The sequence below is a fragment of the Numenius arquata genome, chromosome 11 (assembly GCF_964106895.1).
Source record: "Numenius arquata chromosome 11, bNumArq3.hap1.1, whole genome shotgun sequence".
Taxonomy (NCBI): Eukaryota; Metazoa; Chordata; class Aves; order Charadriiformes; family Scolopacidae; genus Numenius; species Numenius arquata.
The window spans coordinates 11727302-11797646 of record NC_133586.1 but is presented as its reverse complement, the minus strand read 5'-3'; the positions used below and the strand labels follow the sequence as shown (position 1 = coordinate 11797646).

At 36.9% G+C, this 70345-nt stretch overlaps 1 protein-coding gene and 1 pseudogene across 2 annotated transcripts; one reads left to right on the top strand and one right to left on the bottom strand.

The window, feature by feature from the left end:
• Positions 1–14256: 14256 nt before the first annotated feature.
• Positions 14257–31107, top strand: DTWD1 (DTW domain containing 1). Of its 2 annotated transcripts, XM_074156234.1 has the most exons (6): positions 14270–14372; positions 16943–17224; positions 18271–18414; positions 19690–19963; positions 24867–25111; positions 29706–31107. In XM_074156234.1, exons 2-5 carry the CDS (start codon positions 16949–16951, stop codon positions 25094–25096), a joined length of 924 nt encoding a protein of 307 aa, XP_074012335.1. In that variant the 5' UTR covers positions 14270–14372; positions 16943–16948; the 3' UTR covers positions 25097–25111; positions 29706–31107. The 2 variants fall into 2 exon arrangements, with proteins under 2 accessions (XP_074012336.1, XP_074012335.1); XM_074156235.1 differs by lacking the exon at positions 29706–31107 and having other exon boundaries at positions 14257–14372; positions 24867–26515.
• An 8963-nt stretch (positions 31108–40070) lies between these two features.
• Positions 40071–43869, bottom strand: LOC141470075 (NAD(P) transhydrogenase, mitochondrial-like; annotated as a pseudogene).
• Between the last annotated feature and the right edge of the window lie 26476 nt (positions 43870–70345).

Sequence of the window (70345 nt, the reverse complement as noted above, 5' to 3'; positions counted from 1 at the left end):
ATTTTCAATGTAACTTTAACTTAGAAAATCTCTTCTGAAATAAAATGTATTTCTTTTCAGCTGTCTCCAAAAAAATGTTTAGTGCTAAAACCAGAGAATAATGATCAGAAAATTTATAGTGATGATCTACAGTAGCAAACTATTAAAGGATTAAAAAAAAACAAATCTATTAGATTGTAAGAGGTATTCTTCAAATAGATGTCAGAAATCCTCACAAAAGTCTTTTATCAATTACATCTCAAACCAATCTTAACATCAATCATGCGATATACCATGTGGGGGGAAAACCGGTTTATATGAAAAGAAACAGATAAACCTGTCTGGATATGGCTCATTATTAACCTTTACAATACTAAAGGTTCAAGCAAATCCAAACAAAGTGGGCTATAAAAGCCACTCTCAATTGTAATTTCTTTGGTTTTCCTTCAGATGCATTGGCTTTCATCTAGCTTTTTTCGTTTACCACAGATACTACAAAGTGTAAATAGACTGTGGCTTAGAACTGAAACATAAGCTCCTGTGGTTTCAACAGCTATTCTATTTAGACACCTTCAATAACCATTCACATTTCCCAGAAACTGCTCCATTATGCAGGCCCTTCAAATTTAATTAACAAGGTTCTACTTATTTACTTATCTTTTGTATTGGTGCTGATAAATACTCTGTGACACAGAGATGAGCTAATCTCATCTGGGGAATCTTGTAGAAGACTGCAGAATCTCCATTCTCAGAGGTTTTCAAGACCCGACTGGAAAAAGCCCTAAGCAAATTAGTCTAAAATCAGCGTGGGCCCTATTTTGAGCAGGAGATTGGACAAGAGCCCTGGAGCACCCTTCCAAGTCAAACAAGTGTATGATTCCAGATGAAAGCTATTTTTCTTAAAACAGCCATTTAGAGTGCAGTTCAACCTCTTTGAACAACTACACAAAACACATTTTCCATTTCAGGGGGATAATTACACATTTGTCTCATAGTTTATCTATAATAACTTGTGTGTCACTAAAGGTATGCAAAATAGTGTAAGTACACTCCATAACACAATAAAAAATAACAATTGGACAATTTCCATGACCTTTAGAAGACATGATACAGTACAATATGGTCTTACTTTTAGTTCTGTTGCAAGGACATTAAAACACCACTGTGCATAGCATCTGTAATAATCAGATTACTAAATGATTAATCAATTGAGTAATTATTCAAATACAGTTGTCTGTTTTAAATTACTTTTTTGAAGAAAAGATGTATATTCTTCTTGAATGAGCTGAATCAAAATGTAAGTTGACATTAAATCAATAAATTAATAAGAGAACAACAGTAATTCACTGCACTCAACGACCAGTATCTGAGTAGTCTAAACACTTCATAAGCCTCTGCAATCTTACCCCTCAATACTAACTTTTTACAAAACATAATAGTTTCATAACATTTGACATGTAGAAAATGAAAGTAACAGGTTAGATGATTTTCCCCAAATTAGGGAAACAGTCATCATCAGAGTTGAGATCCACACTTAGAACTAATATCACACATTTTTTTAATTAACATTTAATACCAAAAAAAAAAAAAAGAAATTCAACTGTTTACATCACCAGCTGAATTTTAAAAGGTAACAGTCATTTAAATCACATGTTGACTTAAAACAGGGAAGAAGGTGAATTTATTAGCAGAAAAAAAGATAACTTCTCTGTGCTGTTAGCAGAATAATTTTGAAGATTAGGGCTGTCAAAGCAGAAACCCAGATGGGAAAATATTCAAGAAGTTGCATGAGGTTTTCAACATGACATTTATATTCATTTTAATGAATAGTCATTTTAATTTATATTAACACAGCAAAATTTCTAAAAAAGCTTTTACCCACCATACACTTAAATTAATATTCTTACATAAAATACAACTGCAGAATTTAATTATAAAAATTTGAAAAAAATTAATAAAATTATATAGTATTAAAACTACCAAGTGTTAAAACTTGAGCTCTGTAAATAGCTTCACAATACCTGGCTGAGGAAAGCTAGCTTGCAAATCTCAAGTATTCCAAACACTGAAATTTTGTAACTGCTTACATTCCAGACCTAAAAAGGGAGATTTTCTTCAATTCTGTTTGGAAGGCAGATCCTAGCTTACAGGATGGGTTGTTTCATTAAGAAAATTCTTTTATTTAGAGACCTGGCACTTGAAGAGATTGACTCTTAACACAGAGGGGAAAAAGAGAACTCAATTTGGAGGAAATTACTTCCTCATGAGAATAACTATTTTCCTTCAGTGCTAACCAGAAAAGCAGAGGAATGCAAATGGAGATGCACAAACTTGTCACATAAAGGTTACAGTGTTTTCAGACTGAAGTCCAATATCAAGTAAGAATTCTTACTTCTAAGACCATTCCTAAAATAGCATTTTATCAAAGATGGCTAAAGATTGAACCCTGAGCATTCTTCAACGAAGTACAGATCTTAAAGGATACCAGATACCTAAAAGGTGGATATTGGTACCTAGTGAGAACTTGAAGGTGTCAGGTTAAGTAGGCTGCCAAAGTTCAAAAGATTTCAATAGAAGTAGGTATCTAGTGTGCTCAGCTACATTAGGAAAGTAGGTATCTATCTGCCTTACCTAGAACCCAGATAGCTTGGTGAGACTCATTACAAGTTCACTTTACAACTATCAACAGCTTCCCCGTCTTTGAGGAGTTAGGCTGGTCAATTTTAAGGGCTCAGTCCTCTGCAGACTAAGCTCTTTCTGGAACTAATAGAGTCTGTGAAATTAGGAAGCATTTGTGTCACTTGGATGTTCAGAATTTTGTAAGATTAAAAAACACAAAAAATCTTTTTGTAGCTTTGCAAGGTAAACACTGAAAACAGCTCATTCTACAGACCAGTCTTCATTGGTTTGCACCTCTGTTTTCTGACCATGTGCCAACAATGGACTGACATATATATAATGTGATTTTAACTGAACAACTCATGCAAGTCCTTATGTTATGTCTTATTTATATAGTTCTGGTTTTATACAGCAGCAAAGGTAGTACTTCTAGCCTATATGCCTCTTCCTGAAGGGAAGAACCCCAACCAAAGATGTTTCATTGTCCCACATTTATTTAAAATAATCTTTGTCTCACTTTATTCACTGAATTACACAATAGTTGAGGTTGGAAGGGACCTCTGGAGGTCATCTGACCCAATCTCCCTGCTCAAGCAGGGCCACCTGGAGCCAGTTGCCCAAAACCACGTCCAGATGTTTTTTTAGTATCTCCAAGGAGAGAGACTCTACCTCTCTGTGCAACCTGTGCCAGTGCTTGGTCACCCTCACAGTAAAAAAGTGTTTCCTGATGTTTAGATGCAACTTCCTGTCTTTCAGTTGGTGCCCATTGCCTCTTGTCCTGTCACTGGGCATCACTAGAAAGAGCCTCAGTCCTCTTTGCACTCTCCCTTCAGGTATTTATATACATTGGTAAGATTCCCCCTCAGCTCTCTCTTCTCCAGGCTAAAGAGTCCCAACTCTCTCAGCCTTTCCTCACAGGAGAGATCTTTGTGCCCTTCATTGGACTCTCTCCAGTATGACCATGTCTCTCTTGTACTAAGGAGTCCAGAACTGAACACAGTACTCCAGGTATGGCATTACCAGTGCTGGATAGGGGGTAAGAATCACCTCCCTATTCTTCCAATTAATTCAGTAATATCTTTATTACCGCTAGAAGTGTTCTTACAATAGTAATATTGTGTGGTACAATTTTAGTCAGAATGCAGGATCAACTCCCTTTACAATTACAACTGGCTGTCTAACCATAAACACAATTTACTATTACCTTGGACAGCACCAGTTTTGATGGACAAGAATCAAGTTTTGGGCTAGTGACTGCTGAGTTTTCATGGTTCCTCTCCTGGCTCTGCTACAGATTTCTTATATAACCTTAACAAGCCACTTTCAATGTCCTATTCGCTAAGTAAGAAAAAGAAGTTCCAATCTCGTACATGCTGCTAAACATCAAACATAAACCCACACTAGCTTTAAATTACCCGACCACTCACAAGAGGGCACACATCAGCAGAGGAGATGTAGCTGTTGCTACCCACACTCATAGCGACTTCTGTTTCTACACAGGACACCACACTGGCAGAGTTAGATTGTTCTCTCTGTTCAAGCTAGCTAACGAGGTTAGCTTGTTTATGTCTATATGAGTTGCATGATATTATTGCACAGCACAGGAACACTGGATGAGACCTTTAGAGGAATGGGAACATCTGGAAGCCATGGACATTCAGTTCTTCTGTAAGACATGACACATCAATACAACAGCTAACTTGCCTATACACCGTACTCCTGCTACTTTCAGTGAAAACTAGGCACCAAAGTGGATCTGGACAAGCAACTAACTTCTCAGTGATCATAAAAGAAAACAAGTGATTATTGAACAAAACTGTGAGTGTCCTGCAAGCCTAAAGCAATATGGTAGATCACCAAATAGGATATTAACAGGAAGAGCTAAAATAGTAAGGCTTCTCCCTTTTATTTTATTGTCATAGGAAAAAACAAGCCATTAGATCTTGGAGAGAAACATCAAGATAACAACAGCTTCTGTGACATCAGAAATTACTGTCATTGAAACAAACACAGTTAGTTCAAAAGATCTATTATAATCACAGCTGAGGTGATTTACTGAACTTGTTTCACAAATAATCGCTTTCTACTTGGTTCCATATTCTTGTTTTCATATACAACTAAAGTACTACAATGACCAAGATCCAAAAGAAAATATGATTTTACCAGAACAAAACCATTGGAATTTATAAAAATCACCCAAATGTTTCCACTGGTTTTAGTTTTTGTAAAAGCATATTATTTTTTAAAACCAAATGTTCCTCTGTTCAAAAACATAGACACATCTCTGTTTGTAAAACCTTACTGCAAACTGAGCAACACACAAAAACCCCTCTGTATTCCATAAACAAGAATTTCCTTCCACGATTGTAACTTGATGAGAGTAGCACTGACTTTCTACTTTAAAGAAACCACATTTCATTTTTTAATTTGTACTTGAAAAGGAATAGTAGGGTAAAAAAGGAAAATTATTCAGGAAAGCTAACAGGCAGTACATAATGACAGTAAGATAGTTCATTTCTGTTAAGCCACAGATGTGCATAGTCAATCCATACAAAGATTCTACAAAGCTGTATTCATTTGTAGTGACCAAATCCTTCAGCAAGGTCTAAAGAGCAACTGTCCTCTTCGCTTAGATAACCTGTTCCACTGGGAGAAACCCACGCAGTTCTCTTACATCTATACTACAAGAGAAAGCTTTGTGGGAAACATAGCACACACCAGAACACTTTCCTTCCTCTGACATGTCTGCAGTACTTCACTAATTCAGGATTTCCTGAGTACAGCATGTTCCAAACCTTCTCTCTTTAACAGATACAAGAGACAACCCTCTGTCTTTTCCTAAGCATTTAGCATAACTGCAGAGAAAGCTTGTCAGAGTGATATCATTGAAAATGGTAGGGGCTGGGGCGTGGGAAGGCTGTTGTCAACACAGCAAGGTGAGTAGCCTTGAAAATTTGCACAGAGATATCTTTTCCCATTCAGGTAGATTCCATCACTTAAGAATTTCTAAAATCATTCTTCATCTTATCTTTAAGACTAGCAATGAGTATCCTTATTTCATATAGCAAATTATACTCTAGAAAGTGGAAAAATCAAAGAATCACAGACTTCACTGCCTTAAATGACACCTATGATGCAAATTTATGAATTTTTTCCCAGATATTTTCCTCTGAATTACTTTGCAACAAAAGTAAGGTTTTCCTACCTTGGTGACTGCGAGCCCATGGAAAAAAAGATGGGGGGAAAAAAGGCAAGGATGGAAAAAGTTGTTTGGTTATGGTTAGGGCAGAAAGAAGATAAAAATGAGTAAGAGAAGATTGGTAGCATAAAATGATGACTGTAGTTGTTAGTGAACAGTGATTTCTGGAAGACAGAAGCAGCTGGGTAGCTTGAAGAAGTTGTGGATGTTGTGGGAAGGGTTGTGTTGTTGTGTTGAGGGAAGTTATGGATGCCCCATCCCTGGAAGTGTTTAAGGCCAGGCTGGATGAGGCTTTGAGCAACCTCGTCTGGTGGGAGGTGTCCCTGCCCATGGCAGGGGGGTTGGAACTCGATGATCTTTAAGGTCCCTTCCAACTCTAACCATTCTATGATTCTATGATTCTAAGAAACAAAACGTTGGATAACATTCTAGCAAGCTAGAAGCAACATCAGCACAAAAAGCTTGAGAAAAGATGTTAAAATAGCAGCAATGAGAAAGAACAGCAGGCTTGTATGGAAGAATAAAAATCTGATCCATCAGGCCACAGAAGATAAGGCGGGTAGAAGTTAGAGGCTAGAACACAAGACATACCAAAAATGGGAGCCAGTTGCCAGAGAAAGGAGTAGAAAAAAGTATAGCTTGTACTGGAGGAACTGACAAATCGAAACCATCAGATTTTGTTAGATGGAGCATCAGCAGCTTCTTTAAATACCTTGTAATAGTGTTTATGGCTTAATCAAATGGAATTATCAGTGTACTGGGGGGATATATGTTTGGATACGATCAAAATTTGCAATTAATTTTTAATTGCTACAACATTTTGATTTTGTGAAATACAAACTGAAAACATTACTAATAATTTATATTGACAACTAGATTTTGCAGTGTACTGTAAGTTTCATTTCAAAATGCTTAAAGTAATGTGCATTATGTGTTTAAAAATATTTGCAAGACTTACTGACTGCTGTAGGACTGGCAGATGCACTAGTTTGTATGTTAGCAGTAGCATCTTTACTCGTATGATTTACTGTGGCAGCCTTACAGCTTTCAAGATTCCATCTTTTCCAAATAAATTTCCTTGGTCTTAGATCTGAAAATAAAAAATTAATTTAGAAAAATGTTTATTTTAATTTTGAAAATCACCCTCACCCTGTGAATGTTCCCAAATGAAATTAAAATTACTTTCTTTCATGTCTCTAATGTGCAAATTTTTATGACCGTGGTCAACTTTAGGCTTGGGATCCAAGCCTGTTAAGTGAAATAATTATATTCATACACTTAAAGTCAATTGGGACAGGTTTTGCTATCTCTTCTGCTTGGTTTTGCACATGGGTGAATATCCTTACTTTGTGGTTGTTCCAATTCTGGTAATTTAAGACATTTGCAAATGTTTTGTTGAGGTCGTGAATTATTCTGGCAGCGATATATAATTTACTTTATTCAGTGGTTTTCAGTATTCATTCCAGTACAATTTTGTGCAGCTCCCACACCATAAGCTTCATGCAGATACAGAATCTATGCCATAGCAGTGGCCTCCTAGTTTCTTGGGATTTTTTTCTGGTCTGACTACATTTCAGTTAATTCAATCCATTATCTATTTATAGTGGTTACACATTACAGAGTATACTGTGGGTTTACCCAGCTCTTCCAAGTTAAATGCCCATTTGGAGTTTGGTGCATATATAACTTTGAAGTATGCAAACCTTCTCTAAATTAAATTTTTCAGGGTTATCTTTTCCTACATATAATGTTCTCTGTAACTAAAGAGAAAATTCTGCTCAACAGTGACTGACACAGAGAAAGGTTTTGAGAAAACACTTCTGTATTTTACATCTACTTCTAAAACATATTTCTGTTGCTTTTGTCAATCAGCTTCAACATACAAGATAATGAAATCCACATTGTCATGAAATCTAAATAAATGAGCACTAAAGATAGAAATCTGCTCTAAATATAAGTTTTTGAATGGATATTAAATGACATATACAATCTAAAAATCATAAACTGTTACTGTTAATACATGCAAATATCTAATGCTATAATACTACTTCCAATAGAAACTTCTAGGACAGGTACAGTCTGAATCCTGTAAGAACATTTATAGAAAGTGACCGTTTTTTATACTGAGATACCTTCAAGGCCACCTACAAATAGTTACTGGGAAAGATTTCCTACTCTTCTGTTTTAACAAAACAAAAAAAAAATCCTCACTATGTTCAGCAGCTTTTCCAGGAATTAGTACAGCTTTGCTTAGGGCTTGAATTTTAAGGCTTCCTTCCTGGATTGCATTTATGTGCTTCCATATATTCTTCCATAGTATTTCTCCTACACAGTACTGCAAAGAAAGCAGTGAAATTAAATCTGCATTCATCAGTTCAATTATAAATTATGTCTCTGGGTATGATTATATCCTTGCTGGCTTATTCTGCAACAGTTAAGTACTTTTACAGCTAAAAGAGCTACTCCAGAACAAAGTCACTGCAGTAAGGCAATGATTGGACTGGATTAGAGCCTACATATAACCTTAATAATACAACACTCTTTTTTCAGTATCATCCTGATACCAACTCTAAAGAGATTATTGGTTCCCATCAACTCAAACTCTGAGGCATATATGCTTTTAAACACCAAGTGCCATCACAGCTTAATTTAGTGGGGAAAAATGTTTAATTAAATCCAACTGAAAAATGCCAGTTTAGCTTCCTCATCAGTCATCTTACACAGGAGCAGTTCCAAAACTGGATCTAACACATATCATGATAGAAAGATAGAAACACGAGCCGGTTGTCAGAAATGTCTGATATTTGCGGTAAGGTTTTATCACTATTGAACACTGGGAAGACCAGTCCAGCTAACGTTGCTACATTAACAATAGTTAGAATGCAGTAGGCTTCCACTGTGTCAGCTGTGGGATACTAAACACGTTTGTCAGGAGAGATTTATACAGCATAGTTTAACAATTAAAGCAGGTTACATACTTTTTTTGACACGCTTTTGCCAAAATCATTTTGAAATGTCAGATCCAGTTTTATTTTCCTTAAAGAGAAGTAATGCCATGGATAGTCTGCTCAGATTCTTTTTCTACTTTCCAGGCTCATGTTTTAAACTATTTATCTATATTTATATACCAACAATCAGAATTAAGATATCATCATCACCATCATCATTATTACTATTACACTTGAACAATGAAAGCCAGTTTTGAAAATAGTACTCCTAGTACTGAACTTTCTTTGTATGTATGTATATGTATATAATTACTAGGGGAAAAAGCAACAGATTCTCACTGAAATGCAGAGCTTATGGTCTATATAAAATTTGTCTCAAGGAGAAGGAAAAAACCCACCAGTACCTGATGTCCAGTGAAAAATTAAGTATACTAATCCATCCTTAAAATCATTTCAAAACACTTAATAGATTCGGGAAAGGCTTCATAGAAAGCGACATAGATGACTCAGTGATAACTATGTTCACATAGCTATTAGGAACCTGTTCCTCTTGTTTATATGTATTTCTGTACCAATGCAATCCTACTGATGCTACAGCAAAGTAATTTTCAATAGCTATTTATCAAGTTTTTTAAATGTTTCTATAGTGAGAATTCAAACTTGTTCATAATATAAATTACTTCTTTATAGTCTAATTTATACTCTAAGTATGTATACTTATCTAATCTGTATATTATTACATCAAGCATTTACATTTTAAGACAAACATTAATGAAAGTTTACACACATTTCAAGTGGAAGTTATAAAAAAATCTAATGTGTGAGTGAAGTATCTACGTATATAAAGCCATAGCTAATTCCCACTGAAATAAGTAAAAAAAATCAAACCAGAAAGGTTAGGGTTGCAATAATACCCTAAATTGTCATTCACGTTGTTTGTGGCTAATTCAGCCAAGGGGCAGGGGCAAAATCTTTATCTTTACATATAATTAGTACCCCACATCAGTCATGTAAAAGATGGGTGCATGCACACTGGAGAAATTAACATATAATCAAATAAATCTTGCCTTGGCTGAGAAAAAAAGAGCTCTTAACTAGCATTAATTAGCAATGCACATAGAAGCAGCTGGACACTGTAAGAACTTTATTTTGTTGTTGCTGGTCATATGAAAGAAATAAGGAATGTCTTCACTTTTTATGCCCTCAGGCAGGAGCCATGAGTATGTACATACTGCTGTTGACTGCTACAAGATCAGTTTCACAACCTTGAGGTTCATGACCACCAGCTGTGGAGTAAAAGTGAGTGATATCCCACAGAAGAAGTTAATTTGAAACTCATTTGCATAATAGCATTCAAGTGTTTTACATACTTGCTGCAAACTCCTACTTTATTGATCCTCCAATGCCTGCAGCAAATCAGATGTAGGTGTTACAATCATCTCACTGCATAATCTTGACTCATTCCCTGAGCATTATCAGATTTGTGTACTCAATGATACATTAAAAAAAAAAAGATCATGTAATTTTAGATGATGCATAACATATATGCCAAAGGGGACTGCAATAAAATTACATATTCTACATTCTAATTCTGGGTCTACCTTACTTTGGGGATTTTTTTCAAGTTTAATACTAGTTTAAGATTATTTATTTCAGTACTTTATTTATTGGTCATTTCGAGGACATAAGGACAGGGTAGCAAAAAGAATCTTTCAACAATAATGACTCCTAACAATTAATGACTACTAGATTTCTCAATTTTGTAGCTTCATGAAGTGCTAAAAGTGATACTAAAAGGAATATGAAAATGGAATGCAAAGATGAATGTGTCAAAATATTTGCAGTACCCCATATCAGCAGCTCCTGTTTAGGATACTGGAAGAAGGAATACATACATGGAAATGTTGAGCTTGAAGGAACAATCTTTTTGTAACTTATCCACCAAAGAATAAGGCTCATCGAGAGAGATACAACTTGACCACTCCTTCTGCAATCAGTACATGGTAAAAATAGTTATTTCTGAAAATGACATAGATGCAAAGATTAAATTAGGTAATCTGTGATTTTTATTTTGCATAAAGAATTGTAATACCAGTATAAATGCATTTTACATATACCTTCTAAGAATCTCTAATTTTGGCAACGTTGTTGTTAATGTAGACTGTGATTTCCTCCTCTCCCATGTACTGCATTCAGAGATGATCACATCATCTTAAAAAGACAGAAAAACAGAAATAGGCCAAGAAGGTCCATTATAGGATACACAGAGTAATTAAAAAGACTGTAACTTTTTAGTTAGAAAAGAAGATAACTCAAGAAAAAAAGGGTTATTATGTTTCTAAAGAGACAAATAAAATCATGTGCAATTTAAGTTCTCAGAAAGGACAGTAATGCCTTCCATCTGTTGAGGACAGCCTTGGAAGCATAGGAAGAAACTCTGTTCCTCGGTCTAGCAAAGAATTTAAACTAGCAGCTTAAACATTTGAGCAAATTGTTGAAACCAACGGTAGTCATTTCAAGTTAATTATCAAATTGGTCACTTTCCTGAAATAACTTAGTAAGTGTTAATACAGAGTAATCAATGTGTTTTTAAACCCTCCAGTATAGCTGAAAGACAATGACATGTTCTGTCTTAATAGTAGGATAGCAAGACAAATTATTTCTTTTAAAAAACAATCAAATTAAATGCAAACTCTTAATACACATGTTCATTTTAGGGTAAAAAGGGAAAAGGTGAGTAAAACCAATTAGAAAATGAAAACATGTTAATATTTTGTTTTAATATTATCCCAAATTAAAATGTTTCCATTTTTAGGTCAGATTGCTCTTCTTAAAAATATACCTTTTAAAAAATTAAATTTTACAACAAAATGTTCCACCCATCAAAATACTTTTAAACATTTTTGGTTTCTTTGTTCCTGTGAGAGAAAAACTTCTGGTTCAAAGCAAAAGAGCAATTTTTCTCATAGATCTGTAGTTAAAGGCTTTGAGCGAATTGTGAATCAATACTTGCAAATAATGTAGGCAGGTCAGAAGGAATGTTCTTTTTCCTCCAAAAAGAATGTAATTTCAATGAATCACTGGCAACCACATTATATTAAATTCTTTAACAAAATACCAAGGCATATTCAAAGATTTCCCTAGCAGTCTTATCAGTACAAGAAAAAGCAAAACTAGCTATTGCCCTTTTCATACTCATCAGAACTTTTTGCCTCAGGGTGCAGGACTTTCTGTTAGTAATGCTGTGGACTGGTCAAATATTTTAAGCAATGCTTGATTCAGTGTCATCATTCAAGCATGCTTCCAACAACAGAAGATTGCTGTACAGCAGGCAAAAATTTCCTCCATGGTTTACCTTCGAGAAAAAGGAAAGTTAACAACAGAGAGGCTGCTCTCTTAAAGGTTCCCCATTTCCACGAACCTCTTAGTTTCCAATGCCTGAGGGTCTTGGAAATACAATCTGTGCTCAAACTCAATTCTCAATATTTATATTCACATGGCTTTGCTCAGGACCCAACTCCTGCCTGTTCACTTCACCATACACATGGGTAGCTAAAATAATAAGCAGTCGGACTCACCAATCTTGAGACCATAAGAATTCTCCAAAAGTAAAAGGCAGCTTTTGCATTTTCTGCTGACATACAGTAAGGATTGTTCTCACTAGAATGCCTTAAAAGACAACATATATTAGCAAATATTTAAACTTTAGGTAACTAAAATTGTCAAAGATATCACTATAGCATATATAAAGCATGTTCACTGTAATTTCTTCCAAGAAACAGAAGAATACTATACATTCTTAGATGTCGAGAAACATATTAAAAATGTGACAGATATGTAAGGACACGTAATCATAAAAGCAGAAGTTCCATTTTCTTCTCAGTACCTCCATACATTTCATTTGTACTATCATTTTGTCATATGATCATATTATCGTGTACTACTATCATTATACTATTATCATTTATGTACTTCTAAAATGCGTACTGAAGAAAAAGTTAACATCAAATCACCTGGAAAATCTGCTCTGTACTTACATATTCAGTTTTTGTTTAGAAGTCAAAAGAAATGTTGAAGATTGCAGATTAGCAGAAGCCTTACTGAAATCAATCAACTGGTATCTTCTGAGTTCAGTGTAATTAGAAACTCAAACTTTACACTGTTACATCCAAGCATGAGAAATACTGTTTTGAAAAAAACATATTTTTAGTAAATTGTGAAATCAAGAACCTCAAACAAAAATGATATGGCAACCATTCCTAAAAATGGTTTTGTTAATATCACAGCTTTTGTGCAAATAACCGTAGAGAATAAAAGTATACAAAGAAGTAATTCACATTTCAGAGCTTGCTTTTAAACAATGACCAGGCTCTGTTTGCTCCCAAACAAGTTCTGGATTCAGCACCCAAAGAAATCATTCAAAGTAAGAGATGGTACATTTAGTAAAACCGACTATAATTGTTTGGCAAGAAAGAATTTTAGAAACTATTACAAAAGTCTTCTTGGTGTCCAATAAATATTTTGTTATTTCAACATAATTAACTACTGCATATGAAGATGTATTGTCACAACATAAGGAGATAAAAATATATGGATGGTGAAACGTAGTAATTTTTTATTACTACCACAGTGTATTACATACTGCTAGCACGAAAAACAGATCAAGTCAAAATGAAACAAACAGAATGCTAGTAGAAATCTTCTGCCGCTGAATGTAATACCACTGAAGTTAGTGAGATTTTTGAGGTGTAACTGAGAGCAAAGTTTGGTATAAAATCTGCCTACAATGTCAACTATTTCCTCTAAGGCTATTACAACAAATATATCACAGACTTTATTTCACTGACTCGAAAGAACAATTCTCTATACCAAAATTACTATTTTAGTTTAGTCACTTCAACCTAAAAATGCAGTTACTGAACACTGAATATTGGGTAAATGCTACTGTACAGCAGCATCCTCAACCAGGCCAAGGAATTCCACAGAAAAGATCCCATGTCCTATTTAGAGAGAGACGCAAAACAAGAAAGTTATTTAGCAACACAATTCTTCCAGCTCTTGGTGTCAACTGTAAATATGCAAAAAGTATACTAATAGGTGGGGAAAAAAATACAGGTGAAAAAAATCTAAGTGACCCTGGAGTTAACATGAGAGTGAAACAAAACCTCCAGCCTCCCATGGCAAGCCATGGTCCCCAAGTACTCCTACCGAGGGGACAGGCCCCGCGGGGCAGCACCGCCTGCCGTAGAGGAGCCGCCTCAGAAGAGGGAAGGGGACATTGCACACCGGCTGGGAAGACCTGGGACGGAGACCGGCTGGAAAGGGCGGATTTCTCCTCTTCAGGCAACAGGACCTAGTTTAGGTTCGGGTGGTTTTTTATTGCAGGGCCCTCAGGCCGGTCGGCAGCCAGTCAGTCAGTCAGTCCCTCGCGTGCGGCTGTCACTAAGGGCCCCTAGCAACCGTTCCCCGCCGAAAACTACTCTCCCTCCCACGCTCTTCCGGTCCCCTCCTGCCCGCGGCGGCCGAGCCCGACACTTTCGTTCCGGGGCCTGTGAGGGCCGGGGAAGAACCGGGCGACCCTCTGCGGCGAGCGCCCGCCAGCCGAGGGGCTGGAGCCGAGGGAGCGGGTGAGGACGGGTGCGAAGCGGTGCGGAGCTCCCCGCTCCACCGCGAGGGCCGGGAGAAGGACCGCGGCGCGGAGGCGGCGCGGCTGGGCCTACCAGAGCCGCGCTGCCTCCGCGCCGCGGTCCCGCCTCTCTCCGGGTGCCGCGTCCGTGCGTGGGGCGGCCTGGCAAGCTCTCTCCGCGGTGTTGGGCGGCCGTCTCCCCAGCGCTGGAGGTTGAGGGCATCTGGTACCTCCTCAGCAGCTGTTGCCGCCGCCAGCTGAGGCCTGACGTGGCTCAGCAGCCATGGGCGAGCAGACGGCACTTCATGAACCTGCCCTGACTCTGTCCTGACTGAGATTTGAAGTTGTCTTAGAATTGGGGTTGGAATGTGGAGGGGACCCTCCAGCGCCAGTGACTTATGTGGGTTTTGCAGATTAGGTGTAGATGGAGGTATTATTTACAGTCTTAAAATTTTCTGAGTCGGGATTCGGATCTTACAAGTTGTGTGAACTCTACTGCTGTCTTTTGTTTTGAAAAGGAGAGGCTCCGGGGAGACCTCATAGCAGCCTTCCAATACCTGAAGGGAGCCTACAGGAGAGCCGGAGAGGGACTCTTTGTCAGGAAGTGTAGTGACAGGACAAGGGGTAACCGTTTTAAATTGGAAGAGGGGAGATTTAGATTAGATATTAGGAAGAAATTCTTTACTGTGAGGGTGGTGAGGCACTGGCACAGGTTGCCCAGGGAAGTTGTGGATGCCCCATCCCTGGAGGTGTTCAAGGCCAGGCTGGATGGGGCTTTGAGCAACCTGCTCTAGTGGAGGTGTCCCTGCCCATGGCAGGGGGGTTGGAACTCGATGATCTTTAAGGTCCCTTCCAACTCTAACCATTCTATGATTCTATGAGAAGTACACCCTATGTAGGCTGCTGTAACTTTGTCAACAGCTATTATTTTGAGACCACAAAGGTTTTCCTGTGCCATCAGGGCAGCGTCTCTCTTACCAGTATCGATAATGGAAGTGCTTCGGGGCGTCACAGTTGCACGCCACATTCATTATATTGAGAAATTATATTGAGAATAATCAGTTTGCAGACTGGGAATGCAGGTCAATTTACAGGGGCTCTTGCACTCTTTGCTTCTTGAAGAATCTTGGTAATAGTATGGGTCAGTCTGAGATGCTTTAGCTCAGAGATACTTAAAAGCCAGTTGCGCTATAAAATTCATGTGCATATTAGATTCTGTGTTTATTAGAATGGACATCCCTGACCTTTCAAAAGTTAGAGCTCGTTGGCGGGGGAGGGGAAGGTATTATAGCATGCATGAGTATTTAATTTTACCAGAAAATAACAACTAATTTTTCTGGAATTAATTTTAAATTTTTATTGGAAAGTTAGCCAAGTATTTTGGTTTTGTTATTTTTCAATTAAATTACACTTGGTTTTATTTAAACACTTAATTTTGGATCACATCTCAGGAATTACTGTTTGTTTGTTTTTGTTAAACGTGACTGTTTTGTTACATCATTTCACAAGTGTGATCCCTGACATGACAAAGTAAACCTAAATTAGCTGAGAGTAAATACTGAGAATGACTTTTTTAATTTTAAGTGATGCAGCACAGAGTGCAAAAGGCAGTTTATAGCTGCTGGAAGCTGTGTAGGGTCCCGACTGTGGGCTGCTCTGAAGACCAGAGAGGACCCCAAGTCAGAAGGGTTTCAGTAAAACTGTGACTGTGAAGCTCTGCACACAGCACTACTAATCCTGTCCGGATCGGCTGTGGGCACACAGTCATGTTTCTGATACGTTACTCACAGTACGCAGTGAGAACTTTATGCCAGCTGCAGAGAGTGAGACAACATCTGTCCTGAAGAAAGCCTGGGAAAAAAAAAAAATCAATGTTATTAAATAAATACAGACTTGCAGAATGAGTCTAGGCTGGGTCAGCACTTACTGTGTAGTATATGGAGCACCAAAGCCATGCTTTAGCTCTTGAGACTAATTTTTCAGCCTCAGGTCTTGCTGCTGGAAAAGATTTCTTTTATCTCACAAAGTTCTGTCAACAGGGATTTCATTCAAGTAGTTTTGTTTGCCCACACACAATAAATTTCAGGATAGAGATCTAAATTTGTACAATTAACTCTTCTCTTACGGATTTTTGTCATGTGGACATTTAATTCATTGTCAATAGTCATGCTAAAGACTAATGGGACTGCTCATCCACTTAAATAGTGTCTACCAGTGTTCTCACAAGCTTTTAGACACTGATCCTACCAAGAGAATAAAAGATAATTCTGCATGAGTTAAGTAAGTGGGATAACTTACCTTAGTAAAATTATGAACGTGCATATATGTGCATTAAGAATACAGATCTCAAGTTCTTTCTAGCTGTTTGTATCATGCTTTCCTGAAATCTGTTTGGAATTGTCGGTGCTATAACAACTGAATCAGGTGATTTTATTATTCTTTCTGTTACAGGAAATACCTTCTTTGATGAGTATTTTTTGCTAAATAGGATCATACAGAATAATTTCCAATAAATTAGTTTATAGCATATTGGATTTTTACTTAACAGCTGCAATATGTTGTCTGTTTCAGCTCACCATGTCTATGAATTCTTCTACACTTTTAAATGAAGAAAACTCGCAAGGACCAAAAAGAAATAGTGAATGTTTGGAAAGTCTAGAATTGCAGACTCCATCATCGTTTCAAGATAACCCACTTCAACAATTGCAGTTAGCATCGCAGGAAGTACTTGAAAAGGCAAAAAAGAGCGGGAGATCAAAGTGCCCCCGATGCAGTAGTTCAAGGATGTTTTATTGTTATACATGCTTTGTTCCTGTTGAAACTGTCCCAACCAAAGAAATTCCAACTGTGAAGGTTAGTCTTTCTTACGTTTTTTTTTATAATATTCTTGTGCCTTTTAGTTACTGAGGACAGAGAACAGACAGACTGTCTGTGACCATTTCTTTTCTGGTTCATTCTTTATGTACATTCACCTTTAAGACAGCTATAAGTATGAATAAACTACAGTTAGATAAAATTATTTTTCTTATTTGAGGAATTGCATGTACGAACACTGACAATATTCCAGTCCTCACATAAGCATGTATCTACTAGATGAAAAGATAAGCTGGTCACTCAGCTTCTCATGCAAATGACTACATTTTCACTTAGTCATAAAAGTTTCTTTACAGTGCTCTTCATTCTTCAGTTTCTAAGAACTCTGGCCAGAACAAAGTATATTGTGAATAAAAAGTATGATTTGTCCACAAGCAAGAGTGAATTTTACAAAAAATGTGAGCTAAAATGTCATGGTTGTATAATTCAGGTAACCACTCTTAAATATAAATAAAGAATAAAAAGTGTAACGCCCTTCAGCTAAAATACTTGGAGAAACCATCAAAGAGGACAGTTTGCAAAATCACCCAGGAACTAAAATGCATTTTGAAGACACTCTACACTTTGAAAGCATTAGGAAAATACTTTAGAAGTACTTTGGAAATTTGACCTAGTGGATTTAGGTGTGTTTTCATTGAAATGGCCATTTTTGCAATAGGGTGAATACCTAATACAGATAAGTATTCATATTTAGGACCATTATATTGCTCAAATTAAGACCACATGTTTTTTACCTTATGGATGCTATTTCTAGAGCTTTTACCACACTACTGTTGCAGCATTCCAAATGGCATTCATTGCATACTTAGGTATTTACATGAACTGAGATAATGTACAGGTGCATCTTATCACTTCTCTCTAGATTAGTTCTAAACTTATTAAAAGAAAAATATTGTCAAAAATTGTCAAATATGTCTTAATTACATGCCCATAGGGATTTCTCCTCAATTTTGCATATTTTTTTGTACACATTTTTGTACCCGTATATATGATCATAAATATTGCTTTTTTTTTTCCTTTCTTAGTTACCTTTGAAGATTGACATTATTAAACACCCAAATGAAACAGATGGCAAAAGCACTGCTGTGCATGCTAAGCTCCTGGCACCTGATGATGTTACAATTTATAAATACCCTTGCATTCCAGAATACAAAGAAAAAAGACATGAAGTAAGAAATTCTATATAGATATCAGGGCTTTGTGCTGGGGAGATGCAGAAGTATCTTCTGTACTTCCTCCTCCAGTGGTACTGCACTCTGCTGGGAGGGAGCGGGGTGAAAGCGCTATTCTGTTAATCCAGTCTACTCCATCCTGAGATCTCTCAAAGCTTGGGTCTACAGCTGGACAGTGGTTATGGTCTGTCCTCCAAAGCCTGGAAAAACTGTAGCAATATCTAACCACCTTAGATAAAGGATAATTTGATTCATTGTGTACCATATGTATTTTACCCAAATACATGAAAGTATGCAACTTTTTCAAGTTATTATTTCAACTTACTCAAGTTAAACAACAGTTAGATGTTGTGCTCATCATATTCAGCAGCTGCAGTTTAAACTTACTTAAAATTTTTAGCATTCACTATTACAGAGAAAACTTACTGAAATGCGACCGTTGTTGCATTTCAGCACAGAACCTGAAAAAAGTGAGCTATGAACTTGGATTTATATGGTCATTTAAATGGTCTGATCAATCTGAAGTCTAGTATTTACACACTTGATTACTTAACACTTTTGTTATTATTTGACTACATGAAGAAGAAAATATACGTACCTCAGAGAGATGTTATTTTCTTCAAGGAATGAGCCATCAAGGAAAGCATAAATGGCAGAGAAGCAGGAAGCTGAAAAAAAGCAGAAAGAGCAATGGGGAAGGCAGGGAAAAGTGGGAAGAGATTGCAGTGAGTTTGTATTGTCCACGCTTTCCAAGTCACAGATTCTGAATGCTGCAGTAAGCTACTGAAAAAAAAAGTTACTAAATAAGGCCATCACTGGTTTTCCTAATGTAAAATAGTTGTGGGACCTGCAATAGACACACGGACAGAAGAGATTGTTTCTTCTGTTCTTAAATTTGTGAATCAAATTAGAAACTATTCTTTATGGCCTTCCTGCCCCGTATACTGCAATGAGAAATAAAATTTGGACTTCCTCAGGGCTGACACCATTGTCTTGGCTGAAAAAAAACTTTTTACAAAAGTATTAGAGTTGGTAGTAGAGGCATGGAGGCAACATTTAATTAAAGATCTCTACTAAGAATCTTTATTCATTACTTTAACATAGTCATTTATCATTTTAGACTATAGAATAATTTTTAAGAGATACCCTTGTCTTAAATGTTTAAATGACTAAATGTTTTTGGGTGGGGACAGAAAATTTATGTTCTTTAATGAAACAGTTCCTGGTATTATGTTTTGTTGACACTCAGATTTCTTTCTTTTTTTCATTTAGATAGCACTTGTATTTCCTGGCCCAGATTCAGTTTCAGTAAAAGATATTGCTTTTCATCTCCAAAAATACAGTAAGAAAGGTGTTTGTGATAAGGACGATGACTGTTCCAGAGAGCCATTTCTTAAGCAAGCAAAAATGGAACCTAAAGAAGAAAAAAATCTAAATGAATGCATCTCGAACAACAGGAATGAAGGCACTAGACTGAAGAAAATAATATTTATTGACAGTACCTGGAATCAAACTAACAAAATAATAACTGACGAACGTCTTCAAGGTAAAAAAAAAAAGCTGATATAGAGATGTTATTGCTACAGAAATGATTTAGGGAAATATATATCTGTATAACAGACCTGAGCATGATATAAGTGTATACCTAACGCTCTGAGTATATATGAAAGATTCAACATCCTGTTTTAGTTCTATAGAAGACTTCCTAAGCCCAAGACTCCATATAATTTGTTTTGCAAAACGGTAAGACTAGTATTAAGAGAGCATTTACATGTATTTCTCCTACTATTGGAAAAGAGTTCCTCAGTCTCACAGAAAGGAAGCTCTCAAGTTGGACAATAGAAGAACAGGAGTTTGAATGACCTCTGAAGGAAGCCAGAAAGGTTTCCTTTGCTATCTGCTTTTTCAGGAGACCCCGGGGAGAATTTTTGGACACACTAGTGGCAGACAGGCCACTAGGAGGTGAAAGAGGGATCTAGGAGATACATGGTTTGGTTTCTTTTTTTCTTTCGTGGTCGTTCTAATGACATCACTACTTTCCAGACAAAAGGGGAATGCCTGCTACCCTCCACACCCTCCCATCTCTGAAAGCAAGAACTTGTAATTCTGCAAAGGTTTTTTTTTTGCCTTAGGTTCATTACAAGGAGTTTACAGTGAAGTATTCTAAATAAAACCACAAAAAATAAAACATTTTAGCAATAGCATTCTCTTTCCTCTGAGATAAATAGGAGTTTGAAAATACTTTCAATTAGTAAAAAAGGGGCATATAGCTTGGAGGCAGGGTATCAAGTTTGTATGTAATACATACAACTGCTTATTAGTGCCTGCTTTGCAGTGGACCCTACAAGGCATTTTACAGACTTCTTAACATGCAAGATGACTGTTGCCTTGCTGTCTAGTCAGTCCATTAAAGAATCCCACATGTTAGTATAATGTATTGGCTAATTAAAATCCTGTTACTAAGTATTTAGTTTAACACAAAACATATTCTATCAAATAAATTGAAGCATTACTGTAAAGATTAGAATAATTGTATGTTGCAAGTTACTGTAAAGCATTTGGAACTTATTTTAAAAGAATGAATTTAAGAAAAGTAATAGGCAGCCAGAAGAACTGAAGATTTCCATGGGTGCTTATGTAGTGCATCAGCCAAAAAATTGTGATTGTTATTACGTTGGAGCTCTTAAAGACTGGTTTCCAGTTACCCCATGTGAATGCTGATCTGGTGAACTCTTTCCTCCTTTCTACAACTACATCTCTGTTCCAGTTGTATTCCAGCTGTCTGCTTCCCTTCAGGATTGCTGTAAGGTGTGACTAGTGTCACACGTGTCTGTCTTTTATCCACAGCCAGAGGAGAATTTTGCCCTCCATGCAGCTGGTACAACAGTGAGCACAACCTATGCATCCACTGCTTTCCTTAGTGCCTGTTATAGAGGACATAAGTTGCCTTAAATCTCGTTTTAGAGATTGCTGTTTTGCCTTCCAAGATGAATGGGGCAGAGTTTCCTTAGGCAAAAACTGATGAAATTTTTGTTGTACACAGGTGAAAAATAGAGAACTGTTGACTTTTTTAAGTTCAACTACAAATGAAGTCATCATCCAACAAAGTATTTCTTGTATATTAAAGTTCAAACATGAGTGTTCATAATTCCAAATGAAAAGTAATAGCTGTACTTATTCAGAAGGATAAAGTTTCAAGAAATACTGGATGGAAACATTAATGAAGCCAAGAAAATGTAAAGAAAAGCCTTGTGTTTTGTAAGCCTGCATTTATATAGAGAGTAAATCTAGCTAATTGTACTGCAAGAGAAAGCAAATGAGTACGTCAACCTTAAAAAAAAGAGAGCGTAGAAAACTTGGACAAAAAAATACTTCTGTATCTTTCTGGAAAAAGTGGTGCAATATATCTTTAGAGAGCAAAACTAAATCAGTTGTTTACAGGAAATATTTGAAAGTTGGTAATGTCCAGGTTTGATTACTTCATTAAAAGTGATCACTAGATCAGAAAGGAAACAGTTGCATCAATGTTAATGATTACTTTCTTATGAGTGATGAAGCTTATTGGCAACATCACCATGGTTGTTAAAGAAACGAGATTGCTTTGGTATTTTTTCCTGTAAGTTTGATCCACTTTGTATTTGCCAAATGTTTTATTTTAATAAGTTATATATACATCCTCTTATACAAGGGGATACTTATTATACTCTTACGCTTATGAATCATACATCTGCTTTAGTTGTTTGGGGTTTTTTAAGTTTCTGTGCTTGCTTTCATTTTCGCAAGAAAATGGGAGCCTTTGCCTATGCACAAATGGGACATTTGACAGCAGTAAGTTAATGTTCTCTGAGGTAAACTCCCCTCATCCTCTTTTTCTGGCAAATCTCTTCTTGTCCCCTTGTCACATCTTCATCTTTCTTCTTCCCTCAAAATCACACTATGGGCTTTGATGCAAAGAAAATGTGGGAGTTCTGTCATGAGTTTCCACATTGTCTAAAATAACATATGAAGTGGGCCATAGCAGAGGCAAGGTGAGTTCAAGGTACGTAAACCTTGGGAATCTAAAAAGTTAGGAAAGGAGCGGAATTCCTGCCTGAAATAGCATTTCCAAGCTGCTACCTCTTTAGGAAATTAACAGTATAATTAAAATAACAGTAGGCCCACTAGTACGCTTAGACTTACATAGGTAAGACTTACATAGGTAGACTTGCATAGGTACAAACCATAATTAGTCATTACTTAATATTTTCAACACTGGTATTTCTTGAACTAGTGGATCTCCTAGTTCACTGTATGAACTATAGGGACAAAGAGGTGATGGAAGGCTCAGAGTAAGCAACAGGCTTTAGCACGTGTGTAAACTTTATACCTTACATACATCTTGTTGATAAAAACTTAGAATCTTTCTTAGCTGTAACATCAGTGACCAAACATGATTAATATAGGATCCTATAGGTTCGAGCATTCAGTTATTATAGTGGAGGGAGCATAGGGACTACACTGTGATAATAGGATTTAGCATATCAGGAAAAGACTTAAGGAAAGGTGGGACATCTCTCTGAAAGATGCCATAAGACATACAAAGGAGAATAACTTATGTAAGGGAAATTTGGTTACATTACTTAGGTAGATTAAAAGGTAGCTGTACATCTGTTTCACTTGATCTCAGATTCACAGAAACATTTATTTCTAATGAGGTCAAAGTATGCGGAAGCTAAAAAAGCAAAACTTACATGTTGATTTCCTTAGTGTTGTAAACTTTCATATGAACAATCAGTATTTGTAATAAAACATTGCCTTTGGCTGTATAAATACAAATATAGTACAGATGAAGAAACATGCTCAGTAAACTGTAACCCTTAACCCCTCTATTTTTTTGTTACAAAACCCCTAATATTCTGTGTTTGAAAAGAACTGATCCTGCATTTGTGGTAAGCTCAGTAGTGTCAGTGGTCTTGCCTTCATTGAACTTTTGGTTGTATTGAAGCCACAAACAGGCGGGACTTAATATTGGAGGAATCATCCCCTAAATTTAGTTCACTGCTGTTAAGAAGGAAACATCGCTGAATTTGATGAAAGTTTTCGCTTTGGTTAGGCTGAGAATTCAAGTATTGAAACATATTGAGGGCAACAAACTCAGTGCAGTTTCCTGTTACTGTTTTCAATACACGTGTATAGGATTATTAGAGGTAATAATGAGGCTACATTATTTTGAATTTTTAGTCCCAAAATGCCAGCAATAACATTTAAATTCAGTGATGGAATCCCCCGTCCAGCTTTTTTAAAAGCACTGAAGGAGAGATTTCTTTTACTATGCAAGATATCATACATTACTAACTGAAAAGCCAAAATCCATCTTGCAAATACACTAGAAAGAATTAAATATAGTTTGAAGGTTAAAAGTATAGAATTACAAGTGCTTGGCTATAGGCCAGTTTGCACTCCTGAATTCGGACCTTAGTGAAACTTCTCTGTCCATAGCTTCCAAGCAATTCTTAACCATATTGTTATTTATACTATTACGTTTTTTACCTTTTACAATTTTTTTTTATTATATTTACTAAACTATGCCGTGACACACACTTAGTACCTGATTTTCACATTTAGAGAAGGATTATTTTACAACCTGATCCTGGGATTGACAGGTGTATATGCTATTCTTTATAATCCAGCCGCCCATCCTGTTTACAAAGTGGTTACACATTAAGGTGTTTTTAATTTTGAGTAGTTTGTGCAGCTTAAGAAACATAAAAATCAAGATACATGTTTAAAATCCATCTGAATAATAAAACAGTTGCAGAGACTATAGTAGATAGAAGATTTTCATATGCCATGCAGTGACCAAATTTATTTCTTTCATCTCAACGTGGGAACGCTTTTAGTTCCTAGTAAAATTAATGACCAGATCCTGTCATGCTTACTCCTGAGTAATCCCAGTGAGATTTCAGTTACTTAGCAAGCATAAGTGAAAAGTGTCTGGCTTTTAGCAAATATTCCTCAGTTCAGTAAAACTATGTCTGAGAGATTCTGTTTTACACTTGAAAGGCATTAGCTTTGCAAAAGTTTATTAATCACTTCATGAACCCTGATGAGTTTATAGGTGTGGATTTCACTCTTCCCATCTGAAAAGACCCTGCAGTTTACTGAGGGCTGTGAGGCTGTGTGAATGAAAGGATATAGTTATATAAATCCTTATATAAAGGATGTAAGTTTTAATTGCAAATATGAGTATTGCAACCTCGAATTTACAGCACTTTTTCATCAAATTTCAAAGCGGTTCACAAAGGAGGATAAAATTGTTGCCTCCATTTTACAGATGAAAAATGGAAGTACAGGAAGAGAAATTTGCTGCTAGCCTGCATGCAAATAAGTCAGAAAACAAAACTAAAGACTTGTTTGGCATTCCATCCACCAATCCACAACGTCTAATCTGTCATCTTTTTTCTTGACAGGGTTGCTGCAGATTGAGTTGAAGACAAGGAAAACTTGCTTTTGGCGTCATCAGAAGGGAAAGCCAGATACATACCTTTCCACAATAGAAGCAATTTATTATTTTCTTGTGGACTACCATCAGGAGATTTTGAAAGAGAACTACAAAGGACAATATGATAATCTGCTTTTTTTCTTTTCATTTATGTACACATTGATTAAAAATGCCAAGTGTTGTGCAGGAAAAGAGTAAGATGTCTGTCTATAGGTAAGTAACACTATATTTTATTTGGTTTCTTTTGTAACAATAAACTACACAAATGCAAATATTTTTATCTAACTGAAATATGAAAATAGCTGGTATTTTTAATAACAGCTAGAGTGTTTGTCCAAAAGCAAGCTGTAAACTTCCTCCTGCACACTTGAGGTTGTAGAACTACACAGATGAGCAGTCTGATCAGAATTACTTATTTGGAAACAGTTGTGCTTTGATAAATATTGCTGTGTTTGAACCTACAGACCTGATATGCTCACCACAGGCAGGGTATTTCCTGAGGTGGGATAGGAGGACTTGGCCCCTCTTGCTGTAAGGGGAGATCTCTCTAACTGTAAAAAGGAATTAGCATGCTAGCTTTTTATTATTATTAACAGTTTGTTTCAGGTGTTTTCTTTGTGGGTTTTTTTGTGTTTAAAATACTGATTTTACTTTCATGACATCAAAAGCTTACTGAAATTATTAGGATGGTATTTAATTTGGGGTTGGGAGGAGGGACGCCAATACAAAATGAAAGACCACATTAAGTGAATAGACTATAAGCTATGTACTTCCAGATTAATTCTGGAAAATTGTCCTAGTAGTAGAAAATAGCAATCTCTTTAAACATCATTATGAAGTGCATGATTTCTATAGTGCCATTCATATACTGTTATATTAAGATTATTCTCAACTTCTTGGATAGTTTTAGACTACTTCAAAGAAATTAGTTAAGTGTTTATTATTATTATATAGTTACTATTTTGGGGAACACTAACTTAACAAGTGTCACTATGGCATATCATAGATGGTAAAATTTTGTAGATGCCACATACTTGTATTCTAAGCAGCAGAAAGGGCTCATTGCACCATAGGAGCTGTCTGCAAATGTAGATCTTTTTGCAGGACCTAAGACAAAGTAATTTGCAGAGCCAAGAAGCAGGGAAGAAGGTGGTCCTGAACACATTTCCAATGAGACTTCCTTAAATTAGGCAGACTATGGATCTGCTGTGTTTTTTCTTCTACAGTAATAATGCAAATTTGAACAGCATAAGTAAGACTTTGTGCTGATGAAATTTTTGCTGGTATGTCTAGCACTGCTGGCAGAGTCATCACATGTGAATGTAATTATACAAGCATGTCTTTGCCAAGCTATACCAGCACAGCTAATGCTGCCAGAGGTAATAGACCTAAGCTATATAATTACAAGCAGAGTTATACAACTATATTTTTATCATACTAGGACATACTGCCAGAAAAAATAATGTTGGTAAAAATTAAAGTCTTAAGGTAGAAAAAAATGCTTCATTAGAGGTACTACATAAGATGGATAAATATTTGTGGATATTCTCAGAAGTGTGTTAATAAAAAACTAAATCTTGTCAAAGTGACAAAGATCGAAACATTATAATAGATTTTTTTTTTAAACAAATTCCGAATTTTTGTCTTGTATATTTTCCTTAACAAATCTGGCTAAATTATCACCTGTAGCCTACTCTCCAGGAGGGTACCCTCGCACCCTGGTGAACACAGAAACAGTGCCTTGAAAAATACTCCAAGAAAGTCTTTTTACGCTTACACAGCAATCCATACAAATTATCTATACTATGATTTTTAATGCTTCACGATACTGCAATCAAAGGTAATACTGCTTAAAACACAAGATACAAATACGCTCTCTCTGCAAGTCATACTTATCTTCAGATTTGTATGCTTACGTGCACAAGTTAAGGCATATAAAAAAGCATTTCAGTGGACAACCAGAACACATCTTCTCTATTTGCAAAAAGAGATACTAGTTAAGGCACGAGTGTACATGACGTGCATGAACTATAACAGCACCACGAGAAACCCAGGCTTGAAGTCAGAATGAGAAAGGTTGTTTTTAAATATACATATACAACGGCACAGCTGTTCAGTATATTGTGAGTTCATGTGCCAGGCAATGGGAAAAATCAGCAGTCATGTCTCACTGCTATTGAAACAACACATTTCTTATTCGTTTGGTTCTTATTGCTATTGAGAGGTTATTTTGGCTTTTTACAATGATTAATGCTATTTCCTTTGGTATGAATTTCGATAGTCTTTTGACATCTCCATCTGTTCTTGTATTTCTTAAGCAAAGATTGCTGTAATATTTTTTTAAAAAAATCACACAAGTATAATAGCTTGAGAAGGAAACTTTCACCCACTTTAAACAAACAAAAATAAAATGAACCCACTGACCTAATGTTTTACAAGAACCAGAGAGAAAAATCGAGGCGGGGGGAGGGGGAGTTACTTCCAAGACACATTTCCCTGAAAACATGTTTTTTTATTTAAGAAGCAGAGGTCAGATAAAAGCTTATATAAGCTGTTCTTTGTTACTTTTGGAAAATATTTTCATACAGTTAAAAATGGTTTCCAAATTTAAGTTTTATGTACCTCACTTTATTTGAACAATGGGATTTAAGAATCTATTCCAAAAGTAAGTTACTTTTAATTCTCAGGTGAAATCAACGTACAGAAAAGATTTTAAATCTGGAACACTGTGTCCAGGAATTGAGTTCAGATTCTTTTTCTTCCAGTGCAATGTCAGTGTAATGCAAGAATCATTCTTATACTAAGTGACAGAGGCACATCTAATATCCGTAATTAATTATGGTCTGTTGATATTCCTGTGATAACCTTTTTATGAGGGCAGGAAGGAGGTTATTGTTACTTCTGCTGCAAATCTGTTCTGTCTGAGCAGCAGATGTAGTTCCCCCTTCTCTTCCATCTCCTGCTCCCTCTGTAAAAATATTTAAATCCTGTGTTTAATTTCAGTACTGGTATAAGAAGCCAAACCAACCAAGTCATCCACCTCACACTGAAAATGTCTCAATACTGCTGATACATTTTCCTAGCTTTGAGACTAAAGAATAGTTTTGTTCCACCAAATGAAAGCGATCAAGTGGTTAATCCTTTCAAGTGCAATTAGCAGCACTGACCTCCCTGTTCTTTAAAATGAGGGTCATGGGGAGGTAAAGGCCAGTTCTGGGCCTTTTCTTTCATATCAGAATACCCCTTCACTATCTCTTCTGTTTCCAAAAACATCAGAGAGCAAGGGAGAAAACAGGCTTCCACTTCCATTAGCAGTAACTTAAACAGCCATAAGTTAAAGGGGGAGGAAAAGGAAGAGCATCTCTATCTATCTCCTGTCACAACAGAAGACATCTGGCCTCCTGTGGGGAGGCCCCAGATAACAAAGAACCTGTCATTACAAACCTCCGCGATGTGTTCAGAGAACGATTTTACCTGCAGTCTGGCTCATTCATTTCCTGCCACTGAAGCCATCTGCTTTTGCTTTTTGAGGGTATTTTTGTTCTTTGTTTGGCCAGGAGCGTGAAGTGGCTTCACATTAGCATGCCTGTATGCTTGGTCAGAGGGAAGATTTAATCCTTTTCTCAAAATGAATACGAGAGAGAGCTGCAAAAAACAATTCCTTTCCTGGAAGGTAGCACAAAAGTCATCCAAGCCTAGGTTGAATCAAGGGTCATGGGATAAAGATACACTGAGATTGAAAAGAGATGGCAACTTAGAATCTACAGCAGAAATTTCCAGAGCACTTGTAATCTCACCTGATTTAAATCCTTTGCTACTGCTTCTTGCAATCTTTTTCAGTTTGAGTCCATCTGGTTTTCCCCATAGGCTTCTTCAGGCCCAATTGCAGAGTAATGCAGTGATCTGTTCTCGCTTTTCTCTTGCACTGAGTTTCAGTATTTTGCGTGAATGCTTTAAAAATCAGTCTTACCTTCATAAACGATGGTCATAATATATTTATATAAAATGTAATGCGAAAATCTGTTCCACCTATCCCTATATTTGAGAATACCAAAATACAGAGAGGGGGAAGCTTCCTGTTGGTTTCCCATTATTTACTATAATGCAGTTAATACACTCCTAGGTATGATTAACTTGTGTCTCAAAGTATTCCCAAAAGCTGCGCATCAGCTGAATTCATCAAATTTGTTTTGTGACACAAAACAGTGACTACAGCAAGGTTAAAACAGGAAAGCTTTCCCACTATGAGGAAAATATCACGTGGCAGTAGGACACTGATCAATACCAGAATATGAGGTCGCCCATTATGGTACTGAACAACGCAACATAACTCCTGAACTGTTATCCCTTGTCTTGAGAGACATTGTTTTAGTAAAATTCCAATCTTGCCATTAGTGACAATTTTGACTTTGACTAGTGAATTTAGGAATACCAACAATTCAAAGTAAGTGTTTATATGAAAACTTTACAGCGTTCTTCCTGCTCACTTGTTAGGAAGGATAACACATTGCTGCCATTTTATGGATTCTGAAGAGAAATCAGATGCTGTAGAATTTTGAAAGTAGTGTATCACATTAAACTTTAAAAACACTCCTAGTGGTGTGATTTCTTTACCACTACCTGCCAGAAAAAAACAAATAACCAAATAGTTCTTGAGTCCCACAGCACGAGGTAGGAACTACTTCTCTAATGCAAAGCAGACTTTGTATTTTCACCTCACTGAAAATGGAAATTTTTGTCTAACTTCAGCAGTACTGGTGCTGTTTTCACATTCATATCAACTATGATTTTACTGCTGACTTTTCAGACCACCGGTGTTGCAATAGGATGTTAGAAACACACCAGAGAAGAGTGAACAGAAGAGAATGGTCCACACCAGTACACCCAAGATCGAGCCCTACTTGACCTATGATCCTGTGTGCTTCACTTCCCTTTACCTGTAGTTAATTTCTGCCTCTGAATAACGTGTCTGTACATATGAAGCTGGGCCCGTAAGCCAGTAGAACTCAGCATGAAATCTAAAGTCTGAATTTTAGTACTTCAAAAGCTCTGAAAGTAAAATTTCTGCTTTCCAACAACAGGGATAGAAAAGCTACACAGAAGTATGTGTATATGTGTAAATATGAATAAATATATACCTCCCTCCTAGCGATAAATGCATTAGGACAGAAGCCAGAGATTTTCTCCTATGCTCTTTCTGTCTTAGTGGTATCAGAGTTTACAAAATTAAAGAATAAAATGCTATATATACAGAGCAAATGTATACTTTAATTAGTTGCAAACATAGAGCTGAGCCTGTAAATGTACACAGATGAGTAGTTTCACTAAGAATTCATTTGTTGAATTTGGATGTATGACCCAGCACAAGTGCTGTATTATCCCTCCAAACAATACACCGGAGAAACAAATAATATTTCATACTTTTTCACCATTTGGAATATCGCTGCTAATGAGTCTCGTGTAGTTCCCTACTTTTGTCTCAAAGTATCACGTTTTCTTTGTGTCTCCAGCAGCACTGAAGTATTAGATTTGGGAAAAAAAAAAAAAAAAAAAAAAAAGTTAAGCACATCCATCCAGGCTTAACAGGGATGCCAAAAGAGGCCAAAGCGGTAAACAGGTTATTCCAAAACAATTAAAAGAGTAAAACTGCAAAGAAAAGTTTAGAGATTGTTGAACTACACAGAAATTCTGACTCTTCTGCACAAAGGAAGTGCCATGCATCATGCTCCGCCATTTGTTTAGCAAAGAAGAGAAAGGAGCAAGAGCAGAGCCCCCGGTACTGAGGAAAATGCGTTTGCCACAAGTAGTTGTGTGCATGAACACCTACAGTGAACATGCACGTATATGACCCTTGATGGAAAATTCATATTAGATATAATGCAATGTGATGTTTTCTTTGCTGTCTTGATTACTTACTGCAGAATAAAATGATCAAGCCAGAGTTAGTGTTTCTCTGATGTTTTGGTTTTTTATTAATAATATGCAATTAGTTTATAAATTCCTTGGTTTACACTAGTTTTTACTCTATTTCAAAGTAATTTTATAACAAACAACAGCATGTAAACCTATTAATGTAACTGTAAATTTTATAATATAACTTCTGTCCTACAAAACTGAGGTAAGACCTGGCCTTTACTCTATGAGAATACTCTTTTGTGCATATTATCTGCAATAACACATAACTTTAATAAAACATGTTGTCTGTGAGGTAAATAACATGAACTCTTCATTTTTTGTGATGTTATGTCTCAGTATCATCTTCAACAGACATGCTATCAACAATGATTTGCTATAATCTCTAGTTGTATTAATGTCTATATCTGTTAATGTCTACAAGTCCTGGTTTTAAACATACTTTAAATCATAAATATCATAATGACTTAAATCATAAATGTATCATAATGGCTTTCATCATAATGACTTTGGTTGGTTTCCATACGGAAAACCTTACTTCTACTCAAGTAAAATCTGAATTATAAAAAACATTCCTAGGACACACTCCATTTTGAAGTGTCTTGTATAATCAGTGAGTCTTCTTTTAAAACCATACTTGAATGCCACCCTCACAGCTTAAAGGTCTTCTGAACAGCTTCTGAAACAATTTGCTTTAGAGACAGATGCTAATGAATTGAACAAAATCAGACTTTGTTAGTCTGAAAAAAGCATCCTTAGTGTCTTTTTCTACAGAAGAAAAATACTTTGGGTTCCAGCAAAAAAGTTTGCTCAAGCCGAAACTGCAGACTTAATACCAAATATTGCCGCTAAAGCTAAATAAAAACTCTGTATTTCAGGAACATCATAAACATTTTATTTCTTTCAAAAATTATTTTTGGAGCTTCAGTTTCATGACTAAATCATTTGCCAAATACAGCATGAATTCCAGCTGAACTGAACCTGCATTTTCTAGTGGTTAGTACTGAAAAATTCTATCTAGCTTTCTCTGTTCACAGGCTTCCTTTGGGCTGAATCAGTGCTGCAGAGTCAGGTTTGGGGTTTTTTTTCAGATTTACAGCAGACAAGGAAGCAACTTGATACAGCTTCAGTTTTCAGAAACATTGTGTAAAGCACCTCGGTCTACTTGAAGCAGCTGGATCAAGCTACTTCCTCTTATAACCTCACACATGTCTAAGTGTGTTTAGAATATTGGCTTCGATCTGCATACCTTTGTCAGTTAAGAGTACAAAAATGCTTGCATTCTTTTCTATCATGACTGTGTTGGCAAAAAATATAACATAGAAACCTTTACATTGCCAAAAGCTTCCTCTCTTCCTTGAACATGGGTTGCTTTATCTGGGGAACTGGTTTCAAATCAATGCCTGAAGCAGCTGCCAGGGAATTCGCCAACAAAACTACACTGCCAAACTTTTAAATGCAGTATAATCTCTAACATAGGCATAGCCTATCTGATTTTGCTCATTTTAAAAGGAAAAAAATATAATGGGGTAAGAAACAAGAAATCTTGAATCTTTTAAAGTCCTTGAAAACTAACACGTTAGATTCAAGCAAGCAAGGTAACATGCAATACTGTTGCTGTTCCAACATATGGATGGTCCTGTGGAAATGGCCAGGAATTGTTTTTCTAGGCCCCTGCAAAGGTCTACTCCCTCTGTATAGGCAGTGGCCATTTTCAGTTAAACATGGGCCTATGTATATTCATCTTGTGAGGCATCAATTTAGAAAAGACATTTCTTGTTTTTCTCTCTCTTTGTTGGAGCTTTTCTTGTGAGAAATTAACACACCGTAACTAACACTGTACTGAACTCTGTCATTGGTCTTTAGTACCTGTTTCTGCTTTCCAGAGTTTTGGTATTGGCATGCCAGTGATAATACAATCAGGATCTTCCTGTGCTGCTGAGTTTACTCTGTTGTTTGCACCAATGACCAGAGCCAAGTCTGTATCTGAGACAAAAAGGAAATATATTACAAAATGTGTTATTATGAAAGGAAAAGCCACTACTTCAAGTTATCAAGACAACACCAAAGCACATTAATCAAGCATACAATAAACGATGACAGTTTGTTGTTTCATCTGAATGAAAAAATTAGGTCCATCTGTTGGTGTTCAAACCTAGAATCGAATCTTGGCAGCGACATGTGCTAATGAAAACTATTACAAAATTTTGTGCATTGTCTGCGTAAGTTGTCATGAAAATAAATGCTCCTAAGATTTCAGAGGCAGTCTTACGCAAGGCCCTTGTGAGGTCACTAAATAGAGCGCATATGTGCAATCTGAGGATGAAATCCGTTATCTTAGACTGCGTAGCTTATTTCAATACTGCTGACCTACAGTCCAAACCTAAAGTCTCAGTTCTGTTCGGTTCGTCAGTTCCATAGCTCTACATGCAAGAACAACTCCATTTACACACAATCTGTTGTAGGTCCAGGAATTAACATTTTAGTCATCCAAGAGATTCCAAAGCTTGGGTTAAGATGGTAGAACACAGCTCTAAAAATTGCTATAATTTCTAAAACCTCTAGCCACAGTGCTCATGAATGGTGTATTTCTAGCGTAACACCACTGATACAGAAATGGGGCTTAGTTTAGAGCACCAGCAGTATCAACGACATCACCCTTAACTTCAATCTCATAGCATCCTTCAAGGAACTCTTAATGGGTTTGTGAAACATGACATCTGCAAAAGCAGCAGTGATTTCTCTACCAAGCATACTTACCCTACCAATTCTTTTCTTTTTGTAAAGCTGTTCACAGTTTGCCCAGTAAAGTCAAGCTTCATGGTCTGTACAGCTGTTCACTCTCCTAAAGTCCTTAAAGTCAGCATCACGTTCCAGCTTCCAGTCCTCTTAACCTTTTCAAGCACAGGGCTGGCTATGCCTTCCAGGAGCCTGGCAACCAGAGAAGGATGTTCTGGCTGTTACCACCTTGATATTTGCTGCAATAGGCCTCCGAGTGACTGAGGTGCAAGATCCAAAGGAATTTAGTGTACTGTTACATGGAGAACAGCCTCCAGGTGTAAGACAACCATAGGTCTACTTTGAGCAAAGAGTGGAATAAAAACAGTCGAATACAGAAGTGTCTCTTTTCCCTGCTATTTCTAAGTTCCTAATATGCATGCAAATATGTCGACAACAGATACAACAATGCTATCAGATTAGCCTCATTTACAGCGATGAAGCTACACCTATTTCAGACATTTATGAAGAGTAGATACATCATCTTGCCTTTCCAGACTGAGCTTATAGGACGGACAGCGAGTCAGAAACAGTTTAAGATTGTCAGCTGAAAAGATTTGATACAGAGTCTTCTCAGAGGCAGTAAATTCAAGATCCCTATGTACTAAATTTAGCTCATAAACCTTCCTTTATGAGCTATCACCTGCATATTTGCTTGGAACAAAATCATATAGTTTGACTCCCATCCATTAAGCTGGGTCCAGTGATGCAAAGCAGCTCTAAAACAGATAAACCAGTGAAGAATTCTTATGTGAATGAAATATGGCCAGTGCAAGGTGATACAAGTATCTGAAAAGGTGCTGTTGAAATTATCAGATCCCCACCTGTCAGTGGCCTACATAGACTCTGGTTTAATAGTTGGCAGCCTGAGGAGGAGGGGGAACGCCTAGCGGCAGTACAGAGTCATTTTTTGCCTTTCTTCCTGGTCCTACAGATCATATGCATCTCCAGAGAAATGATCACAGCTGTTATGGCCTTCTTTACTTCTGCAGTGTGGAAAATATTAGGAAAGACTGCCATCCTCACAAACTTAGGACTTACACAGAAAAAAATCCAAAAGAGACAATTGAGTGAAAATTAAAACCAAAAATCATTAACACCCTGAACATTGATTTTTTTTGTGTGCATGTGTTTTTAACAGTGCAGTGTTCTATTTGGAATTCACTATTTTATTGCAAATAAAGCCTCTGACCCTTTTAAAAATAATTTCTTTAATCTTGAAAAGTATATAAACATCTTGACTAATAACAAATTTCTAGGTCTTTGAGTGTTTTCTATTGGATTTTTTAGTGTGGCTATACAAAAACAACAGCACTTAATATTATTCGCTACAGCAGCCTGCTTTGCTGGGGGAGGCACTTTGGCAGTTCTCTTGCTTTTTTTCCATATCCCTCTCCTTTCAGAGGCCCCTCATCATGATGACCCATCCATTTGGCTAAGGGCTACACGCAGCTGCATCTGAAAGAAGCCAACTGTATTCTTGGGTCAGCTGGAGAAGTCTGCTTGATTACAGCTGTAGGTACACACAGCGCTTCTAACGCCCATAACTTAAGGGAGAGAAGACCTAGGTCTCACCTCAGGTTTCAGAGGTGCAAAACAGATCAGCTGGCTACACAGCAAGTGCTCAGTAGCTTCAGGCAATCCAGTGCATAAAAACTATTTTATTTCAGAATTTTATTCTACATATTCGGAACCATAGTCTGTTGTTCACAAGCATTCATGAAATACTATAACTTTTTGTGATTTATTATAACAAGAGAAGAATGATTAGCTAGCACATTTCAACTCAGTGGCTATGCTGTCCTGTAGATGCGATGCCTGAAAACTGAATGTTTCCTGACCTCCGTTAATATTTTCCGTGTATAGTTATCCTACAGAAATTAAACTCTCCTAAAATATCATGACACAAACTTTTTTGTTATTGTTGCTAATCGAAAATGAATATTGGCCAAAGCTTGCCATTCTCAGAGAAATCTCAGACTGAATAGCTGATTACCCTGCATAAATCTTGGCAGTTACAGGTAACAGTGACAGGCATTTTTAGGAAAAGCAAGAGATTTTTTTTTATTTTATGAGAATTAACACAAAAAGGGAAGCCCAATGAAGTAACTTCAGTAACTTCATCTCATATTTCTTTGCTATAAACCAGTACCATTTGTAGGGTAAAAAAAAAAAAAAAAAATCCATTAGAGGTTTGTGCCCAAATTCTTTGCATTTCCACTATCCCCAGCTCTGTGCTAGAGGCCTTCATTATTTTTTAATATGAGAAAAACTCCTAGCAGAGTTCACAGGTATAAAGTGAGGCATTGTTCATTAAGGTCATAATCATAAAGAGCAGGTCTGACTTACATGATAGCTGCAACAGATACCAATAGTAAAACCTCAAAATTCCAGGACAGGACAAATGGCATAAACCAGATGAAATTAAAATTAGTGTAGCCTTAGGTCTACAGCCTTGATGAACCCTTTTGCCTTACGCTGTATCATTACAAAAGGAAGAGGATGTAGTACTGCCGAGATGTATGCTGTATTATCAAGTGTGATACTTCTGGTTGACCAATGTTTTTCACTAGAACTATAACATTAATTATGGTTGTAACTCACTGCATCAGGAAGCATTCAGCTTTCGCTAATATCACATACATTCTGGACACTATTAAATGGGTTTACTGGTGACAAGTAGGCACCAAGTCCCAAAAATTTTGTACTTCTTGAACACATCTGAACAAAAGGTTTCAATGCAAACATAGGGAAGAAGAAATACAGCCTTGTTGTTTGTGACCAAACATTTATTATAACCCCCTTCTTAGCTTATATTGTATTTTAATGCCTATAATGCAAATTTTCAAGTCTCTTGCATATTTGTACATCACTAAAATAATAGTTAATACTTATCACTAGTCTGCAACAGACAAGAAAGCAAAATCTGTGCCCTGAAACACTTAAAATCAAGGATAAAAGCATCAAAGAGAGTAGACTTGTCAAGATGAAGCTGGACAATGCCTTAATATTGCGCACTCAAGTAGTCTGCAAGTAAATGACTGCAGGCTTAGGTTTTCAAAACAGATTTCAAGGTAAAGAAAAATAGCACTCTGTTGGAAAGCTCAGGACACTCCAGCTTCTGAGAAAGCATAACATATCTATAGGAACAGAGATGATTAGGCATGAAGTTGACTAATAATTGTAGAAGTCTGTATTTACAGGCAAAGCCCAGGCAGGAATGACTGCTAACATCACATGAGACACAGGCTGCATATAAGGAGAGAAGTACTATTTAACAATTTTAATATTTGGATAACAAGCATAAATTGTATAGATTCAAAGGAAGTTGAAACAAGAGTTTGGCATTATTAAAGTGACAGTGAACACTGAAATACACAGAATGCTATGCAAGACCTGAGGTAGCTTGAAAAGCCTACTATTGAGTAATTGAACAATATCTGAACTTTCCTCCAGGGTAATGATAAAATTAGACTCCTTTATCATTTCAATAGCTTGGTCTAATCCAACTTCAGTGAAAGTTCCAACAATTTCCACAGGTTTCCTTCCTGCTGTAGATGCGGTACCATATCCACCCAAAAATGACATTTGGCAAAGACCTGATCATGGCCTAAATGTGAAAGTATTAAATGAGCAGATTGGTCAAAACAACAGTTCCAAGTCCATTGAAAGAATCCCAAAATAAATAGTTCATTTACTGTAAATTCCCATGTAGTTTTTTTGGTAAGGCAGACTGCATTATTCTTCAGCTCATTAAAGTTTATTTTAACAAGCTGTGAAGCTGATACAGCAATGGTTCAACAGTTCAGTATTGCATTGTTGGGTTTTTTTTATAAGAAAAACTTCAGCATCCCACTTGGCACAAAAATCACACATTTCAAACAGATTTTCAGATACACCTTTGAGAAAACCTTGTTTTTCAGCCATTTTTAAGCAATTTTTCTTCTCCCTAAACTACCTTAACATTTTTCTGTAGCAAAACAAAGATGTTCTTTGTTTAAATCACATCACCCCTCTTGCTTGTTATGAAACAGTAAATTTCCCATTTCCTCAAGTCAGTTGCTGTGTGAGAGCTTTCAGTGAAGACCATTTAGCATTTTACAAAATACTAGCTTACGTTGTTGGTTTTATGAGTAAATCACATAGCTGTTACTGCTTTTCCTAGTACTTTTTAAAGTTCAATTGCCAGATATAGTGTACTAGGAACTGTTTACATACAGAATGGCTTTGGCAAAAACTTGGGCAAAGCTATGCAAGTTCTCTTACGGTATAAGATCACCACTCTGATCTGAAGGAATCTACTCTCTCAAGGCCAGCAGTTTAATCTCCATGCCAACGTGTGAGTGCCAGTCAATGCCCAGTCCATCATACCTGTGACCAGCAGGAACTGAATTGTTAGCGTGCTTACACTGTTAAGTGAAGTGCCAGGTGGAAGTGCTTGTGCTATGGGTAAAGGAGCTACTAAAAAGCAGGGTAAAAATAAGGAAGGGCTCTCCTAGCACATATATACCACTGGCAATCCTTGAGTTGGCTGGATATGTCTATGCAGCTCCACATCACGCAACCTAGACATATTCTGATTTCTTCGCTGTCCTTGGCATTTAAAGAGTTCATTTGCCAAATCCTAATTCTAGAGAACCCACCAGACATCTATCCAGTTGTTGTAACTTTTCATTAGTTACTACTATTACGAGCAAAATCCTGTCAGGGAGCCAGTCCAGTCACCCAATCGCCTACAACATCTTATTTCTAAAAGTTTCCGAAGTAGATGCCCTAGTCTTATTTCACACAGAAAATGGGGCAAACTAGTGGTATTTCCTTACCACACACACAATGCATGACAGGATAGCTCCATCCAGAGGAACCAATCAAGGCACCCACAATTGCCAGAATGTTTTCAATAAGAAATCCTTCTGCACACAAAGCTCAGAGTAACTGTTTGGTATTTTAGTAACAGGCATATCTGCTCCACCTATGGCTGTCAGTCCCTGCAATTCAGTAAGCACCACAGAAGGGAAAGAAAAATTAAATTCACATTTCAATAAATTATGTAATTCCTAAAATATTTAATAAGTGAAACAAAAGCAAATAAAAGTTTATTCAAGCACCCAGTTAGCAGAAGATTGTTACCTATCATCATTATTGGTTTTGGTCATGTAAGCAGATACGCCTTTAGAATTTTTGCTGAAAGATTATACAGGCATAATAGGAGCTGAAATAATTTGTTATTTTGCAGAACAAGACTCTTACTCTCTTATTTCTTTCGAAAACTAGCCCACAGTTACAGCAATGGGTAGGATTACATATACATCTGACTAGATAAACATCCACAGCTCATTTTACAGCACTGCTGCTGGCTAAAAAGTTTTGGATCACTGCGGTGTGGTTTGTGGGATCCTGCAGGGTCTTGTAGACTTGGTATGGAATTTCTATAGGGCTAGATAAACATTCTGTAGAGTGCTTTATTGATTCCCCATAATTCATGCCAAATTTTTCAGCTAACATGCAAGACTGCATCGTGGCTAGCATTCAGCAAGCGCTAGATGTGCATGCAAAAACCTTACATTTATTTGCAATGAAGAGGTTCAAGAATTGCTCTCTTGATACTATTACCATAGTTGGGGGAATCCTGTAATACCAAGACTGCACACTAATCCAGGGGTGTAGCTTGGATCCAATGTAAAAATTATCATACTAGCCAACAGCATTCAACAAGTGGTGCCCAAGTAGGAATGGTGCCGAGTTTGGCAAACCTGAAAGTGAGCTCTAACACTGCATTGACTTTAGCACTAAAATATTTTTATTGCTAAAGCACTAGAAATTAAGACAGGCTACAGATACAGAATAAAAATACCAAAGATATTGGTCTCCTTGGAAATTGGTTTAGCTGGAAGAAAGACCCACCTATTGCAGATACAACACAAAAAACTTAAGAATTCTATTGGAAGGAATTCTCAGAAATGGAAGTGCTCCAGCTCCTGTCATATTCAGTGAGTCATTCTATTTCAGCCTTGTTAAATATGGGAAAACAAAAGCAGTCTGATATACAATTGCTCTGTAGTAGGAAACAGGACTATTCAGAACACAAAGCTTCAATAGCTATAGGAAGTAATTGATACATAGGGATCTTAAAGATATCTTACTACAATTCCTCCAGCCACTAGTTGTTCACATCAGGCTCTTAGGAGTAAGACCCCATGGAATCTAAGTCAAACACTTAGTTAAACAAACACTCTCTAGCAAATCTAGCAAAAGAAATCCTTGAGACCAACATCAACATCTCTCCTAATCAACACAAAAGCCAAAGGCACTAACCTCTTGCTCGTGTTCCAGTCCTACCAAATTTGTTAAGCTAAGCTGTATAAGGCTACTTCCCTCCCCTCGCAAAGGAGCTAAGAGAATTAGCCCGCAACTCCCCCTAGGATTCAACTCTATTTTGAGGAAAATAGAAGAGGGCCTTTAGTAAGCTTCATCCTAAATTTCATGTGACAGCCTTAAGTAAAGAGTACCCAGCAGTTTTCCATAAGCCACTAAAGAAGCACTGAAATGTAGTGCCCCAATGATATGCTGCGATTTTGAGAACCTTGGCAGAAGGATGAACATCAAAGTGTGGATATTCAATCATGTACTTGGCAATACGTATGAGAGCTGCCAAACCAACCAGACTGTGAAATGCAGCTACAAGCTGAGGAAGGTCAGAGATTTCAGTTCCTTTTGCAATGGTAAGACCTGTAAAATTAAGTTATTTATATCCAAAATAAAATATTACACTGTTTCATACTCAAAGCATAAACAGATCATTGAGCAAGAAAGGACTGTTTACTTTTTAGTGTTGTTTTCCTTTTCGTACAATGAAATAGAAATACAATAGTTATAGGAAATTTTAACCTAATTTAAGTCTTTCCCAAAAATACATTGCTAGAACATTTTGGGATGAGAACTTGTAAGAAACAGAGCCAGAACAGTTCTTTTGAAGCCACTGTTTCTTATGTATGGGAGAGAGTTGTGGAAACTCCAGCGGGTGCATTCACAAACACATTTTGCCTACAGACAATCAAGGCAGGCCAATTGCCTTGGACGCATTAGAAGACTACCACAATCTAAGTGACAAACTGACAAAGAAGTAGTACCTTCAGCTCTTCTCTCTTGCCAAGTTTCTACCTCAACTTTTGTGAATTTCTATTGGTCTCCACGGTATCAGATACAAAATCATCAGAGAATCAGCATTAAAACTAAATTAATGTTTTCAAATATTTATTTTCCCACGAATTAATAAATTGTATTTCAGATCAACTGAGACAGTCAATAGATTCATAACAAGAAAATTGTTTCAGTTGAGAAAATGAACAGGAGGTTCCGACGACGTTATGATTTCAGTACTTTTTGAAACTTTTTTTTTTTCCAGAACATTCTACTTCTACAAAACTTAAGCTTTTTTATCAGCAATTAATTTACACACCTCCTTAGTTAAGACTACCACCTTTAGGAATTCAAACACTTTCATAATATATTTTCCTATCCTCTCAAAGAATAGTAAATTAATTAATAACACTTAACAAGAATGCTGTGAATCGAACACACATACTGTATAAGAAGTGTACATACCCATTGTGCCACCCAGAGCAATAGCTATAGACGTCCATGCAAGCACTTCTAGTGAGGATTTAGGTGCTCCTACTGCTGCTTGCTCCTAAATCTCTGACACCCCAATCACACCAAGGGCATTCCCAAATCCACAAGTGTTCTGACTAGACAACCCTACCAGCATTCTTGTACAGCACACAACAGAGCCGAAATACATAATCTGAAGAAAAAAAAATTAACATCTAGTATTGCTGTACTTCAAGTTTTACTCTTTATAAAGGAATACAGAGACACTGAAAGGCTTTTAAAATTTCCAAGGAGGACTGAGAACCAATCGTTTATCTTTAAAGATGAGAAATATTTCTTCTTTGTTTATTAATGCAAATGATTATCCATTTCTGATTATAAGACTTCTGCACATTCCTCCTTTCACATTTTCTGGTTTCTGTATTTATTTATGACACCAATCCATCAAGGAACCATGAAACTAATTAGCATCCCAGCAACTCAGTTCCAGGATCCATTGACATATATTAGAGTACATGTTTTCAATTATCATCAACACTGACATATTGTTTTCTAATACTAGTCTACAATGCCTCAATTACTGCCTTATTGTTTACTGTTTACAGGCTTATTTCTTAATACTCTGTCTCAAGAGAAAAACACTTATCACATTACTTCAAGCTGAAAGATACTACACCTTCGCTAGATTTGCCCTGCACTGAACAAACTTAAAACTGTTTTAGCCATCATATTCTTTATGGGTAAAAGCAGTGTATTTTATCAAGCTAAATATGAAGTTCTGATTCTCTCGTATTTTGATTTTAGATGTTTTGATATAAGTGCTCTGAAATTCCTACATGACCAGATTTAGTAAACATGTGATCTTCCTTCTGATATTTAAAGAGCACACGGTGACTTAATTTCAAATATTAAATCTTTTAACGTGCACTACTGAATGAGTTGAAAGTATGATCCAAAATACTATAGTCAGAAAAATCCATGATGCTCAAATCATAATTAACAGACAAATATCGAACAACATTCTTAGAACATTCAGAAAGGCCAAAGACTATGTGTTGGCTGGTATCTTCAAGAAATATTTATGGCCTTTTCAGAAATCTAAAAGTCCAGAGACTTAAATCTGACAGAAGGGAAACTGTCATATAAGAATATTAACACTGCTGAGATGGAGCTAGTTTATAGATGCTGTATCCTGAGATTTGGGGTTGAACAGAACAGCTGTACGATTATATTGATGTCGCTTGTACTATAGACTGTGGAAAAGACGCAACATAAAATTTCGCAGAACACATCTCAAGTACTCAAGCATTCATTGTAAGACAACTGGGAAAAAATATTAGCTGCAGTGATTTTACACCTTACCTCTAAGAAGCAACAACACAGCATACAATTTTGATCCAGTGTTTATCTAATTATTAACCTGGTCCTCACAATGAATTGGGTCAAAACTCAAGTGTAAGAATTAGTCTCCTTTATTTGAACGCAGAGTATAAACTGAACGTATCTGCTACTGCTTCCAGTTCAGTCTGAGCTTTTAAGATTTTATTGATCCATTCCTTCTGTGTATTATAGCACAGAGGGAAATGTTTTACTTTATTCTTTTATACAGATATGAGCTATTCTAGTATGGTAATACAATATCATTTCAAAGAAGGGGTTCCAATGTAAAACTAACTGCGAAACAACCATTTGGAAAATAAGCTTTGTTACTATGTCTATTGACTGCGATGTGACTTTATGATAAGTTCCAGGACATCCATCAGATTTCTCTCCAGTGATGGTATTGGTTTAAAAAAAAAAAAAATCAGGAAAACCTTTAAAGCATTAATGAAATCCGACACCTCATTTCTTCCAGATTTAGCGCTGAACGCTTTTCTAGGACGTAGGAAGCCTTAAGGGCAGGTAAGAGAACCAGTTCAGGTCTGATTACTATCAGATTGTTTTCTTCCCAAAATACTTTCTCTGTCTATAGTAAAGATAATTGCCAATTAGATTCTACCTCTAGTAAGAAATCGCCCAGTTTTAATAAGTTTTGAACACCACATGCATCTGGAGATTAAAAAATAGCAAATAAAAGTAAATGTGGTCTCTCTCCTGATGTACTTACTTTCTAAACTAGATACAGATTGGTGCTTCTACAAATGAATTAAGTTCTTTGATGAATGTATTGCTGCTTTCTAACTGACTATTATAGAACTGGAAATGCAAAGCTCTTTTCTCTTAAAAGAAACATAACACAGTCAAAGGAATATGCTCAAATAAGGACAGCAGAAAATAGGAAGGCTATAAAATTGTTTCTCTGGCCCTAGGGATAACAGATTCCATGATCTAATGAAGAGGGATGGCAAATATTTGCCCATATAAGTGAATAGTTTTCTTGGAGGGCCTGATTCTGTACATACCCCTCGTTCCTTGCTGCTTGTAGCAATTAATATTTCAGGCAGAATCAGGCTCTCTGCTTGCTCATATGACCAGCTTTGTTATCCAAGACCACCCTTCTAGTTTGGGATTACTTAACTATTGAACAGAAGAAAACATAACGTTGAATAACCTGTTCAATATTATGTCCAATGGCATAGAGATGTACCATATCTTCCTATAAACACTGCTTTAGGGAGAAGGCAGAGATAATTGTATTCTGGAGTAGGTCATTTGAACATATCCAGCATTTTGCATAATTAAGAAACTACCCATTCAGAAATATAAATTTTACTAGCAAGTAAGAACTCCCATCTGTACACTTTCTTTCTCTGCACATCCTTTTATGTTAAAACTGGTATAACTGTCACTTTGTATTCTGCAGCTTATTCTAGTTGCAAATTCAGTTCTTATATGGTGTCAGACTTTACCTTCTTTTCCTTTTAATAGGAGCATTTTCATATCTTTTTAAATGGATTCCTTATTCTCTCTCTAAGTCAGTCTAAGCCTTCCTTCCCCATCTTATTTCCTAAACTTCTAGCATGGCTATGGTACTATATACAGTATGTTTGCTTAGTTTTTTCATTTTTACTTAGAAGAAAGTTTTTGTTGACTGTTTATGCTATTCTTTAAAAATAATTTTATCAAATTCTACCTTCCTTTTTACTTGAGAGTTACAGAACATTGTTCTACATTATGTTATCTAATTTATCTGCTTTTCCAGTCTTTAATTTTAAAAACTCCCCTATAATCTTTTTAACAGCCTTTCGTCTTCCATTATGTAGAACCCATCCTTCTGTTGTAAACGATTTATTCCATACGTTTCCTAGTTCCTAGAAAAATTCTAAACATCTTTCTTTCCAATACATGCAGACTTTGTCTCTATACATGTTTTTGGGGAGCGTTTTACTATGAGGGTGATGAAACACTGGAACAAGTTGCCTAGAGAGGTGGTAGATGCCCCATCCCTGGAAACATTCAAGGTCAGATTGGATGGGGCTCTGAGCAACCTGATCTAGTTGAAGATGTCCCTGCTCATTGTAGGGGGGTTGGACTAGATGGCCTTTAAAGGTGCTTTCCAACCCAAACCATTCTATGATTGTTAAAGAAGTTTCCAGCCAGAAATCCTATCTGTGGAGGGGTAGTCTCAGTGCAAGTGTAATCAGACTAAAATATGAAAGTATGTTTTGATTGTGGACATTTACAACGAGCCCTTTGATTCAATTACCTTAATCTATTCCTCTCCACAGTGTGCGACTGTGCAAACATTTGTTACAGGTTTGCTCCTAGACATTAAGTTGCTGACACAGATACTTCTGTAATCCGTTTTCCACACCTGAGTATTCAATCTCATGGACCAAAAGCCCATAATTATTTCTCACCTCTTTCACAGAACTGGTGAGCATGAAGGGATTTAAGGGGCTGTCCTAGCAGGACCTGAAAAAAATCAGGCTATTGATTTTGACACTCTATTAGTAACATAGAAACCTAACATTAGACATACTGAACATCAGAGATAGGTATGCTATATGGAAAACAATTAGTCAGTTATCCTAGAAAATGCTTTTTCAGAGCTGAGATCTTGAATAGTGACAACTGACTCCTGCTACCAAAACAATTAGACTATTCACAAAATTGTACATAAGCAGTTGTATTAGAAGAGTAGGTCCTTCTACCTAAAGTTCTATAAAAAATTAAATTGGAATTCAAGTTCTTCTAAAGCCAAACTGAGGTCCACATACATTAAGCTTTGCTTAGAATAGAATCCAATTTTTAAATACTTTTTCCATCATAAACAGAAATTTAAAGCTGAAAACATCAGAAAGTCTGCTCTGCGAAATGCTGTACACTGAGAAATTGACAGTTGACTGGGTAAGGATGCTGCTCAGATTGTAAATTCCCACATGCATCTTTGTACTACTATATCATGGCAAAAGCATGTAGTATCTTAATTAGGCAAAGTAACCTAGCTACTTGTGTATCAATGATCTTTGGAAAATTTAACCTAGTAGTTTCATCAACTGAAGAAATACTATTCTTTTTTGTAGACATCTTCCTTTTTGGACAAGACCATGCAGAAAGAAGCTGGTCCTATACAGATGAAAAAGCAAAGGATACAGACATGTATACCTGAGGTGATAAAGTTTTCTCTTCACATCTTCTCACTATTCCCATTAATTCTGTTAAAAACTTTCTTCTCTAGTCATCTTATTGCTCACAGAAGTATGTATATTTACTGTAGGGACAATAGGTATAAACATAAAGCCAATGCAATATTGGCATTCCTATATTTACAAGCAAGGATTATTATAAAATCCTTTGGTTGCCAGTAAAATTTCTGTGTGTGAATATGCATCATGGATCTAAGTAAAGATGAAAACAGCATTGTTTAGTGTCTGGCATAAAAGTTTTGAGACAGGAACTCATAAATTCTAATCTCATTTGTAATTCATTTTGGTTAAGTCATTAACCTTGCTTTAGCTTCCTGTGGGTCCCTCCTAATGAAATTGAACTCAAAACTGTCATAATGAAGCATATAAGAGAATAAAACAGCAGACAGTACACTTAGCAATAATAAATACAATTTCTGGTATGAGAGGCAAATGGAGGCCAGGTGTGACTCCCTGGGTAGTGTGATAACCACTATTCCAAGCAAGAACAAATCTGGTCACCATTTGAGTAAAACAAGAATTAGGAGAAACAAGCATCAGTCCTAAAATACCTGCCAAACCTATAAAGAAAAAAGTATGCACTCAAAGAATAGAAAAAGCACTTTTCTTTATTAATCATAAAATAAAAACAGACATAGAACCCAAATCCTACTTCCACTGAAGTTATGTCACTGACACCCATGGCGGCAGAAGACATTTCCTGCACATGCGTAACTTCTGTACATTGTTTTTGACAGAAGACTAATTTTGGAATAATAGAATCTTTGTCAACCTGAGGATGAAGTGAACCCCAGGATCCTGAACCCCAGGATCCAGCAGATGCATACAGGACTGCCAAACTAAATTTCTTAAATAAAAAATACTCCACTTGGGCAAATAAGGAGAAATAGTTCATCAAAAAACAAAATTAAATATGTCATAAATTCCCCAGTGACTTCTCACAACCTTTACTGCTTTAGTAGGAATACAGACCACAGTGTAGCATCTGAACATTGTTAAAAAGATGCAGACCACACATAGAGCTCAACAATACTTCCTTGGGAGAAAATATTATTGCTCCCAGTACTAGTCTTTGACCATATGTGTTAGTGGTTTAAGGAAATGTTTTTCCCTCTTTAGGAAAAGACTAGATCATTTCATTAATCCAAGATAATATGATATTTTACTTGGAGACATATTTTGTCATCACTTGCGCAATGTTTTGTTAAAAATACCCAAGGAAGCTCTGAGCAAATCAATGTACAGTATGAATTTCTACAATCAGGACACAGACCAATGTAGAAAGATATCACAATCTCACTCTTGGAGATCACAGGAGTTTAACTTTCAGATGGATTATCATTTTAGGAAGTTTTTAATAAAAACCTTAAAACTTGTAGAACAAATTGCTTAGCATTAATCAAAGAAAATAGATCTTCAAACAAGGGTGATACTTTGGACAAAACATTTTAAGTCAGTGACCCTGGGAAGAGGGCGTAAGGAAGGTCTTTCAGATGCTGTACAAAGCTTGGCTATGGAACAGTTCACTAAGTGAACCAGACTTGCTTGTCTTTTTAGTTCCTTTAAAACCAACTTTCTCTACCACCAAAAATTGCTTTCCTTGAACTAGTAGGTATTTCTACTGTTACTCATTCACCTCAACCAGGAGCTTTGAAGGCAGTGAACCCTTTAAAAGGTGTGCTATATGTATCCTTTTCTGTTATCATTCGCATTATTCTTTTTTCATTCTATCATTATTTTTAAAGGCAGTTAATGCAAAGAGCATAACAATCTTGTTTATGAGGAAAATATTATTCAACATAATCAAAACCTTTCCATATGATCCATTTTCCATTTCATACATATATTTCACCACAGATAATGACATCTGGAGCTATGAAGTGTATACAGGCCCTGATCCAAAAGCTTTTGAGAACAGCCTATGTTAATTTCAATTGGCCCTGAATTGGGTCCCTAACCTATACCACATTGGCTCTTTATTTCATACATAATTAATATCAGAACAAGCTTCTTGGTAACAAAAGGTATACAATGATTCACCAAGGATCCTGAAAAGTTGAATTTTTAGCCTTTTGTTCAATTGGAAGGCAACACGATATGTTAGCAACCCTGATTTACCACTGCATTTCAATGTTAATTCACACTACCTTTCAGGGCCTCATTTCCTTTTACATAGTTATTCCTAGCATGTCTCACCATTTAAATGCTAAACTGGACAAGAAATACAGATAAATTAGTTTTCTTGTACCTTTCATATAAACCCCAGCTGTGGTCATGATTTTCCTAGCTTGTAAGAGTATGGCTCTTCCTGTTGTGTTTTTGCTTTTGGTTGTTTGTTTTTTTTTAAATAGAAATGGGTGCAGTTCTTGGGAAAGGTTACTGAAATAACACTTCACACCTTCCTCTTGCAGAACAGAACAATCACTATTATGGATTCATGGACTCCTAGAATGGTTTGAGTTGGAAAGGACCTTTAAAGGCCATCTAGTCCAACCCCCCTGCAATGAGCAGGGACATCTTCAACTGGATCAGGTTGCTCAGAGCCCCATCCAACCTGACCTTGAATGTTTCCAGGGATGGGGCATCTACCACTTCTCTAGGCAACTTGTTCTAGTGTTTCACCACCTTTACTGTAAAAAATTTTGATTCTTGCCTTTCATTATATTATAGACTGACCCTTCAGGCAAAGTTCTGTTATGGTTACTCATTTGTCTTTCTGACATTAGTGGGATTACTCACATGAGTCTATAGAATGGGATTTAGCCTTTACCTTATACTGGTTATGATAACCCTTGGTCTGTAAAATAGCACCAACCACTGAATTCAGTCAGTTGTAAAAGCCACCTTTGTGTTCTTCTGCACCAAATTTGGCCCAATGTATTTCAGATGTAATACACTTGACACTGGAGGAGAAAAAAAATAACAAAAAACTCAAAACACAACACAAAAAATCCCAGAAAACAAACACTGAACAAGAAAATCTACCTAAATCCTAGACTACATTCCTTAAAAGCTGAGCATGAATGTGTTTCTCTTTACAAACACTTTCTTAGCCAAACAGTAATTCCAGTCTGCCAATATTTAAAAGTTTAGCAGGACTATACTTTGATTTAATGCTACCTGCAGGCAAATATGGATTCCTGTCAATTTTCAACTCACCATGACTACAGAAATTAAGCTTTCCTCTTTACTACATCCAAAATAAACTTAACTGAAAAAGAACCAGTCTATCTCCAGAAACATCTTGAATACAGAAAATTGCAGCCAACATAGAAGGAAAATCAGTTTTCAGATCTTAAGGCTGCCTCCTGATTTAACTGTATATCTAGTTCCATTTTTCCTCCAAGAATAAGGGGCCAAAAGATTTAGGAAGGAATGAGGGCTACTGCTATTGCAATAGAGACTATGCAGGGTATAGCCTAATGATGTCATATCAGGTATGAAACAAGTTTCATATTCTGAGGCTAAAACCCTGCTTGTTTCAATAGAAAACCGCTGTGTCTTTATAAGCAACAATGCTCTACCTCTCCTGACCTCGGCAAAAGACGTAGTAAGTGTCATCAAACCATTTGGCCTTTGAAGTACTTGCACTTCTTGAAGTCCTTTTGAGTATCACACACAGCTCACCTATTCCTACTTGTCAGCACCTCTATTCTATACATACTGATTTGAGTCCATTAACTATCTAGCACTTGAAGTCATATTACTTAAGGCATGGTTCAGTAGCTCAGGAGATGGGCTGATTCTTAGTAACACATTCTTTAAAAACAAAAGTTTAAAGTACAACAGTAATTTTACAGTACCAAAATTTTTATAAATCTCTTCTTGCCCCATATTTTAGTGCTTGAAACATGCAAGAAACTCCCTTCACCACGTTATCATGTAGATGTTGAATGATAATGTTTTCTTGGAATCACCAAACTCACTAACAAAATCACTGCTTTCATACAACATATTATATATGTTTTTATAAAAAAAAATATGTTTAAGTGGTGTTGAAACTCACCTTCATTACCAAAATTGCTCTAATGACATGATCAATAGCCCCATAATCTAAATCATGCTGTTGTTCAAAGTGAAAAAAAAAAAAAAATTTCTTTCTCAGGAGAAACAGCTTTAATAATTTCAAGATGCTATTGGAATAAAGGCTACTGGCTTGAGTAGCCATTCTATTTGGCAAGTCCTTATAACCAGTACTCACCACACCCTGATGAGAAAGAAAAATAAATAGTTGTCAAAGCTTTCATGTACTGGAAACTTTTCACATGTTCTCCACAGATCTGATGCCTGTTTTATACATGCTAGTAAATAAAATTTGCATATTACTGCAGACGTGAGTTACTAAAGCTTTCTTTTACAAGTTAAGGACTCAGTTTTAAACTAATAGCTTACTCTGATGCATGACCAAAGAAAGTCAGCAATTTTGTCAGGAAGCCAAAGATTAAATGAGCTGGGAGGCCAGTCAGGGAACTGGTTACAAAACCATATGGTGCTTATTTTTGGCAATAAGAAATAACTACTTCTTCAAATTCGAAAACACCTCATGATTGTCTGATAAGAATCACATTGCACAATGTGTTTCACAGATTAATTGCGCTCCAGTCAATCCCAAGGAAGAAGATAGAGATACCTTCAAAACTTAAATTCTTTGCAAGTACATCTGGATTAAGATCGTGTTTCTTTAACATCCCTTCACATTATTATGAATGCAGAACATCAAAAACCCACAAAAGAATTCTAATGCCATGCCCTGAAAACAACTTATATTGAATTCTGATCTTGAACACTGTACCCTAAATTATTGTTTCTTTCTTTCATTGCATCATTCCAGGATAGCCATCTGGACATTGCAGTTGCCAGTTCATCCCATATGCAGCCACACATGTTAGCTTCAATACACATCCTGGAGTAAGTCATGACATGATAGTCAAGTATGGCAGTCACAGAAGTCTATACAAGGTAAAACTGAAATACTTTTAACAGGACTGTTCTTTTCACCTAGCTTTCCAGAACAGGCCAATGCATGTATCTAATACCTGGAGAACAGTGAAGGCTCCAAGCAAGCATTCTGCTACTGCTTTATATTCCACTTCCTCAGCTGGTTCCTGATGAGAGACTTATCCTTCTCTAAGTATTTCAATTCAAATTTTCAACAGCAAATTAGCAGAAATATTTCTTCCTGCAGAGAAAAAGGTCTAAGTAGACTTTTCCCATTAAGAGAAGATGATGATAGCAAATTTCCTCTCAGTTCTGCTAAAGATAGAGTTGAAATTACGCAAACTTGACTATCTTACAATATTATAAATTTAAAAATAGTTTTGACAACCCATTTCGCACAAAGCTGGAGATGCTGGGCCCTCCTAGAAGAACATCAGTGTAGGCTAGCAAGTCTATGAACACTTGATATCATCAGTTTCATGATGCTTGTCTTACAATTCTTAAAGTTTTACCTGCTAAAACCAGATCATTACAGAAAAATAATCTTCCATTCAAAAAGAAAAATAGCTTTATAACTAAGTTGGAAATGTGACCCCTGAAGAGATAATGAAAGAAAAAGTTTAAGATTAATTACATCTTCACACATTTTGGAAATGTTCTTCCATCTTCTTAAGTATATCATGACATTGGACTGCACTGTTCTGGTAAGAAAAAAAAAAAGCCCAACAGGTAAAACTTGAACTGTCTAGACAATACTGTAATATATGCTCTGGCAGCTGACAAATAGTTGCACCTTTATATCATCTTACCATTACAAAATGCATGACTTTTCCAGATCACACCTGAACTTACTCTTCATCTAAAAACCGTAATCGTCTGAATGGTAATCTGTTAAAGTTTACCATTCATATTGTAAAATAGTGACACAGAACTTTTCATATTGAAATTTTAAAAAAATCACTAAATTGATTTTTCTCTTTTTCTATATTTGGAATTAGGCATTCAAAATTCCTGTTAATAAAGCTCTAGGGATTAATTAATAATGGCCTTTATGGATATCATTGTTAAAAATTATGTTACCATGCTTATAAAAGTCACAACACATAAAACATTCAAAGATGGAATGGTGTCTGGATAATATTCCAATTTGTGGTTTCATTACTTACGAAAGACACTGCTTTGTTACCCTAGAACACATTGGTAGGGATTCCATGAAAGACTTCAGCAGTGGCTTTAAAGACAGACAGTCTTTATTACTATAACATCTATTACTTTTTCATTTGTTAGAACAACACAGACATTATTTGGATTTTCTCTGCACATCAATTATTTCTAAATGCTGATGTGTAATCAACACACCTTACAAATGTAAAGTTCTACAGGATGAGTAATTTTTACTTTACCTCCAGAATCAGCTCCATAATTACTGTTATTCTTTCATTGACTCCATCATACTGTTAGTGATTAGACTCTTGGTGATTACAATTGGAGATTTCTTCTCCAATTTCATGTTTAAGAAAGCAAACCAAGCAAGCTGAATAATTCTTACTAGAAATAAAGAAGGTAAATAGGGAGATACATAATATACATGGGTGCTTTCAGACATAAATATAAAATATTAATCACATTGAGTCTGAATTGAAAATTACTAGGTAATGATGAGCAAAGAAAGAGAAGGGAATACTCTAAACCATTGTATAAGAATGAAATAAAAAACTGATCCTGAAGCCTTTACTCATTTATAGTTTTAACTACGTATCTAGATACACGCATATTTCCACTAAGAATGTTATACTAATAGGGACATATGTTCAGGCTCTGCAGTAGTCATAAGCAGTATCTTACCTGGAATAAGAGCTGTACTAATATCAATATCGGCTTCTTTATGCAGTTTGGCAAATAATGTCAAGTTTGCTTCAATATATTCTTGAGACATTTCTTTTGCATAGCCTCCAACACCCTTTCCTGTTTCAGTAGTTATCTCCTTCTAGAGATTCCACTCCAAGGTACTTAAGCTGTTGCAGTCTTGGAGGCTCAAGCAAAAATAATGGAGATGACAGATACAGGATTGTATTTCTTTTTCTAGTTTTGTGAAAACAATCATTGCTGTATTAACAGAGGCAAGACAGCAGTAGTTAGATTCTCTCATCATAACTAGATCTGTTAAAAGAAAAGGGACAAGAGTCAGCTTTTAATAAGCAATAGGCAAATCAGGCTGTGCCAACTTATTTATCAGCTTTATCTCAACAGCTTCTGAACTTTTTTTCATTTCAAACAAAAATTTCAAAAATATACTAATCACTAAAATTAGTTTCATACAAGTGAAAATACTTACCTGGGCGTTTATTATACAAAAGAAAAACTGAAGTGAGTTTGTCTAAACTAATAAAAGGTCATTTTTTGCTAAGCAGTCACTGCTTAAAGACCCGGTGCCTAGCACATGCTTAAGCATATTTAATAACTTCATTGGAAAAACCTACCTGCCTTCTTAAGTAATGAGAGTTGCTCATCCCTTGGATAAATCACTTATAAGTTTTGCAGCAATTCAATGGCACATTTTCTCTGCTGTGAGTTAAAGTATATTATAACCTATATGGATTGCTAAAGAGTTTTTGTAGTGCTTTCATTTTTGCTGTAGATATGCAGTATTTAGTCCATAATAATTCTATTATATTAATTAACAACATATGCTTAGAACTGAAGTACTAATCATCACTGGTACAATACCAAGGTCCCAACTCTATCTCATACATGCAGGGGAACAGCTGTTCTTGTGCAGATTCTCATTTTATTTTGATGAGGGCCAGGTGAGCAGTCCCCAGACTTCAATATAGCATCGGAGCCCAATCACATCTACATAACTGTCTGAATAAAATGGGGGGGTGGGGGGGTGGGGGAAGCATTTCCTGATTACAAGTAAACAGATTCCCAAAGGATAGGAGAGGAACCATGGAAGTTCAGTTGCTTGGGACACAAACGACTATTGGAATAAAGAGGGACTGTAGTTAATGGATTACACTGGCAGAGGAATGGACTGAATGACATAACAGGGTTTTCTATCCTAAATTATCATGATTTGTTTTCCAGTTTTTGAAAGTTTGAATATGAAGCAATTTGACTGGTAGGAATACAGGATCTATAGCAGAATGCCAGCTAGAAGCCTTGGGAGGAATAACATCATGTACCAGTACAGGCTTGGGACACCAATCACTGGAAAGCAGCTTTGTAGAAAAATACCTGAGGTCTTTGTCCACACCACATTGACCATGAACAAGCAACATGCTGTTGTGGCAAAGGCAACCACCAGCACCCTGGACATAAATTGCAATGTTAACACATGAGCACACAATTAATTTACCCGTGAGCACCCAATTATTATGTGCATGAGTGCCTAATCAGTTCATGTGTGAGCACTGTAACGAGCAAAAATTGCAAGGTTTAGTGGCAGGGGCTGCAGAGGTGACCTGAGCAGGAGAAGGCCACGTGTTTCCCTGTGCCATCCAGTTCCAACTGGCTCTGAAACCCATGTAAACATCCTTTCACACCCCAAAAGCTCCCACAGCAGCACATGGCACCCCTGCTCACACATGTGAGCAGGAGCTGCTAGGGTGGGAGATGTGAAGGGACATATAAAGACACACATGGAGTGTTGAGGAGACAGGCACCCAGTGAGACACTCTTGGACGCAGGCATTCCATACCAAAGGGAATTCCATACCTGAAGGAATTGTGGCCCAAGGACAGCCCATGCCAGGGCAGGGGCAGCTGTGAGGGGTGGATCAGAAAGAGTTTCACACAACCCCACACTCAAAAGAATTGGGATGGACCGAGTGTAACATGCAGGGAAAGTGAGGAAAGTTGAGACTAGGAATAGGAGAGGAAGATAATGATGTTTTGCTTAAGTTGGGCCTGGGAAGCAAGGAATAAGCATATTTAAGTGGTTTTTTTTAAATGTCTCTTTTCCTGAATATTCAAATCAGTAATTTGAAGTTTGCCTTAATTAGCGATAACTTAAGCAAAAATTCTGCAAATTAAGACTCTTTTGCCTGTGACAGAGAAACCTGGCAGATTGTTTTCTGTGAACACCCTTCAGTGCAAAGGAGAGAAGAAATTTGACCAGAATATTTTATAAAGTGTTAAGCAGTGTTCTAGATTCCAAGACATATTTTCTTACTTTATCTGGTATCAAATCCCCTGACAGTAACTCCTATTGCTTTGGCAGCTCCTGCTGCAGCCAGCCCAGCAACGCCACCACCAATTATCAGCGTCTAGAGAGATCAAACAGATAGTAAAGTGCATTCTATGTTCACTTATTCCATCACATGGCTGTGTCTGCAATATGCCTTATCTTCAAAAGCACTTGAACTTTAAAGAGCATCGGAGGCTAAAAACTGTAAGTACTTCAGGGAAGTTAAAAAAATCTTATCTCAACAATGCAACACAGTTAAACAGCTGGTTTAGGCTATAAGAGCAGGTGGTCATCTGTACAAAAGGTGCTATATGTAGGAAATAAGATAGAAAGAAGTTTCAAAAACCTTAAGTTAAACAAAACATGACCAGGGCCACCTTTTCTGTTCCTCAGGACATAGACCTTAAATCAAACTTTAATAACAAAGGATTTAAATCTACTTGTCCAGCTATGGAAATCTTTTCCTTTACTATAGCTCTTCTCAGATATGAATTCTGACAGGCATGCTGAAACAGGTATCAGAAGGCAGAGTTCAGTCTCAGAATGATAAAATACACTGTTTTAAGATCCTTAAAAAAACCACAACAGTGAGTATCCTTCTGAGCTATGATGTGATTTAAGTATTTTTTACACTTAAAATAATTGCAATTGATCAAGCATTTACCAAAAATAAACTAGAAACCCAAGACAGAACTAAAACATACATTCACCTACAAGCTTCAGTTGCCCTTGGCTGTACTGCATTAAGAACAGAGAGAAGTCCTTCAAGTTAATGTCCTGCCAAGAAGAAGCAGATCTAGTACAGCAACCTTTTTGGAACCATCCTGTGAACAATCTTACCCTGATCCCTTGGGGAAGTCTTAAAGGTTCTGATCAAGAAAATTCTGCATTCAGAAATGCTCAAATGCAGTTAAATTAACTTTTACAAGATGGCTCAAATGTCTAAAGCCAGTATCATCCAGCAAACCCAAATAATATCACAAGAAATCAAACACTATTAGTTATCTTTTAGAAGGGACATGTGGGAGAGCTGAACTGCCTTCTTACACTAATAATCTAGCTTTCCAGTACACAATTTTACTCTGTAAATATCAGTTGTAGCAACTATTCTCTCACAGGAGAAACTGGTCCTGCTGCTGTTATCTGACCAGTAAAATCTCTACCAAAAGGATTAGATGCCAGCATTACTGATTTGTGCCTATAACATGTAAACAGATAACATTGTAGATAGACAGTGATGAGAAAACATTCAAGTATTCACACCAAAAATATGCCATGAAACATCGCAGTCCCTTAGAGTTCAGATGTCAGTATACAAATTACAGCAGCAGAGTCAAAACTGAGACAAATACACAAATCAAATCAATTAATTAATAGAAGCCTCATAACTACAATAACATAATGGACATCTTAAAGCAATAAATTTCGAAACAGTATATTCAAATGTCATTCCAATTTATACCAGTGGCTTGAAAATTAAATGTTTGATGGAGGACAAATGCTGAGAAAAGAATGCATACCAAAGGTGGTGACTCATAAAGTGCTTCTTGCAACTGCAATATTTCAATTATTTATTTTTAATTCTGTGGATCAGCTGACATGCCTATACTTGACTGTCATCCCACTTGCACAGAATGTGGACAGTGCACAGGGCTGCTCATAGCTCTTCCAGGAATTTACAGCACAGATTTCCCTGCTAAAGTAACAAGTTGATGACTATATAAACTTTACACGAACCGGAAAATAGAGCAAACCTTTCAGTTACCTTGAAACGGAAGTATGTTTGAAACATTAGCTGCATTCACAGTTATATGCTGCTTAAGCGTTCCTATACAACTTATCTCTCCCAAGAAAGCTGTTGCTCAAAAATCTTTTCAATTTATTGTTCCTTGTTCAGAGAAGAGGAGGTGGCCCAGAAAATATTCACTAAAATGCCATCATGTGTCAACATTTTGTAGCTATACGGACCACACTAGAATAAAGAATATATCTTTGTTACAGCAGGCCTTTTTGTTACCAACATTTAATACTCATGGAGTTTTTGGTGGGTGGGGTTTGGGATTGTTTTTTGGGTGGTTGGTTGTTAGTTTTTACTTATTGGGGAATTAAGGAAAGAATCACTGATTTCTTCAAAAGTACTGCAAGTATCCTGTAATTTGAAGGGGAGTCGCTTTTGTTTTAGGCTTGTTTTGTTAAAGAAAGATTTTTCAGGCCAGTTAACTACAATTTTCTCAGTGTTTTTATAGTATTTATCCAAAAGGCCATGCAACTTCAAGATTTTGCTTAGAAAAACCAAACACTTGGAGTACTCTTTCATCTTTACAGCTTTTTTACTTAAACCATTTTTCTCCTTCTTTCAATGTTTAAAATAAAACTAAGCTGGGCACAGAGTAAAATCCTCATTATCCTAAAAGGTAACAGATCTAAAACCACTTTAACATCAGTGATCTAAATGCTGAAGAAGGGTGCATGCGGTTCAACTCTCCTGATTCCTTGGATAAAGATGGCAGAGAAGTCAGTCCATTGTCAGTAACACAGGGTAAGACAGGCAGTCATTCTGGGAATTCCTATACAACTCTACAAAATCAGTATTTTGTAGCTAACAGTGAGTGATAATTTTTCCTACTGAAGTTAATGGCAAAATTTCTACTGGCTTCACTGAAGTGAAATTTCACCCAGTGGAAGGAAATGAAAGACTGGCAAAGATGAGAATTGCTAATACCCAAGTTGAGCCAGGGCAAGATGGTCATTGTATACACATGCTTTCTACATTAGTCAAAAACCTGTTTTTCTTCCGTGGGTATCATCTGCTTCGTTGTCGTAGCCATACAATCCTGAGGTAATAATTTATTTTGGTCTACAACAAAGAAAAGGATAAATGTTAAAAACAAATCTTTTAAGAGAAGTTATTATAAATATTAAAAAAAAAAAATAATCAACATTTAGAGCCCTGTTAGAACATTGGAGAGAAATCAGAGAGTTTGACACTAGGTTAATTAGATTTAAATAGCTTCAGAAAGAGAGAGAGAATGTGCAACAGGAAAATACCATTTGCCTTTGTTGCCAGATTGCTTAAGTTTACCAGAGCTGTCATCGAGACCTTTTAGAGACTAGTTTCATGATTTTGTTTATGGTTCTGTAACGGGAAACAATATTGACTGCTGACATTATCATGGCTTGTAATTTTTTTGCCCCATAACTTCACTGTGGCTGACTACATGAAAAGTTATTTGTTTACCTTCATCTCCTGCAACAAAAGAGAAAAATACCCCTTTTAATAAGAAAAGAAGATAGAACTGAAGGGCCCGAACTAAGTCATAAGGTCCAGTCTCCTTCAATTGCAAACACCAGACAATCCCCACCATAAACATAATTTGGCTTTGGAAATAAGTAAGTAGGAAATGTTTCCTATTAAAGGTATTTTAAAGTGTGACAATAATTTTCTTACAGAGATACAAATGAAGGAGCAAATCTACTGAACCAAACTATTGTGCTGTGGGTGAAGGCCTGTCTTCATATCTGATCCAATGCAAACCTTACTGAAGTCAGATGAAAAAATGCACCAAGTTGTAAGGAAAAGTATATTTTTTCCACACATACAGGACAAAGTCTTGTTTTGTGTCCCTAGAGACGTGGGAATGCTATATATATATATATATATTCATGACAAGAAAGCTTGTCATTTAGGTTGTTATTCTACAAGGTCAATCTTATTCCAAGAGGGAAAAATTACTGGTAAATGATTTCCTGAAAGCATGGAGGGCCAACCCAGTTAGGATACATAATAAAGCAACCTCTTTCTGCCCACCTGCAATTAGACACCGGTCACAGAAAACAACTGCTTTGCATCATTGTGCCTGCCAACCAGAGTCAGGGCTGATACTTGCACAGAAGTGTCACTGTTACCTCTTATCTAGAGCTAGTTCTATCAGAATCAGAGTAAGGTTTCTCATTGGGATGATGTGAGAAACCTTGACATCAGAAAACTTAAACCGCAAGATATTAACCCTGTGTATTCTTAGCTGCCACATTCTTAAACCAGCATCCTAATATAGTTCAAGCTCCCTTGGTGTAGGATGTGAGGCTGAGGATTGAGAAAAATACCAGCAACTGAACTTCATTGGAAACCAGTGGTGACAGCACTGTGACAGTAAAGTGGGAAATAGGAAAATATTGTGAACCGGATTGAATTTCTCTTAGCTCTTCTCTCCTTGGCAAGTCTAAGCCTGCATATACATGACACAGAGCATAAACATGCACATGATGACAGAGTTATAGTGAAATCGAGACAGGGTGAAAGCTGATGTGATCTCAAGCACTTACAGAGCACTCCAAGGAGTAACAGCATGAGAATACAGGTATCCAAGAAAGTCAACCAGTTCTCTCCTTTCATAGCAGCTTGTGTTCACCTCTAGTGGGGGAGAGAAGGGAAGACAAATTGCTGCTCTGCAGACCGCAGTATCAAATCTTTTTGCTAAATCGATCTCCTCTAAAGCAACACGAGATCGTGGTTTGAATTGTTGTTCAGATTTAAAGAAAGCAAACTACTTATGGTTTGATTCAGCTTAACTCCCTACATGTCCCTTTGCTAGACATACTACAATAAAGTTAGCCTCTGAGTACATCAGGCAAACTGTACCTTATTCTGAAAGTTAGTCAAGATTTAAAGTCTTGCATAAAAATATACATTATTTTTTTAAAAATTAACACCAGAAGTTAAGTTTATTGTTTACTGATTCTCAAGACACTTGGATATCCAAGTCCTGAACAGGATTTGAAGAAATAAAAATCCCAGGAAAGTTGTTTCTCTTTTGAATATAGGATGTTAACAGGAGTGGCCCAGAAATGGGCCCAAGCATACCTCTTGCTATGAAAGAGCACTTAGCTTTTTTTGCATATATAGAGAGCAGAAAAGAAAGGCATAAAATTACTTTGCTGCAGCATGTTAAGCATGATATGGAAAACAGAGGACTACATTCACTCTGTACCTCCACAGTGGAACACTATGACATCATAAACAGTGATATGAAAAACTTTTATTCAGAAATCATCCAAAAACATCAGTGGCAAGGCAGCAAGTGGCAGGGAAAATGCCTTGTTCAATGAAGCACTTATGCGTTCGATATCTTTACCAAATTGATTCTACTTGAGATGAACTGGTTCAAGTTTTAAACCATTTCAATATGTAGCCTATGTACACAAATAATTGGTTCAGTATTTAAACTAGTTGTTTGTGTTTGGGGTTTCTGGTTGTTTTGTTTCTTGGTTTTGGGCTTGTTGTTGGTTTTTTTTTTTTAACGAGTTCCTTATAGAAATCTAAATGGCTTTGAAACCAGTTCCAAATCTGAATTGTTTCAAAATGTGTCTTATACTGAATGACAACTGGTCTTCACTGTTTGGTCAGTAATGCAATGTGATACTATGTGGTAAGCCAGAGTTCAAAACTAGCAGGGAGTATTTTGCACCTTTAGTTGTCAGACGCTGCAAGTTTAGGAAGGGTAAGAGATTCTTTTAACCAGTTCATACTGTGCCCAGGGCCAGGCCTCAAAATAAGCACAGCAACTTCAAAGGCAGTATTATAGGTTCTGTTCCAAGCTGAATACAATCCTGTTTGCATGTTGTGATCAGTTCACACTTTCCTTTGCAAACAATCTTATATTGCAATCTATATGTGAGAGATTATCATGGAGGAATAATAAAAAGTGGTATGTTAAAGCTATGCCAAATATAAGACACATTTATCATGCTGTCGATGGAATTTCTTACCATATGTCTCAATGGATTTACTAAAGTGAGTTTAGCTTTACACCTATAATAGCTATCGTTCTTAGAAAGGGTACGTATAGCATATTTTACAAAAAGAGTGATGCCTAAGCAGCAGAAAAAAAGAAAACATGATAGATGAGCCCTGAAAAAGGTTAGCCTTTTTGGTAAAGCAGTCAAAAACATTTCTTTAGGACTGCTTGTGTAAAGCAGAAGCCAGGAAATCAGGGAGTATTCCTCAAGCTCAAATTGCTCTAGTTTCTAAATTGACAATCACATTTAGCTGACACAGGTTAGGTTAATTCAGCTCCTTTTTCACTCCCTCCTTTGGGCTGTGCTGGGTGCCCCGACTGGTGAGGAAAACCATCCTTTGCTAACTCTGTTTTTACTTCATGTAGACAGTATTTCTGCTGGCACTTCCTCTCACAGTGACCAACTGGAAAGCAGGCTCTAGAAACTGCCAGCATTGCTCTAGTCTCCCTTCTGAGATATTTCTACCTCTGTGGTAAAGCCCACAGCAGGACAAACAGCTGCCCAGTATGATCTGGCATGCAAGAATAACAGTGGTGCACTAACATTACTGCCTGGTAGTAGTCTGCAGATATTACCCATCATGCTAAGGGCATCATATCCTTGAGCAACTTAGTCTATTGCCAGAACTGTAGCTTTGCATTTAGTAAGTCTGTCGGGACGACTAGGTTCTGATCCTCATGTCTACAGCACTGGCATACGTAATATCCATTCTCTTACTGCAAATATACGATGGTACATCTGCTTGCTGAATGATTTCATACTATAGGTAATTCAACTAATTAGTACAATTATGAAAAGAAACTTTGGGTCTTCAGAATAAATATGGTTACATTATTCACATCAAATGACAAACTTGCATTTAAAACAATATCTGAACCAAATACAGTTTTCACAAAATTAATTACTGCTCCAGCTGCTTTGTACTGCTCCGTAGAGCTTTGCTTCTTTGTCAGATTTATGTTCCACTTACTTACATTTTCATTCCTTGTACCACGGACGGGACACCAGTAGGAGAGTCTGCAACCCACTTCTCACCTTTACGTTTCTTTGGTAACTCCCACAACCAGGTCATTATAGTGAACGCTGTAACATAAAAGATACAACTAAACGCAAAGACTTTCTCCCCTAGTTCATATCAACTTAGTTTTCATTTAATTCCAAAGGCACAGACTCCATTTGAACATCCAATGGATGTCAGCAGACACGGTTTATCTAATTCCCTTAAGAAGTTCAAAAATTCCATCCATATATCAAATCCAGTAAATTTTTATGCACATAAGTCATCCTTAAAGTATAATCACTGCCTGACCTTTGAGGGATGGTTAGCGTGAGAGAAGGTGGCAGGATTGGGCCCCAAGTTTTCATAAATAACACAGAACATCTCCAGATGAACATTCCACTGTTAGTTTTTATAGTGCGCCTTCCACAGCCAGCCCACATGGTCTCACACACATTCATTGATGCCAAAACAATAACAAATTAAAGTTTGGTTTATAAAAGGGCCTTGGCTCAGATGCTGCTTATACAAGTTTGCATGCTGTTTACTCTGAAAAAGGTGTGGAACTGACCACAATGAGGTGACAACCTCAATTCCACTCACACATGAGGTGGGAAAACCAATAACAAAACTGCAGGATTAGGAAAGGACACTTTGTTTTTCCTGGCTTGTGTGTGAATAAACTGTGTTTTGTTAATAAAGAAATGAAGTCATTTTGTGAATCAGACTAAGGAACATCTCTCTTCCCCCTCAGCACATATATGTATGTAAACATTTTATATATATATATAAAGAAATATATGTCATATATATCCATGATTGTACACACATATCCATGCTAAACATGATGATCCACAGAAGGATGAAGTTCAAGATTATTCTCCTCCTAGCTCACTATCCCTTGCAAGCAGTGGAAGATTTTACTTGGCTTCGGGGAAGCTAGGTTTCTAAGCACTACACCCCCGCTGTGGTAAGCCCTGGTTCAAGGACTACGTATCACCCAAATCCTGCCTGTGCTTTCAAAATAGAGTTTAAGTGATAGAGGGGCTACATACTTCCCTGAACTAGCTAGATTTATCTTTATGGCTTGATCCTCCAGAATATCTTCAAAACCCAATGCTCTCTGTTGAAGTAGAATGCACAGAAAACCATGGGGATGCCTTGAAAGACGAATCAGTTTCATTCCAGTACTTTTCCTGTCCAATTCAACACGAATGTTCTCACAAACATCGGGCAGACCTGATATTTAGCCCCAAAATAGACCACTTAAAAAGGGGAATCAAATGTTTCACCACACCAATACCCACATCATTTCACAAAAGATTTTTTTCTGCAAATAATGTTTTTCTTAAATACTATATCCTATCAAGTGCCTGATAGCATATATCTCATTAAAACTTGGTTGTCCCCATAATTAACCAAGGATACCCCAAGCTATGTATTAATTACCAGCACAGATGCAAAAACTAGAGCATGCTTGCTTAAACATGCACTGTCAGTTCAATGCCAGAAAACGTTCTACAAGAGATTACACAGACTGAGCAGATACATGTGGCAGGGACATTTCTATTAGAAACATGCTAAACAAAGCCATTTAGTACAGAGCACATTTTGCTTAAAAGTATACACATGGTGTTAGACCAAAGCCGGGAACAACTCTAAGAACTCTAAGTGACACTAAGGAAGTAACTGCCAGTATTTATAATTCTACAAAGAAAAGTATCATAACAAGTTCACTGGAAAAAAAATCTGTTTCATCCTGCATGTTTGTGCATGCTATTTTCAGGCCATTAAGACAAAACTAAAAGAAAATAGTTGGGTTTTTTTAATTAAAAAGGAAAACCTTTACACATAAAGTGCTACAGAAAAAATCTTTTTGTTACAGTCCTGGGAAGGTACATAACCAACTGTTAAAGAAAACATGCTTCAGATAAACAATGCACTTGCAGTATAGTAATTGTTGATAGTGATGAATTACTGCCTTCCTCCCAAAGGACAAGGAAGAGCTATTAATTTGAGGAGTGTATCTCAGTTACTTGGTTAATGAGTAGCAGGTAAAGTAAAGCAAAACCTCCCTCTAATCCCTACCCATTTACTCTAGAAAGGAATGAAATAAACACAGAATACCTCTGATGCAAGATTTAAGTAATCCAAAGGAGAAGCAAAAATGGTTTCAGAAGTGCTTAGCCTATATCCTGTTCTACCCCATATGACTAATGGAATTACACAAATAAGAAAGAAAAGATTTAACCCGCAGTAATTTTTGTATGCTAGATTCTTTTAAGGTCAAACAGAAAAACACTGTTCTCATTTTAATTTATTTACTTTTTATCCATATGAACACTCTTAATACTTTGTGAACTGGTTGCATAATATAGGAGGAATCGGTTTTCAGCGCTAGCCTTCAATCTGTAGTCAATTCCACAGGCCATCTATATTAACTTCATTCTTTGATGTTATGACAGCACTACAGACCAGCACCTGGTCTTCAAGATTCAGCTTTGAGCTTTACATTGAAAACTGTATTTTCCTTTACGTACCAAATTTGAAAAGGCTGAATCCTCAAATCCCTTGCATGACCTATCACTGCTTCAGTCATACAAGCAACTATGTTTATTACCTTAAAGTGAAATATTATTCTAAAAGTTCATGCAATATAGACCACATTGATAAAAAGGATTCTAAACCTGTTATTTTGTCAATACAATTCTTCCTACAGCCACTTTTGGGGGAAGAAACTCATCTTTTTATTATCTATATACGCAAAGCAGTAAAAGTCCTGGCAGCCCTCAAATCATCAGGACTCAAATCTCCATAAGATTTTTCTGAAAACTGGCAGAGTGTAGCTTGAGAGAAAGCTTGTGAAGCAGATACTTTCAGGCTCGTACTTCTCCCCTCTGGTAAACTGGTCATTGAAACAGCTGTATTCTCAACCTAAACTTTTACACATTCATGGAATCATGGAATTGTCAGAGTTGGAAGGGACCTCACTACTGTAACTGTCCCCCAAACGGAAAAAAAAAAGTTTCTTCTGCACTATGAAGACACTGTTCTGCACGACATCCTTGTCTCTAAATTGGAGACATGCATCTGATGGATAGACCACTCAGTGGATAGTGAATTGGCTGGATGGCCACACTCAAAGAGTTGTGGTCAACAGCTCAACGTCCAAGTGGCAACCAGTGACGAGTGGCATTCCTCAGGAGTCAGTAATGGGACCAGTGCTGTTTAACATCTTTGTCAGCAACATCAACAGTGGGATTGAGCGCACCCTCAGGAATTTTGCTAACTACACCAAGCTGTGCGGAGCGGTCGACACGCTGAAGGGAAGGGATGCCACCCAGAGGAATCTGGAGAGGCTTGAGAGGTGGGCCCATGCAAACCTCATTAAGTTCAACAAGGCCAAGTGCAAGGTCCTGCACCTGGGTCACAGCAATCCCAAACACAAATACAGGGTGGGAGGAGAATGGACTGAGAGCAGCCCAGCCGAGAAGGTGAGAAGGACTTGGGGTGTAGGTGGATGAGAAGCTCAATGTGAGCCAGCTATGTGTGCTCACAGCCCAGAAGGCCAACCACACCCTGGGCTGCATCAAAAGCAGCATGGCCAGCAGGTCAAGGGAGGTGATTCAACCCCTCTACTCCACTGTGGTGAGACCCTACCTGGAGTACTGGGTCCAGCTCTGGAGCCCTCAACACAGGAAGGACATGGACCTATTGGAACAGGTCCAGAGGAGGGCATGAAAATGATCAGAGGGCTGGAGCACCTCTGCTATGAAGACAGGCTGAGAGAGCTGGGGCTGTTCAGCCTGGAGAAGGGAAGGCTACAGGGAGACTTTATAGCAGCCTTCCAGTACTTAAAGAGGGCCTAGAGGAAAGATGGGGAGGGACTCTTTATCAGGGAGTGTAGTGATAGGACAAGGGATGACAATTTTAAACTGAAAGGGGGTAGAATTAGATTAGATTTTAGGAAGATATTCTTTATTGTGAGGGTGGTAAGACACTGGCAGAGGTTGTCCAGAGAAGCTGTGGATGGATGCCCCATCCCTGGACATGTTCAAGGCCAGGCTGGATGGGTCTTTGAGCAACCTGGTCTAGTGGGAGGTGTCCCTGCCCAGCAGGGGGGTTGGAACTGCATGATCTTTAAGGTCCCTTCCAACTCTAACTGTGCTGCTTCACAGAATCACAGAAAGAAAAAAAGCCCCAAAGAACATTGTTCTAATCCTAGAGACACACTTCAATCAAGCTAGAGCGGGATCTGGAGCTGAGTGTTATTCCTTTCCTTTATACACTGCTTCATTTCATTTGCCAAGCTAGTGATTCATTTCAAATTTGTGCTAAACAAACACAGTACTGTCATAAATCTGGAGCTCCCATAAATAATTTCTTCCCTTGCAAACCATACCCCATACCTTTTTCAGGCCTGACTCTCCTTTGAGCACATTTTACCAAATGGTCCAAGGTACACTGTGTATTACTATGTACAATACAATAGACTCCAGAAAGGGAATCAGTGAATGAGCTTATAGAAAATAACACACTCGAATGTCGAATGCTTGCCTAAGAATCATTAAGCTTCCCTATGCTAATGTTAAGTCCTCTACTTGTACAGCAGAAAGAATAATTACAGGAAACTACCACTGGATTTGAAGAACTCAGATAATTGCCTTTATTTTTTTGGTTTTAACTAGGATGCATATGAAGTAGGTTAATTAATGACATTTTTTAGGCACCATGAGCAAAACCACAGGAATATTTCTGAATTTCAGGCTCCTGGGACCTTCTAGTAATATAAATAGTTTTGAATAATCATGCATCATGCCCTAAAGCAAATCTACAACCTCATTAAGACTGAGCCAGTAAACGTGTACAAGATTAGTTACAATCATGCTTCTTTCTGCAGGTCAGTAAATTCATTCATTATGTATCATTGCTGTACACACAAGTCTTATGTCCTTCCATTATGAAAGAAAAGACAGACAATTGTATATTACTGAAAATCATTTGTACAATTCTTTTGTTTTAAAATCTTTAGCTGTCTCGAATGTAGTAAGCCTCCCATATAGTTCAACATACTGTTGAACTTGGACATTTGTTTTCAGTAGATTTTGCTTTTTACATATTACTAGGAGAAAAAATGTAAAAGATCGCTAGTTTTATTATTTCATTCCATGTAGATCTCAGATGATGAGCTCATTCTAATCATTTAGAGTTCTTCCATTCTGACATAATTCATCTGTCAGACACTTAAAGGTTTAAAATCCCTTTGCAACAATCATTTGGTGTATCCAAGTCAAACCTCCTCCAGAAAATTAAAATTTTCCACAGCTCTTTGCAGTCTGGATATAGTTGGCAGGAACCTAAACCACATCCTTATGTCACCTTACATTTTAAATGAATTCCAACAGATTAGTTTAGGGGAAAAAGAATTATAATTATATAATACACACATATACCTCTCCAGGTCCAAGCTCATTGGGCAAAGCAATATTTTTTTCAATATGCCCTAAGATATATTAAAAAATAGTGGCTATTCAGCCACTTATTGTGTTATTTGCCCATAGCTGTTCACGGAATATACTACCAGCTTTCTAGGAATTCATGAAAAGATAGCCCTTCATTGAGAAGTTCATAGTCAAAAAAAACAGGAAAGTCAATTAAAGATTTGTGAAGGAAAAAAATAGGCATTTTTAAAACATTTTCATTCTAGCTGAACAGTGACATCCAACAACTTACCAAGATAGTCCTTGGGGTTTTGCCATTGCTATCATTGGGAAGGCAAATATTTTGAATTTGCCTAGAGTGAGGCACCAAATATTTATAATTCATTTACATACAGGTAGAGTATCCAGCAAGAGAAAGCACCATCTTTTCAACCATGACTTAATCTATGAAGTCTATTCTAAACACAGAAGCATTAATGATATGAAATGCTTTTTGCAGTCTGCTTTAGAGAAGGGTTAGCATATCTCTTGCTGTTGGTTTGTTTGTTGGTTTTTTGGGGGGGTTTTGTTTGTTTGTTTTTTTCAATTTGGTTGGGGGGAAGTTGTTATTTCTACGAGAGGTTTAAGGGCCTCATTTAGGAACAAAGTAATGCAATAGACATTATGGAAAATGTTTAAAAATCTAATTTCAGTTACTCACACAATTATCTTTGAAGAAGCTAGCTCAAGATCAGCTAGTAGCATCTGTCTGTGGCAGTGAGTCTTATTGCAGCCATATTGTTTGTATATTTACTCTGCCTTTCAAGTCTACCACTGATTACAGTAAAAAAAAAAATGCTGCTGTTAGACTGTTTGCGGTACATTTGCTAGGTTAATCTAGTTTAATTATGTCTACAGAAGACTGAATAAAAAAGTTGCATACATACATATGTGTACACAGAAGCGCACACCCTTAATACCACAATTGTGTAAAGGTCTAGCTCATTTGATTTTAGAAACAGGAACTGCACTTGAGCAATATCCTTCACATGATTCATTAAACTTTTGCTTTAAAGGCTTCCTGCCATGGGAAATCTTTTAGTTTTTACATTTTATTTAATTCTTTAACATTCTCTAAGCATTTTGAATGAAATATATTGTTCAAATACTCCTTTATAGGAACATGATTTCCATATTCTATTGATTTCTCTTCATTTTTTCCTCAACTTTTTCATTGAAATGTTTCAAGAATGTCCCTAAGGAAACAATGGCATATTAATTATTGTTTGGTTTATTCTTACAGGAACAGTAGTTTAGATTATTTCATTATGTTCCAGACAATGATTGCCTAACCAGATAATGTAAGCAAAGTAAAGTAAACTGGAAACAGAGTTTAATTACAAAAAACATTGCTTGGAACTTCGTAGTGATGCATTTGTAGTTGAGAAATACCCAATAATTCAGTTCACAGTGCAGCGAAGATTATCACAATATCACAGTGACAACCAAGTAATGCAGAAAAAAGCTTTAGCCAAGGAGTAAATAATCAAATTGAAAAAAGGATGTAAAAAGGTGGTGTAATATCACTACAGAGGACTCCTAATCTTGGTCTTATTATGCACAAGATTGTTTCCCCAGATATAACTATTACAGTGGCCAAATGGCTGTTTTAACTCATACCAGACACATTGCTCCTCAGGAGGTAGTGTGACATTTGGGAAACAGCCATACATGCTCTTATCCTCTCTTTATTGGCGTCACAGTGATAAAATGGTGTCAAAATCATTATGTCAGCCCAACATACCTTAAGATGATCTTCTGGAACCACATACACAAGTCTTAAAGGCAGCCTGCGTCACTATTAGTGTACAAAGTACGCTCTAGTCACTTTAGAATTCAGACTCCTACCTTCATAGAATTAGATACAGATAAAGTCTCAGACCAGTAGAAAAATGCAGCCCAGGAGCTACAAGTTGTTCAGCATCACATGAAGTAAATCCTTGCTATCACAGGTAGATTTGAGGGAGAGATTGTGGGGGTTTTGTTTCCTTAAAAAATTTCAAGAACAGTACATCTATTAGCATTCCTATTTATAGATACTGAAAGACTCCACATGAAACCAAAAAGGAAGGCAAGAAAATGGGACTGGTAAAGACAGGCTGAGAAGGGATATCCTCTAGAATTTTTGTTTTATATACAACTGCATGAATGACCATGCATCTCAACTCACTCAGTTGACAGTTTCAGTACATAAACAAGTCTATAAGACCTGATGAGGCACCACCCAGGGTCTTGAGGGAATTGGCTGATGTAGTTGCCACACCATTCTCCATCATATTTGATAAGTCACGACAGTCAGGCAAAGATCCCAGTGACTGAAATCCCATTTCTAAATATTATAATGAGGATTCTGAGAACTACCAACCAGTCAGCCTCACCTCAGTGCCCAGTAAGACCATGGAACAGATCCTCCTGGAAGTTATGTCAAAGCATATGGAACACAGTGAGACGATTAGAGACAGCCAGCATGGCCTCACCAAGGGCCAGTCGTGCCTGACTAATCTAGTGCCCTTCTACGATACAATGACTACATCAGTGGATAAGGGAAGAGCAACTGATGTCATCTCCCTGGACTTCTTTGACACTCCCCCACAACATTCTTGCCTTTAAGTAGCAGATTCGGACTTGACAGATGTCCTGTTAGATAAGGAGTTGGCTCAATGACCAAAAAGTCCAAAGAGTTACATGCAACAGGTCAATGTCCAAATGGAAGCCACTAATGAGTGGTGTCCCTCAAGGTTCCATACCAGCACCAATGCTATTTAATATCTTCATCAATCACAGACAATAGGATTGAGTGTACCCTCAGCAAGTTTGTTCATAACACCAAGTTGAATGGTGTAGTTTGATATCTTGAAAGAAGGGATGCCATCCAGAGCAACCTTGATAGGCTTTAGAAATGGGCCTATGTGAACCTCATGAAATTCAACAAGGCCAAGCACAAGGTCCTGCACCAGGTTGGTGCTAACTGCAATATCATTACAGGCTGGGGGAGGAATTGATTGAGAACACTCCTGTGGAAGAGGACCTGGGGATACTGGTGGGTGAAAAACTGGATATGAGCTGGCGATGTGTATTTGCAGCCTGGAATTGTATCCTGGGCTGCATCAAAAGAAGCAAGGCCAGCAGGTTCAAGGATGTGATTCTACTCCCTCTA

Bases quoted from the DNA above. Each gene is read 5' to 3' on its own strand.
- DTWD1 (XM_074156234.1), top strand. From the start codon at position 16,949: ATGTCTATGAATTCTTCTACACTTTTAAATGAAGAAAACTCGCAAGGA. The intron at 18,415-19,689 runs GTAAGAAATTCT...TTTTTCATTTAG, and splicing joins ACAAAGAAAAAAGACATGAA to ATAGCACTTGTATTTCCTGG. The intron at 19,964-24,866 runs GTAAAAAAAAAA...TTTTCTTGACAG, and splicing joins AACTGACGAACGTCTTCAAG to GGTTGCTGCAGATTGAGTTG.